Below are 72,089 nucleotides of genomic sequence, written 5' to 3' on the forward strand. Positions count from 1 at the left end.
TACTACAATATAAAAATTTAATGTAATTGCTATGAATATTTTTTTGTCACTATCCAACATATATTGAAGTTCAAAAGATACAAAATCTATGTCAAAATTTTATTATTATGTTTATTATTTGTTCTTTGTGTCATTTTGATCAAGTGATGTATTATAAATTTTATTAGTGTATAAAAAAGAGATTCATTATAATTTAAAAAATTGAAGTAAACAAACATTTAAAATATATTTTAATTTGAATATTTGTTTTCCTTTTATTATTATGTTTATTATTTGTTCTTTGTGTCATTTTGATCAAGTGATATATTATAACTTTTATTAGTGTATAAAAAAGAGATTCATTAGAATTTAAAAAATTGAAGTAAACAAACATTTAAAATATATTTTAATTTGAATATTTGTTTTCCTTTTATATTTTTTTGAAATATTTTTTAATTTTATCAACTAAGTTCATCAATGTTGTAGTTTGCAAATTTAATAAATGTTTTGGTTCACATGAAATTTTATTTGGTATTCTAATATAAAATGTAAACAATTATAATTTATTTTAAGGTATTTGGCATCGAAGAAAATCCTCATAATATTAATATTTCATAATATTATGTTTTCTTTACCGTAATTTTTTTTCTTTTATAAAAATTAATATTAAAGTAGTTAGAACACGGGTACGGGTATGGGTACGAGATTATACCTGTTACCCGATGGGGATGGGGATGGGAAAAAAGTTTGATACCCGTTGGGTTTGGGTATGGGGATGGGGATGAATTTTTTATGCGGGGATGGGTATGGGATAGCGAAACCCGTCCCCGCCCCGCCCCGTTGCCATCCCTAACTGCCACGTGTCAAGTATTCTTATTTTGATTCCATCATTTGACAACAAGCACACCATAAACGCCACTGTCTATATAGGGTTTGATGTATATGTCCAATTTCAAAGAAATAAAAGAGAAGAATGTCAAGGGGTGTACCTAGAAGAAGACAATGTACCAATACTTACTTGAAGCTGGAAGAATGAAGACAGAAGACAAGACAGGACAAAATGTGCAGCCTAGAAAAAATTAGGTCAGAATGTTTTTTACTAATATGTATATGTGGGTATTTTTATGAATTAAAGTTTAGCGAGTACAAATATCCACGGGTACAGATATTATGATACCTGTACCTGCCACGTTAACATGCGGGTATCAAAAATACATGTACCCGCAGGTAGCGGGTATCCATTTTTAATATGTGTTTCCTACTCGTTGCGGGTTTTATCAACGGATACCCGCGGGTACGGATTTTTTTGACATCCCTAGTGGTGTGACTATATGAATATGTTGCACCCCAAAATCACCTCACACTTTGTTTTTTACTTTCTTTTCACTTTCACTGAAGAGTTTAAAGCTTTCTCTTGTTCTCATGTTCTTGGTTTTTTTGAAGAATACTCTCATTCAACTTGCCATTTTGAGTTGGCATTCTCGTGGTCATTTTTTTCTTATTTCACCATCTTCTTACACGTTCAACCAAGCAAGGTATATTTATCTCATGTGATATATATATATATATATATATATATATATATATATATGTGTGTGTGTGTGTGTGTGTGTGTGTGTGTGTGTGTGTGTGTGTGTGTGTGTGTGTGCGCGCGCATGTGTAAGTGTGTGAGTTGTTAGAAACAACTTGAGTTCCGAAAATCAAAAGAACAAATTTCCACACTTATGGAAGTCGACATCTAAAAATCTTTTTACCAGATGTTGACTTCTGGTTAATGATTTCATCGAAAGTGGACTTCTGATTCCTCCTAGTCATGGAAATGGATTTCCAGAAAACAAAAAAATTGCAGTTCCAGAAGTTGACATCCGAAAATGTAGTTAATCAGATGTCGACTTCCAATTTAAAACTATGCTAGAAGTAGATTTTCGTCCACAATTTGTTGCCACGCTTTCAGAAGTGGACACCCGAAAATACAATTAATTGGATGTCGACTTCTGGTTTTAGGTGTTCCGTATATGGAGGTGCATTGGAGTGGTTGAGTGGTTCTTGCTTATGGAAGTAGAGATCCGAAACTGTTAAAGAAGAACTCTAATGATGTGTTTGGATGAGTCAATTTAAGAGAGTAATTCATTTATTTAAAGAATTTGAATATCTTTTAAGTAAAATGACTTGTTTGGATGAGGAAATTGAAAGGAAATTGAAATTGAGGAATTTTAACAACGTATTTCAAATCACCAAAATAGTAGAATTTGAAATTCACTCAAAAAGGAAGGAAATTGAAATTCCACGATTTGTGGAATTCGTCATTATTACGGATTAGAGGTGTCAATTTGGCCCAGACAAACCAAATGACCTAGACGGGTGGGCTGGCCCTATTGACGATCCAGACAGACCAGACAGACCCATGACATAGACATGTGGGATGGGCTGACGCTCAAGGTGGGTCAGGCAGGCCCGATGACTCAAATGGGCCAGCCGAGTAGATGAGCCAAACAGGCCCAACGATCTACACAAGTCGGACGGGCCTGATAACCCAAACAGGTCGGCGGGCCGACAACCAAGACAAGTTGACATGCTGGACAACCAAGACGAGTTGGCGTTCCCGACAACCAAGACGAGTTGGTGTGCCTGACAACCAAGACGAGTCAGTGGGCCTAATGTCCTAAACGGGCTTGGGCCTGATGAACTAGACAAGTCGGGCCGGGTCGACGACCTAGACGGGTCCAATTGGCTGGACGACCCAGACGGGACAAAGTGTGCAATGACCCAGACGGGCTAGGTGGAGACGACACTGTCTTAAATTCGTTCAAATTTGACCAAGTTGACCTCGACCTAAATTTGGAAAAATTTGGTCGAGTTAGCACCAGTCGAAATTTGGCCGAATGTGATTGAGTCGGCTTCAACCTAAATTTTACCAAATTGGACTAAGTTTACACCGGTCAAAATTTGGCTGAAGTTGGTCGAGTCGGCTCGATCAAAATTTTGACCGAATTTGAATAATTTAAGTTGACAGATATATTTACTAAATTTAATTTCAAAATTTATATATTAAAATTAATATTATTAAAATAAAATTTTATCTCATAAGATAAATTCAATTATTTTACTCAAACAAGAAATTGAAATATAAGGCATTCTAATTACTCCATCGAATCAGATTATTTAGAAAATGAAGGGAATTCAATTGCAAAAATTTCAAATGTAATGCATTTCAATTTCTTAGAATTGTTAAAATGCTTCATCCAATCACAAGGTTAAAGTCGATATGCGTGTTATTTGAAACATGTTGGTTAAAATTTGAAATATACTTCAATTTTTATGTTGTTATAGTTGATATTTGTTTATGATTTATGAATTATTTATGTTTTATATTTATTTTATTGTTGCAAGAATATTTTTATTTTCATTTTTTATTTATTATTGTTGAAAAAACTCGGTATTGAATATTGATGTTAGGTTAGGTTATAGGTGGTGAAAGTTATCTAGAATCAATGACGGATCTTGATAAAAAAGTTTGGAGGGGCCAAAATAATATACTCAAATCTTATATATTTAATTATTATTACTAATATAACAAAAGTATATATAATTTAGTAATGAAATCCTTGTACATTTTTTCTTAAAAAAAAATATAGTTTTGAAATTGTATTTGATATGAAACTCATTTTAAATAAGCTTTTCTAACTTCATCTCTTTCCCATAATATTCTCATATTTGATAACGTTTTTCTTATAATAAGTTCCAAAGAATTAATATAAAGCATTTCGTCTATAATTTAAAAGAATTAATATGAACTTTTCCACTTACAATTCTTTGAATCTTAAGAAATGGTCCTTTAATTCAATAATTGAATTCCTAGTATCATGCTTGAAAATAGGTGAAGAAGAAAATTTTTATTGTTTTCATCTTTAAGGGTATCTTCCATTTTTATCACTTAAAACAAATGAATCTATTATTTTATTTCTTATCAATAATAACTATTTAAAAAAAAAATTAAGACTAAAAAATAATTTATCAAAATCCAATAAAAAATTGAGATATGTAATTACTAAAAAAAAATATGATAATCAAGTCACCTTTAATAAATGGTTATGAAAAAACATATAGTACCTATAACTTTTCTTTTTATATTTATAAAAAAAATAAATATACAAAAAACTCATAAGATGAAAAAAAAAACTAAATATCAAACTAATATTTTCTTATCATGAGAAAATTACCTTTTTTTTTATCTTAGAAGAGAACTGATGAGAACTAAGAGTACGAAAGAATGAATTTATGTCTAACTTTCTATTTTTTTAAACAAAAAATCAAAGAAGAGATGCAAGTAATTACTAAAAAAAAATGATAATCAAGTCACTTTTAATAAATGGTTATGAAAAAACATATAGTACCTTTAACTTTTCTTTTTGTATTTATAAAAAAATAAATATACAAAAAACTCATAAGATGAAAAAAAAACTAAATATCAAACTAATATTTTCTTATCATGAGAAAATTACCTTTTTTTTATCTTAGAAGAGAATTGATGAGAACTAAGAGTGCGAAAGAATGAATTTATGTCTAACTTTCTATTTTTTTATACAAAATATTAGTTTAATTTTAAACAAAAGAAAGAACTAAGAGATGCAAGAGTAATAAAATACAATACCTAAAAAACTTCAAATAAGAGAAAACAAAAAAAATATCTCAATAAATTTTATTATACTTTATCATGTTTAATTTTTTATTTTATTATTTATTAATATTAAATATTATATTTTATAAAAACTAAAAATCAATTTTTAAAATTTTAAAAAATTAAAAATATTTTAAAAAAGAAGTAAAAAATCTTGGGGTGGCCATGGCCCCCCGCGGACCTTAGAAGGTCCACCACTATCTAGAATGGAAGATTTCCTTTTAGCTTTCATGGAATCACAAGTTAATTCAAGTTTCATCTAAGATTTCTCTTCTTTTATGAATTAGATGTGTGAGGAAAACTATACAAATATTTTTACGACTGAGTAGATATTTCCCACACGAGATGAGTTGATTTAGTGGGTTTGAGAAATAGCTTTTGATCTTGGTTTTTTTGTTGTTATTATAACATCTGACAAAGCTAATGGTCAACCTAAGAGGAAAATGTATATATACTATTAGGATGTGAAAGTGGTGGTATGTATAGGAAGTACAAATCTAATGTTCAACCTAGTGTGTCCGACACAAGAAAATGCGACTGTCCATTTAAACTAAGAGGCAAACCAATTTCTAATGGACATGGGTGGGTGTTTAAGGTAATGTGCGTATATCATAACCATGATTTGTCTTAGACTTTAGCTGGTCAGCCATTTGCTGGGAGGTTAAAATCTACTAAACATTCCTTGCTCGTTGATATGTCTAAGAGTCAAGTCAAGACTCGAAATATTATGCTCATTCTCAAAGAAAATAATGAGTGTAATGTGACAATGATAAGGCAAGTATACAATGCAAGATACACTTATAAATGATCGTTGAGAGGTTCGATAAATCAATTACAGCATTGAATCACATAGTAGCATCAAACCAGAATTTTGAACAAATGGCTCAACAGCCTCATGACACACTCCAAATCTTTTTAATTTCTTGCCATGCGACACCAACTTCATGTCCACTCGGTCTTAGTAAAACATGTTATATAAATTTGTTATATTCATCCACCAATTTCATCAAAAATATTATTAAAGTACTATACTAAACTGGCCATCCGAAATAGCATGTGCGACATGATCAACATAGCTGGTCAATAGAGAAGTATTCTCAGGTCCTCTGGTAAATCCTCTTGAATCATGGTCGTCGTCCTCCAAAACAACCTTCTCATGGTGCATAACATTCTCCTACTCATCATGAATATCAACAAGAGTTGCTAATGATGAACCAGCTTCTCCATCAGTTCCTAATGGACCAGGTTCTCCAAGACAATCCTTGCATCTCCTGTAAGAGGGCGTCGTAGGTCTACGTCTCGGCTCTTGCTTAGAAGCATCAGCTTGCGAAGAATTTTCAGAACGAGATACAAATGCTCCTCTTGTTCTAACCATATCTATAATAAATAAATTAAAAAATTAAAATTAAAATCTATAAAAAAACATATTAAAAATAAAATTAAATACAATTACAAATTAAAACACAATAAAAAAATGAACATAACAACTAAAATAAAAAATATAAATAGAATATTTCATAAATCATAAAAATAATCAAATTTTAAATGATAAACCAAAAATATAATAAAAAATACTAGAAGTCCATATTCGAAATTAACAAAGTCCCCCTCTGGAACCAACATCATTGAAAGTCCACATCCAGAACCAACATCACCGGAAGTTCATATCCAGAAGTTACAAACGTTAACACCAACCGGAAGTACACATCTAGAAATCTCAAACCTCAACGAAAGTCATTGAATGTCGACCTCTGAAAGCACCATTCACTGGAAGTCGATATCTGGAAGCTACTTTTTGTAGACTCCACTTCTGTAACATCCAAACTTCACTTCTGGAAGTCCACATGCGGAATCTTTTCCTCTTCCGAAAGTCCACTTCCAATAGTTTTTCCTCTTCTGGAAGTCAACTTGCGTATGTGTTCTAAACATACAAAAGTCAACTTCCAGTGATGGTTTTCAATAACTTTTCTCTTCTTTCAAATGTCCACTTTCGGTTGCATTGTCTCTTCTAGAAGTCCCTTTTTCTCTTCTGAAAGTCCACTTTCGTGTTAGGAGAAAAAGGCTCTTGGATGGAAAACTTATTCACTTTTCGTAACGTGTTTATTCATGCCATCAACAATACAATTTAGAGGCTTACAATTTTCGTCCGTTGTACTCCCGATGGCTATAAATGACTAGTACATTAACTACCCAACGGTTAGTGCAGTAACTATCCAACGGCTAGTACATTAACCACCCAACGGCTAGTACATTAACCACCCAACGGCTAATACATTTAAGTTTATTAAAAACCCAACAAAACTCCCTCGTAAACTTAAATGTTTATTTTATCCTCCATCCTGATCAGTTTCTTGCAGTTATTGAACAACACAGTGGGTAGTGGCTTTGTAAACAAATCTGCAACTTGATCTCGGCTTCCCACGTGCACCAGCTCCACATTACCTTCCTTTACCTATTCTCGGATGAAATGATAACGAACATCAATGTGCTTGCTCCTTTCATGGTTGACTGGATTCTTTGCCAACTCAATGGCTGACTTGTTGTCCACTCGTATCACAGTACCTTCTTCTTGTTTCATCTCTAGTTTGCTTAGAAGATTTTTAAGCCATACCGCATGACATACACACCATGATGTTGCAACATACTCGGCTTCACATGTTGACAATGTTACTATGGGTTGCTTCTTTGAAAGCCAAGTGAACGTTGTGTGACCCATGAAAAATACATACCCGGATGTGCTTTTTCGGTCGTCTACATCTCCGCACTAATCACTATCTGAGTACCCTACTAGTTGGTAGTTGTCCGACTTAGTATAGTATAGTCCGAGTGATATCGTTCCCTGAATATACCTTAGTATTCGCTTCAAAACCTTCCAATGATTGTAGCTCGACTCCTCCATATACCGACTTACTATTCCAACACTTAGTAGTAAGTCTGGCCTTGTACTCGTCAGATAGCGAAGGCTTCCAACCAAGCTTTGGTACTTGTTGGCATCAACTTGGCACCTGGTTCCATTGGGGTCGAAACCGGGTTGCAGTTTGTCATCTTGAACTTGTTCAAGATCTCCTTGGCATACCTTTCTTGGGACACAAAAATGCCTTTTTCACCCTATTTGACTTCCAAGCCAAGGAAGTACTCCATCAATCCCATGTCTGTCATCTCAAACTCCTTTGTCATTATGTCCTTGAATTCTTGAATCATCTCAGCATTGTTCCCCATGAATATAAGGTCATCTACATAAAGAGCAACAAACATTACATCCCCTTTACTTTTGTTTATGTACAGAGCATGTTCATATGGACATTGCTCATATCCTTTATTCTTGAAGTACTTGTCAATGCGGTAATTCCATGCCCGAGGAGCTTGCTTCAATCCATAAAGTGCTTTCTTCAATCGTAGTACTTTCTTCTCTTCTCCTCTTCTCATGTATCCTAGTGGTTGTTCAACATAAACTTCTTCCTCCAGGATTCCATTCAGAAACGCTGATTTCATATCCATCTAATAGATCGACCATTTGTGCTAAGTTGCCATTGAAATTAGCAGTCGAATTGTCTCCCTTCTAGTGACTAGCGCAAACACCTCAGCATAGTCAATTCACTCCTTTTGTTTATAGCCCTTAGCAACAAGTCAGACTTTGTAACGCTCTATTTCACCTTGAGCATTCATTCTCTTCTTGTATACCCATTTCACACCAATGGGTCGAGCTCTTGTTGGGGGATTGGACAACTCCCACATGTTATTGTGCTCAATTGCATCGATCTCCTCATCCATTGCAAGTCTCTACTTCTTATCTTGCATCGCCTCCTCAAAGGTTATGTTTTCAGAACCTGTCAAAAGATAAACATGTACCTGTTCAGTAGACTCATACAATTCTTGCAAGGTTCGTATTATGGGTCGTCGGGGTTCATCTTCATCGTCAGTGATTTCCAAATTTTCTGTAGTCGGTGGTATAGCAATTGACGAGCTAGTATCTCCACTCATCTCTTCAATTGAGTTGTTCCAACTCCACTTATTGGCTTCATCTACTCGGACAACATGACTTACTATCACTTTTTTGTTTATTAGGTCTAACAATTTGTAGGCTTTTGTCATCTCATCATACCCAATAAACACATACTTCTTGCACCTATCTTTGAGTTTAGTTCTTTATTGACTTGGTACGTGGGCATATGCTACATTGCCAAACATCTTGAGATGAGACACACTCGGCTTTTGTCCACTCCATACTTCTTGTGGTGTCTTTTCATTCAACCTTGCATGTGGACACCTATTTTGTATATAAATGGCACATTGTACAGTTTCTGCCCAAAACTCTGGCATATTCTTACTCTTCATCATGGATCAAACCATATTAAGAATAATTCGATTTTTCCTCTCAACTACACCATTCTGTTGTGGTGAGTATGGGGTTATAAAAAATCTTCTTATATCGTGCTCTTCACGGCAATTCATGAACTCTGTTGATGTGAACTCGTCTCCCCTATCATACCGAACAACCTTAATGTGTTTGTATGTCTCCTTCTCCATCGTCACTCTAAACTTCTTGAACACCTTGAACACCTCAAACTTTTCCTTCAAGAAGTATACCCATGTCTTTCGTGAAAAAACATCTACAAAAGAAATAAAGTATCTCTTACCACTGAAAGATTCAAGGGTAATTGGTCCACACACGTCAGTATGAATTAGGCCGAGTTGTTTCTTTGCTTGGTACTTGGAATTTCTCGAAAACGAAGTCCTCGACTGTTTACCGAGGACACATTCTTCACACAATTTACTTTTGAACTCCATGCTTGGCAATCCATGCACCATACCTTTTTTCACCAATTCCATCAGTCCATCAAAATGTAAGTGACCAAACCGGAAGCGCCACATCATTGTCTCATCCTGGACATCAAGTTTCAAACACTTCTCTTGTATGATCTTTAATTCCAACTTATACATCCGGTTTTTCTTCATCTCTATGTGAGGAATCAAATGTCCAAGTTTGTCCTTCAAGTCTAGTACTCGATCTTTCATTAAAACCAAGTAACCATTTTCCATCAACTTTCCCATGCTCAAAATGTTACTTTTGAGATTAGGTACATAGTACACGTCTCGAATTTCCCCAACTCGACCATCCTTTTGCAAGTACCAGATTGTTCCTCGACCTTGTACCGCAACCTTTAAATCATCTCCAAAAGACACATCTCCAGCTTCTACTTTAGCTAAGTCTTTGAAGAAGTGCTCATCTCCGCACATGTGGTTGCTTGCACCTGTGTCAAGGTACCACACTGAGTTGGTTGAACTTTTTTTGTTGTTCTGTCGAGTCGTTCAATTGCATATTCTCGACTATTGACATCATCAACAACCCCATTTCTCTTCAACATCTTATGTGAGAAAATCTGTCGTCACTTCCTTCTTACTTTCAGATCGACACTCTTTTACACTTCTTCCTCTCCACGAACCGCGTCAATTTTGGTTGCTTGTACGTTCTCTCTCTACTTCCTGTCTGCCTCGACCTCGGCCATTTCAACCGTTTCCTCTACCTCCCCGGCCTTTTCGTCTGCTTTGAGTGTTCTAAGTATAAAACACCTTTTTCTCCTGGAAATTTGTCTTTGCTTGGAGTGCTTGGCCAAAGTAGTCTTCCTTCGTCTTTATTCTTCTTTGTTCATATGCTTCAAAGGACCTAGCAAGCTCTTCCACCATGAGTTTTGAGAGGTCTTTGGATTCCTTTATGGCACACACAATGTTGTCAAAGTCAATTGTCAATGACCTCAAAATTTTCTCCACAACTCGGTTTGCAGGCAACGGCTCCCCATTCTTGCCGAGTTGGTTTGCCACAGTCTCCACCCAAGATATGAACTCGGTTACCCCTTCATTCTCCTTCATCAACAACCTCTCAAACTCTCTTTTGAGAGCTTGAAGACGAACCTGTTTCACATAGTCATCCCCCTTATATGTTTTCTCCAAGATCTGTCACGCCTCTTTTGAAGTCTTAGCATTTGCTAACTTCTCAAGGCCTACATCGTCCACAGCTTGGTATAATGCATACATAGCTTTCCTATCTTTGACTCGTGTTTTTCTCAACGTAGCAATCTGGGCGACTGTTTGTTCATCAAAATCCTCTAGCTCTTCGAAGCCACTTTCAACTACATCCTGTACGTCGGGATCCGAGGTAGGCCTTCATCTACATGCTCCACTTATCATAGTTGGCTTTTTGTGTCAACTGGGGTAAGGACATATTGTTGGCCATCACTCTCTCTTACTATTTGTTTCACTCAGACACTCGGGCAACTGACTCTCTCTAACACTCAAGAATAACCTAGCTTTCTCTAGCTCCCTGGCTATCTACCTAGCTCTTGATACCACTTTGTTAGGAGAAAAAGGCTCTTGGATGGAAAACTTATTCACTTTTCATTGTGTTTATTCATGCCATCAGCAATACAATTTATAGGCTTATAATTTTTTTCTGTTGTACTCCCAACCATGGTTATCGAACTCACGGGTTGACTCGTAAACCCGTACGAGTCTGCGAGTCAGTGCATTGTTCACGAGTTCACTCGCTCGTAAACTCGTTTTTTTCAAACTCAGAGTGGACTCGGAATAAACTCGGTTGACTCATAACAGAATCACGAGTTCGAAACGAGTCACCGAGTTTGTAATGGGGGACAAAACGACATGAAAATATGTTGTTCCTATGCAGATTTTAAACTCAAACAAAAGCCCCAACATCAAAAATTGAAGACTCGTCTGAAATCAGTGATTGAAGCCCAAATAGCAGACCCCACAAACCCTAATCGAAAAAGAAGCAAAGATCGAAGCAGCCTCGACGAGAATCGAAGGTGAAAGCGTCGACATTTTCGCAACCTCGCGACCTCCGATTGCAGCCTTGCGACCTCCGACCAGCCTTGGGACCTCTCATTGCAGCCTCGCGACCTCCGACCAGCTTCGTGACATCTCATTTTGCATTTCTTTTCTCTGATCTTTGTGTCCCATAGTTGAGTGGTAAGCAAATGGGTCTTCACAAATGGGTTTTTTCTGATTTCACAGTTCGCATTTTATAATTTGATTTGAAGAAATGGGTCACAGTGGTTATTTTAAAAGTGTTAAAATTGAAATGGGTCTTGAATCATCATATTGAAATGGGTCGCACAGTACCGTTGAAAGAGTCTTTATTTTTTTTATATATAATTTATTCTTTTTATTTATTGTTTCTTAGTTTCTTAATTATTATTATTATTATGTATGTTTATATGTTTATTTTTTATTTAATATTTTTTTATTTCTGGTTTTCTAAAAAGACAAATAATTTTATTTCTAGTTGATTGCTGTTTTGCAATGTCTAGAAGTGGGACAACTTCAAATTCTTGTGAGCCCAATGCTAGACCTCCTAGACCTAGAAGTAAGAATGCTTCAGGAAACCGTACTGACATTGGATGGAAACATGGAACAGATGTTTTGGGCAATGGAAAAAAAGTGAAATGCAACTATTGCTCAAAAACATTCAATGGAGGAATTTTCAGATTTAAGCATCATATTGCTGGCATTAGATATGATTCTAAACCATGTGCCTTAGTTCCTGAAGAAGTGAAAGTTGTAATGATAAAAGTTGAGGCAGAGGCTAAGGATGTTTCAAAAAAGAAAAGAAGACGAAATACAATTGATGAGTTTGATGATGAGCATATTGAAGAGGTGGATACCAATCAAAGTAGTAGTAGTATGATGTTCAAAAATAAAGGAATGGAAAAATCCAGTCAAGGTGTTCAATCTACTTTAAATCAGCAGTATAAGAAAGGGGATAAAGAAAAAGTTGATGCTCAAGTGGCTGAATTTTTTTACACAAGTGCTATTCCATTCAATGTTATTAGAAATCCTACTTTTGCAAAAATGTGTGAAATGATTGGAAGATATGGAGTTGGCTACAAACCTCCATCATATCATGATATTAGAGAAATTTTTTTTGAAACAAGCAGTGCAAAAAACCGATGTAATCCTTGAAGAGTTTAAGGAGGAGTGGAAAAGAATCGGTTGCACAATCATGTCTAATGGGTGGACTGATAAGAAAAGACGTTCAATTTGTAACTTTCTAGTGAATAGTCCTAAAGGGACCGTGTTTCTTTATTCATTGGATACATCAGATATCTCAAAAATTGCAGATAAAGTGTTTAAGATGTTGGATGATGTAGTGGAATTTGTTGGAGAGGAGAATGTGGTTCAAGTGGTTACCGATAATGCTGCAAATTTCAAGGCAGGTGGGGAGTTATTGATGAAAAAATGGGAGCATTTGTATTGGACTCCATGTGCTGCCCATTGCATTGATTTGATCTTTGAAGATTTTGAGAAACATTTAAAGGTCCATCAAATTACTATCAAGAAAGGGAGAAGAATCACTACCTACATTTATGGTAGAGCAATGCTAATTAGCATGCTGAAGAAGTTCTCCCAAGGTAGAGACTTGATAAGGCCAGGTATGGCTAGATTTGCCACATCTTATTTAACTCTTGCATGTCTCCATTAATTGAAAGCATCGTTAATGAGCTTCTTTAGCTCTAATGAGTGGAAATCAAGCAAATTTGGAACTTGAATAGAAGGGAGAAAAATTGAGCATGAGGTATTAGATAGCCGATTCTGGAAGAATGTAACCACTTGTCTCAAAGTTGTTGCTCCTTTGATGGTGGTCCTTCGACTAGTGGATTCATATGTAAAACCCGCAATGGGTTTCATTTATGAAGAAATGGATTCTGCAAAAGAGAAGATCAAATTTAACTTCAATAATATTAAGAAAAGGTCAATCCATATTTTGTGTAATTATTTCTAACATTGCATGATTGCATAATTGTAGTTATGAACCGGTTTGGAACATAATTGATGAGAGGTGGAATAATCAACTTCATATACCTATGCATGCGGCTGCATATTACCTTAACCCTCACATGCACTATGAACCTAATTTTAGAAATGATGATGTTGAGGTAAAGGAAGGGTTGTATGAATGCATGAAAAGATTGGTCAAGGATGTTGCAGAAAGGAAAAAAATTAATTTGTAGCTTATAGAGTTTCATTTTGCAAAAGGACTTTTCTCAATGGAAAATGCAAAAGATTGTAGGAAAGTTATGCTTCCTGGAGAATGGTGGGAGATGTTTGGAGATGAAACTCCAAAGTTGAAGCGATTTGCTATTCGAGTTTTGAACTTAACTTGCAGTTCTTCTGGGTGTGAGCGTAATTGGAGCTCATTTGAAATGGTAAGTCAACTTTGTTAAGTTATTTTTTGTTTCTAATTTTTGGCTTGTAAACATTCATATTTGTTTATAGGTGCACACAAAAAGAAGAAACCGTTTGCATCAAAAAAAGATGAATGACTTGGTTTATGTCAAGTACAACTTGAAGCTCAAAAGTAAACAAATTAGGAAAACGGTTGCTCTCCCCCATTTGATGATATTGAGTGTGATGATGAATGGATAATGGAAGATGGAGATAATGTTGGGTTTGAGCTTGTTCAAGGTGAAGGTGAATGGTGATGGAGAAGATGATGAAGCAGATGATGTTGGAGATTATATAATTAGAGGATTGGAGCCAGAAATTTGAAGTTATTTATGCTGTGATTTGTACTAACTTATGTATGCTGTGGTTAACTTATATAACTAGGGCATGTGTGTTGAACTAAGTTATTTTAGAATTATTGAACTATTGTTTACTTTTTGGATTAATTGTGGTGATGAAATTTTGAATTTGTATGGTACTATATACAACTTTTCAGATGAAGTAGACTCTTACGAGTCTACGAGTCTAGTCTGCGAGTCGAGTCTACGAAGCTCTCACGAGTCTACGTAGACTCTCGAGTTTGATAACCTTGCTCCCAACGGTTATAAACGACTAATACATTAACTACTCAACGGCTAGTGCATTAACTATCCAACGGTTAGTACATTAACCACCCAACGGCTAGTACATTAACCACCCAATGACTAATACATTTAAGTTTATTAAAAACCCAACATTTCGACGGCTCTTGTCTTCCGAAAGTCTACTTATGGGTTTTTCTCCTCTTCCGAAAGTCCACTTCCGACAATTTATCTTCTTTCGAAAGTCCACTTTCAGGTTCTTCTCCTCTTCCAAAAATCCACTTCCAGTTCCTTCTCCTCTTCCGGAAATCTACTTGCAGGTTCTTCTCCTCTTCTGGAAGTTTACTTGCGGGTTCTTCTCCGCTTCCGGAAGTTCACTCCCAATTGTTTTTTCAATTTCGAAACTCCACTTTCGTGCCTTTTCCTAAGAAAATGTTCTCGTGATTTTGTGTTTGTGTTGCAGAAACTTAAAACTATATGCATTTTCAAATGAAGAAATCATCACAGCCAAGCACAAGCACAAACAGAGAGAGACAAAATATTTACCAGGCTACGAGAGAATAGTTTAATTATATTTATATACCTAACCGAAAAAGAATCATTTGTGATGCACAAACCATGTTCCCTTTTACATGGATTTGGTTTGTTTTGATTATAAAAGCAGACAAACAATATGACCACAGTGTTTGCAATTAATTTGAAAGAATTTCAGAAGTGAAGCTGAAACAAAAAACATTTGGAAAGAAAAATTTCGTCACCATATTTTTCTTCACAAATTTAATGCTTTCATTTCTTTTTTTAAAACAGAAGATGCATTTGTTTCAATAAACAATCATGCTAACTCTTGAAAAGAAATGAAAATGATATTTATATTTGATGTAAAATTTTATAAAATACTTTTGAATATTAAACCATCAACCAAAACTTCAAAAGTATATACAAGTAATTCAAGAAAAATTAATAAATAATTAAATTTTTGCCCTCCCTTAATTTACCAATCTCATTCCGTTGTTGTTAAAGTAGACTTTAAGTCTAACTCAACCCCACAAAACCGGCTTGTAATGTGAGGATTGCACCCCACTTATATATTGTGAATTGGTCTTATTTTTAGTTGATGTGGTACTTCCAAAAGTTGCTGAAAAAATATTACTAAAATTCACCAATATGATTGTTTCAAAGCAGACAACTTTAACAATTAGATTAAGGGCCATTAACAAATCATAGTAAAAAAAGTTTAGGTATAATTACGGATTTGGTACCCAATTTTTTGGTTAAGTTCAATTTGGTACACATACTTTTGATTTGTTCAATTTAGTACCCCAATTATCTAAAGAGATTCAATTTGATCCTCTCCGTTAAGTTGGAGTTAATACTGTGTCCGTACAGGACACGTGTCAAGCCATGAAATTTTAAATTTTTAAATTTTTTTTTTCAAAAAAATAAATATTTTTTTTTTCAAAAAATTTAAAAACTGCTACGTGTCAATTTATCACCGTGCCACGTGGCAGCTTATAATCATGACACGTAGCAGTAGTAATAGTTGCTTTCAATTTAGTACCCCAATTTAGATTTTTTGTTCAATTTAATACCCAATTTTTTAAAATGATCCAATTTCGTCCTTTCTAATTTGAGATCAAATTAATAATTAAGTTTAATTATAACTTACATATACATGTTAAAATAATTGTTTTGAATTTATACATCAAATCACTACACCTAAATATTCAAATTATTTTATTTTTTACAAGTTTAAAAAATTTCATGTGTAAAAAATTACAAAGGTTAAAATATAAAAAATAAAATAATTTAAGTATTTAGGTGAAATGATTTGATGTATATATTAGAAAAAGTTATTGTAACATGTATATATAAGTTGTAATTAAGCTTATTTACTAATTTGGTCTCAAATTGGAAATGACGAAATTGGATCATTTTAAAAAATTGGGATACTAAATTGAACCAAAAATTTAAATTGGGGTACTAAATTAAAAACAACTATTATCACTGTCACGTGTCATGATTATAAGCTGCCACGTGGCACGGTGATAAACTGACACGTAACATTTTTTAAATTTTTTGAATAAAAACTAATTTTTTAAAAAAATATATAAAAATTTAAAAAAAAAAATTAAAAAAAAAATTAAAAATTTCATGGCTTGACACGTGTCCTGTACGGACACGGTGTTAACTCCAACTTAACGGAAATGACCAAATTGAATCTCTTTAGAAAATTGGAGTACTAAATTGAACAAACCAAAAATATGGATAACAATTTGAACTTAACCAAAAAATTTGAGTATCAAAACAGTAATTATACTAAAAGTTTATAATAAATTTAAAGAACAAAATAAATAAAAAAGTGTCAGAGAAAAGAGAAAAGATGTACAAAAGCATTATTGCTACAAATTAATACATATATAAACAACTAAACATTAGCATCACGTTGTATCAATATCAACCCTTCGCACACTAATACTCGTTTAGATTAAAATAGAAAAGATGTGCTTGTGTGTTTGGTTGCATGGATAGAATATAAGGAAAGTGGAGAAATTTCTTTCTAAATTTCCATTTGTGCAAAAACAATGAAATGGAATAAATTACTTGTGAGAAATATATTTTTATATCAGCTAAAAATATTAAATTAAACAGCATATGTATGCCCCCATTATTTTTGCTAACATAAAACTATTTATTATTTTAAAATTTGTTATAAGAAAATATTTAATTTTTGCGGATCATTTCCAATCAAAATTTGGTATTTAATCCTATCTTCTCCTTTTGGTTTCATAGCAACTAAATTTCTTTCAAGAACTTTGTTATTCTTCATAAGAAATGTGATGATACTATCTATGGATATAATTACAATATCAGAGAAAAGAAAAGAAAAAAAAATGGTTAAATATGTTTTTGGTCCCTCAAATTTTAGTGAAATTTGAAATTAGTCCCTCTTCAAAAAATTTGACCAATTTAGTTTTTCATCTTTAAACCAAATTTTGTTAAGTTTATCTGACGTTTCAAGTGCATTTCATGATAGTATTTGAATTGTTTACACCGTTTGACACATTTTCACTTCAATGTTAACTCAAATATTATCATAAAATGTGTTTAAAATGTCAAATAAACTTAACAAAATTTGATAAGAATGACTAAATTCACACATTTCTAAAAATAAAGGACTAAATTAATATAAAGTTTCAAACATGGATTAATTTTAAAATTCACTTAAACTCGAGAGACAAAAACATATTTAATTAAATAAAAAAAGAGTGCAATTGAGATTTTGTCATCGAAGAGCAATAGTAGAAGAAAGAGGAGGATGCAGATAAAAATAATGGTCAGAGGTGGATCTTACCGCTGGTGGAGTGGCTCTTCTACATTTTTAAATTTTATAAAATATAATATTTAATATTAATAAATAGTAAAATAAAAAATTAAATATAATAAAAAATAAAAAATTTATAGATATATTTTTTATGTTTTTGTTTTATTATAATTTTTTTTTCTCACACATTCTCACTCATATACTTTTTTTATGAAAAAAATAGGAAATTAGACATTAATTTATGTTTTTTGTCCTTCTTTTATATATATATATATATATATATATATATATTCTCATTATTGACGATAAAAAATAAGTTTCATAAAATATTAGTTTAATAAATAATATTTTTCATCTCATAAGTTTTTTTATATTTATTATTTTATGAGTATAAAAGGAAAAATTATATATTATATGTTTTTTCATAACTATTTTTGTAATTGTGACTTGATTATCATATATTTTTCTTTTAGATGGTTATATCTCTCAATATTTAATTAGATTTTGATAAATTATTTTTATTCTTAAATATTTTTTTAAATATAGGTATATAGATAAATAATAAAAGAATAAATTCTGTTTTTTTAAATGATAAAAAAGAAGATATTTGAAATATGATAATAAAAAATCTTCAATCGGATGAAATATGATGAATTGAGACGATTATGAGTATATTAGTTTCGCTCCTCAAGATTTATAGTCAAGAATGATAACCTCTTATTTACTTCATTTAATGCTGAAATGTCCTACCCTCAATATATCTAAGCTTGTTTGATCCCTCGTAGAATTGGGAATGAGGTGGTGCTTGATTTCATTTGGTATAAATCTTTTTCGATCTATCATGCTTCTTGCATGGGTTTTATATATTCCTAGTTGATACTCCAACCCAATCACAATCACGAGTTTCATTGTCCTACCAAATAATGAATGGATAATGGGATGAGGACGTTGGAGAAGCGACTACACAGTTATAAGGTTTCTGTCCTCAGCTTCTTTTTTTATTTAACTACATTATGCACTGAAAAATACAAAAGATTTATAGAAAGAATGGGTGATGCATTAATAAACATGTTGATACATATGGGTTAATGAAAATAATGTCTTGAAAAAATCTCACATGTCTAGGATAACTTAGGGGATGAATATTATTGACTATATAATATACTCTAAGTTCATGTAAATTTATTTGGAGTCAAGGACATGAGAAGGTAGTCTATGTGTTAATTTTCACATAATGATATTTTATGATGGTTTTTCTTCCATTTTTAGGTTTTCATATTATATTTTTGTGTTCTTTGTTTTTATCTTGTTTCTATATTAATATGATGATTCTTGAAGATAAAAATATTAATATTCTTAATTGATATTACATTTTTTTTTCAGCAAATACATACAAATTGTTACAAGTTTTAAAGATTTATTGTTTCATTGTTTAATCTATTTTTCGTGTATACAAAAGATGTGTCCTATATAAATAGTCATAAGTTATTTGTTCATCTTCTTGCAAAGAATAAGAATATATATATATATATATATATATATATATATATATATATATATATATATATATATATATATATATATATATATATATATATATATATATATATATATATATATATATATATATATATATAATCCATCAAATAAAATCTTACCTTATTATTACATGGTTAAAAGTTATAATTTTTCAAAAAAAAATGTCAACCAAATTTTAATTGTCAGAAAGTTTTAGGGACAATATTAAATTCACAGAAATAAGAATGTGAAGGGAAGAGCAATTGGTACCAATAGCAAGCAATTCTAAATAAATATGTTGGATCCATTCCTCTTGTGGCCACAAAAAATTAATTAAATGAAATAATTTTAATTACAACTTTTTTAGTTTCAATTATTGTTTTTTCTTAATATCATACATTCGTGTATCGGTCTTATTTCTCAAAATAGTTTCAAGTAAGTTAAAAATTAAGTGAAACATTGTATGTTCATGTTATATTTTTGTTATAGTAATTAGTGTGTTGACTAAAACAAATAGTTATGCATTTTAAACTATAACGATTATCCGTTGCTCCGTTTTGAGGTACATGCAATAAACTTTTTCTTCTTCTGAAGCTTGTTTCTACTTGACAGACTTTACATAGAAGCATCGTATTGATTGGTAAATATCACGTTACAAAACAAATAAAAGGCATAGGTATAATCTTCCTAACCAAATAACACCATCCTAAAAAATCGAATGCAGATAATCAAATTCTAGAGTATGATCTTGTAAAAATATTTTATTATAAATTTCATGTCCATTTAAGTATTAAAGAATAAAGATCATTTTTTGACCAAACACTTTTATCTGTATTTCTTATATATTTTCAATAATCTGTGTTACTTTCATTTCATGCAAGATATTTCATTCCCAGGCCAATCAAAACATTAGTCAGAGAAAGGGTGGTCGAAAACAACATACAAATAGTACGTATGATCGTGTCGTATCTTAGAAAAGTTAAAAAAGAGAAGAAGGTTTGAGATAAGCATGATTGATGCATGAAGGAATGTTGCAGGAAAGGTTGTTATAACCGGGTGGTGTTAAACAAGATAAATCTAAACCCAAAGAGACTCATAACGAAAACAACTAAGATAATTTTGGTTCTCATCTTTCGCAAACATGATTATAATCATAATAATATTGGGAAAGTAATTCCGTATGGAGTCACTGCCCTTGCCAACTCCACACAATGTCTTTCAGCCAAGGCGTCACTTCTTCCTCACACAGCAGAGTAAAAGATTAAAAGAACCTCGAAATTAAAAGATTCTTTTCGATTATATTCCATGTAACTTTGTTTTACTGACATGTCTTGCTCTTTGTATGCAGAATCGAAAAAAAAAAATTAAAAAGACATGTTCTTGTGAAAGAAACGGTTTTCATTTCACTATTATTTTAATCTTTTTTATGTTATCATCAAGTGATTTCGAACTATTATATGTTGATTTTATTCATCAATTTTTATATTTGAAGCTAATTGTATACGGCAAAAAAAAAAGTTAAAATGTGTGTAAATTAGTAGGAATTATGAAGCAAAAACTACTTGATATTTATTCATTTATTTTTATGTTGGGGAATTGTCCATCTTGAATCCCCTGATAAACTCGGTTGCTTAGGAGCTTTCACGATGAATAGACTAATCCAAGTGGAAAGCAACAATCATGACAAATAATTTATGTAGGGTGTTAGTTTATAAAGTGTGTTTAGCTTAGATAGAAACAATAACACACTTCTTTTATCCTTTGTTCGACATAAAGACATTTCATATTAACCATATTATGCGTATGATCCTAGTCAGCTTCTGTTGCTACTTTCTAACAAACCTCTCAACATACCCCACATGAGAAGAATGTCTATAAAGAACAGAAGCACTTCCTTCCACACAAGTTTTGAAACACAAGAAATAGTTATAACATCAAAAGCAAAAAGGTTTAGCAATTCTAATCAAGTGACACTTAAGTTAGTCTTCTACTAGTCCAATATTGCTATTTATTTGTTTTGTTTATCTAAGTCTATATTGCTATTCTCATCTACTGATACATATTGGTCAGTCAAGATCAGCAGCAGGAGTACTTCTTTGAGGCAATTGCATGCTTACTATGTCTTCTCTTGGAAGAGAATAGATTGGTCCATTGCCATGTTCATTTGTCATATGTTGATTTTCGGGTGCTGTTAGAGCCAAAAGGTGTGTAGCCTCTGTATTTTTGCGTAGCACTAGATATGTTACACCTGCTAGATATATTGCCATGCCTGAAAATCCAATCATCCCAAGAAACACCTTACCCACAATTTTTATGTGGCTGTGAATAAGCAGCTTGATGAAGCCAGTTATTATGTAGTATATGTTAATGGCCATGATGAGGGTACCGATTATCCATGTAACAGCTGAAATCTACAATATATAAGCCAATCATTAATTCAACCAAAATGCACAAGAGCCAACTTCTTTCTTTTTTTCAATTTTATAATTATGATTTTAACATGTAACTGCTGATTTTTGTGAGATATGTAATTAGTGTAGTACTATTTGGTTGCAATCTAGAACTGCAAATTTCACGTTATTAAAAAAATTTACCATGGTAGAGTTGACATGTGTCCCCATCTTAGTTTTGCAGCTTGTAAACTTGAGGAGTGGAACCAAAGCAAAAGGAAGTTCAAATGATAAGATCATCTGATCAGAAGAAAAAGAAGGGCTTCAGCACAAGCTACTATGACAACAAAAAAATATGTACATGCATAAACAGCAGCAAATATAAAATAAGGTCATGCAGACGATTTTTTCATACAGAAAAAGTGGTGCATATGTAGGTGTATGTAACCAGATTTGTTGCCTACTTGATCCCTTTTGAACTAAGTTGAAACAAACAGTACAGTTATGCATACCAGTAAGCATTATGCTATTTTAGAAATTTCAATGATTTTAGTATGACAATTTAAACAAAATATTGACTTCAATAAAAGCATAATCCAAAGTAAAACAGATGAAAGAAAATTCGATTGAAATGATATCTTACGGATGCAATTATTATGAGCTTCCCAGCCCCGGCTGATCCACCAATGACTGCAACAATCAAACTAGGAACTATAGCTAAGCAACGAGTTAACATATTCCGAATCCATGGCTCCAGTCGTAAATCAAGAAATCCCTGAAAGAAGAAAGAATTCATGGGGAAATACAAAACCAAGAAGTAGACAAAGATCACTAATGCTTCAAAATAGCCAATTATGTAAGTGAACCACAACAAAACTAACATAATTTTTAACCCCAAGGACCATTAGGAACACTTGTTACTGCCATTAAAGGTCTTAAATGATATGGCAGGTTTATTGAACATCAAAATACCACACATAATTAGTACATGACTCATCTATACTTAAATCTGATGAAATTATGAATTGTCATTTGCTAAGATCAACAGTGATCCTTTCTAGTTAAGATGTAAAAATATTCTATTATCTTTTATGCAAAAAAAGTGAAAACAAATCCATAAAACAAACTACCTGCATAACATATTGCCCTGCATATGTTCCTGTTATAGTAGAACTTTGACCCGATGCAAGCAAAGCAATTCCAAACAGTTTTGAACTCCATTTCCCCAAGACATTCTGAATACGGCACATATAAGATATATCAGCTATGATTTTGTTAACACCTTACCAATAACGATTATATATGAAGCTTAAGGAGTGGGAAGAATGGTGGAGGAATCAGTGACTAACTTAGAACTACAACATAACCAAGGTAAGAAAATCATCTCCAATTTTCACATACTCTAAGTAGGAAGGAGGCTTCGTTCAGATCCAAATTCTGACAGCTCATTTGATCTTCTGCATTCAAATTCGAAGAATTGCAAACAGCACCACTTACAGAAATAACACAAACATTTATGAGGAAGGCCACCATGAGGGCAAAGGCACTTTCTATCATGTAAAATCTACAAGCCTCCTGCAAAAGAAAATTGTTGAATGAAACACAGGTTATTGCTTTACCATAATCACACTTAATACTAGGTTTTAACTTGGACCATTTTGTCTGAACGTTTACAAGGTTAAACACTTGATAGACCTTCCAACAATAACTCAAATTCCAATAAAGTTTAGTGTTTTAATGAAAAAATTCAACTTTAAAAGCTCCGCGCAAAAGAAGAGAGATGGAGAAAGAAGGGAATGTTTTTCATAATTATCAACCAACTGGGATATTTGAAAATATATGGACCGGATAAGGCCATAAATATCTACAGAATCACATGCATAAACACACTGAATGAAGTAGAAGGTAATAAACATTATTGTTGAAAAGTTTACTACATCTTAAACATCAACCACATCGATAACTGGTGTTCAAGGCAGTATCTATCCCCAAAGGCAAACAACATTAAACATTACTTGGATCAGATATAAATCTTTAAAGGGAAAATATTTGAGAATGCATGCTAGAATAAAGATGCTTTACCTTGATTCCTCGAAGGGATCGTGGAATTTTCCTAGACAGCACCAGTGCTGAGTGTAGGAAGAGATTGTGCCTGAGGAGAATTCATAAAGAAGCATGGCATGAAGTTATATGTTAAAAGAAAAGAAAAATTAAATGGTTGAATAAGACATGAAGAACCCACGGCATAACCATAGCTCCAAGGAGGGAAATTGCGAGACCAGTTGCACCATTTCCTTTTAGTTCTGGCACAAAAAGACCCTTTATAACTTCTTTAGCATCAGGCTTTGCATATCCAAGCTCAGCCATAAAACATGCAGCAATTGTAAATACAAGAAATGCAATCAAGAATTCAAGTTTCCTAACCTGTTCAACAACAATACAAAAAAGGCTCGTGTTGTTTTTACATGGATAGTACCTAATATAACATGCAATGAAAATCATTTTTTTTTTCAGGATAAGAACAGAATATGATAAAGTACCCCATATTGCTGTAATGCTAAGAGAATCAATGTGCTGAGTCCTGTCAGAAGAACACCAATCCAAACGGGTATGTTGAAGAGCATGTTCAGTGCGAAGGCTGTCCCAATTACTGCATGTGTACAATAAAAAATTCATAATAAAGATGAATCACATAAAGAAAAGGCAGAAAACAAATAAATTGTATGGTTTGTTTTAAAACTAAGATAATTTGCCCGTTTGGACTTTCAACATTTTTGTTTCTGAGTGCACTGTTTGTAGCTCAAATGAGTTGAGGAGAGAAAGGGAATGTGAAATTGCATCACTTCCTTTAACTATAAAACTTCACTGGTCTTGATTTAATGACTCCATTTAGTTATCAATGAACTTATTGAATATTTGAATCTATTAAACATCTTGGTTATTAAATATGTTTTGATCACTGAACTCCATTTCCCATCCTAAGTACAGATAAATACAACAAATCCCCATACTATTTACATGTATAAATAAAGTAATGAAATAATTCCAAATGCACAATTCATCTTAATACCTTCAGGAATGTCACAGGCCACTATAGCAATTTCAGCAATAATCCAAAGGATGAAGTTGGGCACCCGAGGATATTCAATTCTACAATGCTCTGCTAAGTGTTTTCCTGCAACATAAATTGAGGAATTCAGAACAGAAAAATAAAATTTCACATCCATTCTTAATTTATTCAACAGAAATAAAATTAGTTATCAAATCAAGTACCAGTGACCACCCCAAGATTAGCTGCCATTGATTGAATTACAAGAGCAGCACATGATGCCACCAATATGATCCAAAGTAACTAAAGAAAAAAGGTAAAGGTGAAAAAGAGATGAAGGAGGCTAACTATCCCAAGAAAACATGTCAAAGCACCTCATATTTAAATTGTGCCCCAGCCTGAAGATCCGTCTCAACTGCAAGTTATTATAAGAATACCTTAAGCATACAGTTTCAGAATTTGTTTTCCCTTCATTAAGGAAAAAATTAAGAATAGTGTGATCTTACAGTTCCCTGGGTCTATGTATGCAATGGATACAAGAAATCCAGGTCCCATGTAGGCAAATAAATTTTTCCAACTTCTCCTCTGCAAAATAAAAGTTTGCACGAATGGTGATTATCAAGTAAACAATCCTTATCAGATGAAGTATATGTATGTATTAATGCAGTGTAATCTAGAACCAAAAGACTTAGGTTGCACCATGATCTAACTCTGCAACTAAACAAAAAGCTAAAAGATACAGTTTTGTGAGGGTTGTAAGGTAAAGGTAAAGTAATCTTCAATCTTAATCGCAGGTGGTGAGGTAAAGTAATGTTCGTCTCACCATTTTTACCATAGCAATGCTGACTAAAAACTTAGAAATGCTGACTAAAAACTGAAATAGAGAATTAAAAAAAATGAAGGAATTCAGTGAGAGCCGAAACCCACATCAGGCACAACAACTTGATTAGTATCCGAGTTCTCAATGAGTGGCGCATTGGAAGAGCTTCGGTTGCCGGTGCTCGAAATGAACTGTGGCTGCCCAGAACCAGAACCTGTGATAGCCATGTTATCTGTTTTCTTCTTTTTTTCCCTTCGTTTCTGCATACAGAAAAACAAAGACAAACATGTCAATAAAACAAAGTCACACAAATGGGATCCAATCGAAACGAATCTCTTATTGTCGTGGTTCTTAATTTCGGAAAGACGCAGTGAAAACCCACCCCATCTGTAGATTCGGGTAAAAGATAATTTTTTTGTGAAGAATAATTAATTGAGAGGAAGAAGTTGCAGAAGTGAAGTCTTCATATGCATGAGTGGGTTTGATCGGTTAAGTAGGTTAACTTACTAAGCCGTATAAAAAATGAAAAGTACTTTCTTTTGTCATTTTTAAATATTCAAATTTTTCTTAAATTTCTTTTTGTCATTTTTAATGCTAATTTTGCTCTTATCAAAGAGGATAGATAATTTCTTTGTCTGAATACACAACTTTTCAACATTAAATTTCGAAGGATAATGTTAGTCACCAATACAATGTAGAAAATATCCGAATTACAGCAAAAATTCTCATATAAACCAAAAGCCATTATAAATTGTAATGGTAGCCCTGCTTCCCCCAACAACCCCAAAACAACTACCACATTCAGCTCCCATGGTTCTTAAAAGAAGGGTCTCTAATATAGTCTAAATGAAAGAAGGACTTTCCATCATATATAAATTGTCCTTACCTCTGCAACCCCACTTGTCACAACCGCGTTTTCCATCATATATTGGAGTGTAATATACAATTATCAGAAAGTACCAAATGAGAGCACAATTCTAGAGTTACAACAACTATATCAAAGGTTTCCTTCCTCTCTCAAAGTCACATAATGTCTTCCTACTCTCCTATCTCTTTCCCTATATTCATTCCTGAAATAGAGTTCTCACTCCCTTGTTGCCAAATTGACAATCTTTCTCTTTAAATAGAGAATGCATATAATGGGCCTAGTGAAATAGGAGCAACTACATGAATCACTTCCTTGGCATTAAATTAGTAAAACACAATGTGTCATCCTTACTACTCAATCTAAAAAGATTTTTTACAACATTACAAAATAATCTAAAATATACATGTGATTATTTCTCCTTAAATATAATTATACAGAGAGAGGGAAACTATTGATAAGAAGAAGTAAAAACAAATTATCAAAACTCGAACCAGAAACAAAAAGAAGGGTTCAGGAGGAACGCACAAATTTTAATGGGGAAAGAAGAATAATAGTGATTCAAAACGTTACATGCGATGAGCACCTATGCAGAGAGAGGAGCAGCTACGCAGCACCGACGCGATGAGTACCAATGCGTGACACACCAACGCGGAGTACCACTGCGGAGCACCAATGCCGAAGTCCAGCAAACGAGAGCACGGAAGTGGAGGAAGTAATGAAATTTTTTTAATTAAGATTTATGTTGCCAACAATAAAAAAATTTAAAATTCAAAATATTTGGTAATTTAAATGTAAAATTTAAAATAGTAAAAAAATCGGTAAAATTATGATATCAAAGTGCGGATTTAAAATTCAACATTCAAAAAGCTATAAAACAACATTACCGCCTTTTCAATGTATTTCTTAATGTTTTTCAGCAATTTTACATATTTTTTACCTTTTAAAAACTTAAACAATAATTAAAAAAAATATAACATTAATATTAGTGTATCATTATAAAAATTATAAATTCTTAAAACTTATAAAGATATTAAAATCATTAACAATTTCAGTTTCAATATTTTTTTTTTAAAATAAGATAATTATCATCAAATTTGTAATTCGAATTTTATAATAATAAAGTTCGAATTTAAAATTTTAAAATTGTAATAAAAACATGGTAAAAAAATTTAAATTAAAAATTCAAATTAAAAAAAATTGAAAAAACAATTCTGAACGAGGAGTCCATTAAAGGTCTAACTTTTGTACTTTTGTATAGTCTATCTTTTATAATTTTTTTGCATGGTCTATATTTTGTAATTTTAGATAGTATATTATTCATATTTTTTTCCATTGTTTAACATTTTTATTTTTAAAGAATCTACTATTTATATTTATATGTATAATTTATCATTTATAGTTTTATGTTGTCTATTATTCACATTTTTTGTATTGTTTCTAATCAATATTTAATTTAAAGTTGAAATTAATTTCTTAATTTTGATTAACTCAATCTTAATATATTATTTAAAATAATTATACACACTAAATTTTTTTAAAAATATATATAAATAAATTAAATACATTTTCTAAAGCCAATTAAAAAATTATTATTTAATTTTATGAAATAAAATATTTGTATTAAATTCAGTTATACTTTTATAATTTTAAATTAATTTAATAAATATATTAACAATTTTAAAATTTTGTGCTTCGTGAGTTGCACGCTTAGAAATACTAATATCTTATATTTTGAAAGACAAAAAAATTAATAAATTTATATGATATAATAAAAAGAAAAATAGAAAGACAATTAAATATATAATAAATTAAGATAAAATAAAAATGTAGTTATATATATATATATATATATATATATATATATATATATATATGTCTCATTACTTCTATTCTTCCTCATTGAAAATGTGAGAGAACACTGTGTGTGTTGTATCTGGTAAGGTCCTATGTCGTACTCTGCTCACTAGGCCCCGTTTGGATTCTGCTAAAGGGACAGCTCCACCATAACTCATTCAACAATGACCCCTATTTTTCCCACCTTTTCTCCTTCGAGGTTTCTTCCTGCACCCCCAATTTTTTTCTGCAGCTCCAATTTTTTTTTATCCTTGACATTGACTGACAATAAATCTAAAAAAAAAATATAAAACTGACTCCTTTCTCCTATTTAATCAAAATTAACTCACCAACTCACCTCTTAACTTAACTCTAACAGCGTATCACTCTTCCCCCTCCCTCCGAAGCTCTCTTTCTCCTTTCTCTTCTCTTCATCATAATATTACCTTGCTTTGTGGTGTGCTTCCACTCTCTCCTCTCCTCGTTCAACATACATTTCACAGATAATGTGTTGTTACTTTGTTCTGTTATGTATTTTTATTACTTTTAATGATTTGAAGTGATGTGAATGTGGGTAGTAGAAGTTTCTTGCTTTGATATTGTGAAAGGAAAAGCTGAAAGCTACATATCTCGACACTCTCAATACAGAAAATTAACTTCTGGAAGAGAGGAACAAGTACCGGAAGTCAACTTTCGGTAAAATATTCAACATATGAAACTGTGTTGTGCAACTTCTGTAAGGCAAACCCAAAAATAACATCGGAAGTCTACTTTTGTAAGAGAGATACATATTGGAAGTTGACTTCCGGTGAAGCCTGTGACTTCCAGCTACATATTGAAGTAGAAAAGTGGCTTTCAGATGTAGAGGAAGCAGTGGTTTTGACCTCCGAAAGTGAACATCCTGCTATTGTTGGTATCCAATGTGGACTTGCGATTAAAAACTTATTACTAGGGATGTCAACGAGGCAGGTAGGGTACGGGTAGTAGCTTCCCCGTACCCTACCTGCTGGATAAATATTCGTCACATACCCGTACTCATATCCATCGGGTATCCATTATGCAGGTATCCGTTTATTCTTTTTATATTCGTGGGTATCCACGGGTACCCGCGGATATTTACAAAATTATTTAAAAAACAAATATTTAATCATAAATTCAAATAAAATAAAGGGTTAAATATGTTTTTGGTCCCTCAAGTTTCAGTGAATTTTGGAATTAGTCCCTCATCAAAACTTTATACCAATTTAGTCCTTCATCTTTCAAAATGAGTGAATTTAGTCCTTTTAACCAAATTTTGTTAAGTTTATCTGACATTTCAAGCACATTTCATGATAATATTTAAATTAACATTGAAGCAAAAATGTGTCAAAGAGTGTAAATAATTTAAATACTATCATGAAATGCGCTTGAAACGTCAGATAAACTTAACAAAATTTGGTTAAAAGGACTAAATTCATTCATTTTAAAAGATGAATGACTAAATTGGTCAAAATTTTTGTTGAGAGACTAATTCCAAATTTCGCTGAAACTCGAGGGACCAAAAACATATTTAACCCTAAAATAAAATAAAATATATCACAGTCATAAATTTTAAATAAAGTTCAAATAAACTCAATTCATACAAGTCCAAATAATTATAAAAGTAAATATAAAATGATGTTCAACGCAATGAAAATTCTTTAATTAGTGTTTTGATAAAAAAGTCCAATTTCTTCGATTGATTCCTAAAAAATAAACAAAATAAACAAAATAAACAAATAATAAACCTCAATTGCCAATTGCCAAGTATTATTATTTTGATTCCATCATTTGACAATAAGCATACCATAAACGTCATTGTCTATATTGGATTTAATGTATATGCCCCAATTTCAAATAAAGGAAAGAGAAGAATGTCAAGGGGTGTACCTGGAAAATGTACTAATACTTGAAGTTTGAAGAATGAAGACAGGAGACAGAAGACAAGATGTGCAACTTAGAAAAAATTATGCCAGAATATTTTTTACTAATATATATATATATATATGAGGGTATTTTTGTGAATTAAAGTTTAGCAGGTACGAGTATCCACGGGTACGGATACCCGTACCCGCCTCGTTAACATGCGGGTATCAAAATACTTGTACCCACGGGTAGTGGGTATCCATTTTTAATATCCATTTTCTACCCGTTGCGAGTTTTATTCGCGGATATCTGCGAGTACGGATTTTTTTAACATCCCTACTTATTACGGAGGTGGACTTCCGGTTCCTTGAATTAATTTTTTTTAATTTTTAATTTTATTATTTTTAAGATTTATGAAATAATTATTTTATTTAATTATTTTTTGTTTATCATTTTAAATTTTTTTATTTTTAATATTTGTGAAATATTTTAGTTATTATGTAATTTGTTTAGGGTTTTATCTTGTAATTTTTATTTGTAGTTAATTTTAATTGATTTTAATTAATCATAAAATAAAATAAATAATAAACCGTAAAAAATACAAATTCTAACTAAATAAAATTATAACAATAAAAAATAAAAATATTCATTCAACAATAAAATAAATATATAACATAAATAAATAAATAAAATAAAAGCATAAATAATAACCCGTACAAAAATACCAATGAAAACAAAAAAAGTTAAACAATAAAAAATAAAAAAATTTAAAACATTCATGCAACAGATAAATAAACATAAAACATAAATAAAAAATTTATAGAGCATAAATAAATACTAAGAAGTATACAATACCAATTAAAAAAAATAAAGTAGACTTCCATCAGGGATTAATTTCAATACAACCGGAAGTCACCTACATTTCTGGATGTTCACTTTCGAAAGAGAGTTAATACATTATTTTTGGACCAGCTAAATAATCAGAAGTCAATTTTTGGAAATAAAGTAAATTGGATGTTGACTTCGAGTTATTTAACGGTTTTGGAAATGATGTGGTTATCAATTTTTTGTTTTGTTTTAATTAATATTTCTTACGTTTTATTATTTATTTATACTGTATATTTTTATTTATTTATGTTTTATGTTTTTTTATTTGTTGCATGAATATTTTATTTTTTTATTTTTATTTTAATTGGTACTTTTTACGGGTTATTATTTATGCTTTATTTTATGTATTTATTTATGTTATATATTTATTTTATTGTTGAATGAAGTTTTTTATTTTGTATTGTTTTAATTTTATTTAGTTAAATTGAATTCTATTTATTTTATTGTTGAATAAATTAAATTAATATTTATTATGAGTTAAATTGAATTTTTTTACAGAGAAATAAACTATAAAGAAAAGATTATTTAGTTTTTTTCTTTATAAATTAAATTATATTTTATTATGAGTTAAATTGAATTTTGTTAACATATGCACAGACTTATTTTAATAGGGAAACTAAATTATTCTACTTTTCTTCTTTGAATGCTTAATAAAAAAAAATCTATTCTAACAGCACTAAGTTGACACGGGAAACGTACCACATTCACATATATTATTTAATATATTAATTTTTAAATAAAAAAAACTTTGGAATATAATGTAATATAAAAAGTTTACTTCTAAAATAATATATTTTTATCACGACAAATGCTAGAGAGAATAAACATTATATTTACAAGTTCATGAACCATATGTTTCATAAGTCTGTTTTTTTTTTCCTGATTGGGTCAAATTTATAATTTTTTCCCTCTTTGATGTTAGATTTAAATGTAATAAGTTATATTCTATTTTATTGGTTTCATATTTAAGATATGCAAGAATTTTAATTTTTTTAACAAATACTGTAATATACTTTTAATTAATGTCAATTATTTTTTATTATTATTGAAATTACATAATGTTTTTTTAATTAGTTAGTAAAACATTACGCGTTAAAAATGCATTTTATTTAATTGAACTATGAGTAGCTAGCGAGTGCATAAAATATTGATTTCCCACATGCTACTTACTTTACTCCCAAAAGAAAGAAAACAAAAAATAAAAGGTTAGACTATATAAAATAATTTTTATATAATCTATAAGTAAAAAGTAATAAGAAAAAATAGTTTTCAAATTATATAATTCTTAAGTCTTTCGATTTTTAAATTACAAAATCTTAAAATTTTCTTATGTAAGTAGCATGTCCTAAATTTAATTCACCAGAAGTCGCATCATTTAGTAAATTCACAGAAGTATACTTTCGGTTAGATTTTTTATTTGATTTTCCTCCGGTACAGAAGTCCACTTTTTGTCTACTCATTTGGCTTATTATGGAAGTTAACTTCCGGTGACGACGGATGAATTACGGAAGTTGATTTCCGGTGTTGAATTCGATATTCTCTAGCATTTATGTGACTGCGATATATCGAAGTCGACTTTTGATTTTGAATGACTTACATAGATCGACTTCCGATTATGGATTATTTTCTTAACAACAAAAGATGTTTTTATACATCTATTCTCACACAAAATAACTAAACAATTCCTATATATTTACCTATATATACATGGCAAGAGGCAAAGTGAAAAAACACTAACAGAAAGAGCACTGATTTACCTGTTAAATCTTGGGCAATATGGAGACAAGAAAAGGAGAGCAAAGGAAAATACACGACGACGACGAAGGACTGAAGCAAACGAACGAGAATGAGGCTTAGAGGGATTTGAGGGTGAGGAGGGCTAAGTTAAAAAAGTGGACAGCATTCATTTTCATTAAATAAAAGAGATGAAGGAGTTTCAAAATTTCAAACATTTAATGCAGACAGAAGTTAAATGGTCAAAGGACCATTATAGATTTTACAAAATACTTGGGGGAGTGAGCCATAACGCATAGTTAACGGTTGTGGGCTAAAGACCGATCCATTCCCAGAACATTCCTTCTTTTCCACACAATCCGCAATTGCGACCCAAAAAAAAAAATATCTATCTTTAATAGGAGAAAATGTTAAGAGCCAACAAAAACACACCTTTCTCATCATATTCTACAGTACAAGCCAAAACAAAAAAGTTTTTTCTTTGCACCACAAATCCAAGAATATATTTTATTCTTTTCAAATTTTTTCTATTTCTTTATACCTCAAATACAGTTTTTTTGTGTGCAAACTTTTGTCATGCATTTTTGGAGAGTTGTTCCATAGACTTTGCTTAGCAAGTTTTAAACAGTGTTATTATTTAATGAGTGAAATAAGCAGATGAAGTGTCTGCATTCAGAGGGTTGAGAGATTAGAAAACGAGAATGAAGGATTTGGAATTTTTATTAATAGAATTTAAGCTGGTAAAACAGAGTGGTGGTGGGATTTGAGATAAGTCTGCAATTATTCTATTTCTCAATATTCTCACGTTAAAAAAGGTTCACTATAAATATTTAAAAAAAAATGTTGAGATAAAAAACTATCCAAACAATTGTGAATATAATATAAAAAGGGAAATCGAATGTTGACCTTGAAGATAAATTTGGAAGCATCCAAATCCAATTTTATGATTGAAGTGAGTAGATATGTTTATTATTCCCTAATTCCATATGTAGTTTCTGGCTAATCTTTAGAGTCTTGGATCTATGGAATTCACCATCAAAACATGTTGAACTTTATTATTTCAAGTGCAGATTCTTTTATGTTAATTTTGCGTGGAGAGTGTTGAAAGATAGGATTTTTAAAATTATAATATATTTATTATATTAATTTGAGTCTATAAGAATAAAATTACAATTTAATATAAATATTTTTGTTTATATCAGATTTGATGGAGCAATCTCTGAGATGAGCTAATTGAATTCTTATGTGTGACCAATCTCCAAATCACCACAGGAGAAGGTTCACCTGCAAAGATCTTCCTGATTATGAAGTCAGTAAGAGGTTTTGTTTAATACCGATTCTAAAGGTTTATTATCCGAAAAGCAATAATAAATTTTAATACATACAAAATTTTAATATCAGATTTGTTTAATAACTCTTTCATAACACATTACCTTTACTGTCAATGAGAAGAATGTGGAGAAAAGACCTCCTTCCACACGAGTTTCGAAACAGAAGAAATAGGTATGACATGATAAACAAAAGGCTTAGCAATTCTAATCAAGTGATACCTTATGCCAGCCTGATACTAGTCAAATATTACCAATTATAGAGATTAACATAATGATATTTATTTGTTTTGTTTATCTTTTTATATTGTTATTGTAATCTACCGAGACACATTTGCCAGTCAAGATCAGCAGTACTAGGTATGTTATACCTGCATGATATATTTGTTGAGTTATATATTTTACATAGGATATGGTTATAGATATCGAGAGATTGTGGTTTCATACGGTTATATAACATTAGTTTTACATATATAAGGTATTTGACAAAATTTTACACAAAAACCTTAAGACAATGATGTTATGGGTCTTTATTCTTATATAGTGTTTAACTTTGTCTATTATATTCAATGTGAGACTTTTGACTCACATTTGGACTATTCCCAACAATCTCTCCTCAAGGGTGAGTCCCTTGTTTTTTTTTCTTTTCATATGATATATTTTCCTTCAGGTGTATGAGTGACCCCTTTTTGGTTGTGGTTATGCGGTCAGTCACTAATGACCCCTTTTTTTGTGTTATGGTTATGCGGTTAGTCACTCCGAACCATCGGCTCTGATACCACTGTTGTGAGAATTTTTAAAGCTTTTAAAAATATGAGATATATAAGAGATATATGTGATATGTTATACGGAGGAACATATTTTTGTATTTTATTGATATACGCTATATATATATATATATATATATATATATATATATATATATATATATATATATACACAGAATATCAAATATAAAATATTTAAAATATCTCACTCCTAATCTAAAATAATAACTAATTTCTAAAACTGAAACATATATCTAAAACTGAAATATTTTCTAAAAACTAATTTAAATAAAAAAGATATTAAGTAATATTTGTTGACATGTGAAGCCAATGTGGTATGCTTCTTGAAGATTTGATGGTATTCATGTTGATCAAGGCTGGAATGTGTGCTCTCCACATGGTTACATCATTAAGAAAGTGTATTTGATGTTTGTAATTCATATTGTAGACCTTGTAGCATTAATTAGATGTATTTGGTCTTTGATGTATCTTTTAATCTGTTGAATGGTTTTTCAACGGGTTAGAAGATTGGTTGCAATAATCTTAAACTACAACAAATTCAATCAGTTGATTTATCTTTTAATCGAATGATTTCACTTGAGTCAAGTGAAATCAACCGATTGATTTGGAAATCAACCGATTGAATTTCGTAACAATTTAACTATAAGAGTTGTGATTTTCGAAAAAGAGGAACTCTGATCATTTTTTAGCGCGAAATTGTTCTGGAAACTTGTGGAAACTTTCTCCTTCACGATCATTCAGTTTGCAGCAGTTGAAGATTGATCTTGGATCAATTCTTGGAGCCTTTGGCTTGGTTTAAAGCTTGTAGAAAGTGGTTTGTGGTAGGCTGGGTTGTGCTACCACTCAGGTTTGATCTTTCTCAAGCTTTGTGTGTGTGCCTGATGATTTTCCAGGTCTACAAGAGGGTTCTTACTATGCTAGTGTGACTTTTGTGTTATTCAAGAGTCTTTTGTGTGGTTTTGGCATATTTTGAAAGTGTAAGGGTGTATTCTGTAAGACCCGTAAAAATTAATTAATTAAATAAATAAATAATTAATAAATCCAGGTAGTGGGAGCCTTTAAGGCATTAATTGTTTATTTATATGATGTGAAAAAGTACTAGCTCAAATGGTTGAGAGTACTTGATTGTGTGAGAGGACTTAAAGTCCTATGTATGCCAATTGTGTGTTATTTAATTTATTATTATTTTTAATAATATGCTTGATCATGTTGAATGATAATATAATCATAGAATTATATGAATTATCATGAAATATGAATTGGTTGAATGGTTGTGCATGGAATTAACAGTAGTGTGGGTATGGGTTTGAAACTTGATAAATACAAATTTACTCTCTTTTTGCTAAAATTAGTTTTGGCATGAAGGTGAAAGGGTAGAGAAACCCTAGTTGACAATGGACAACCAAGGGAGGCTGGAAAACAGCCACTAAATGGACCTTGAATGGTAATTAAACCCTAGTTATGGACAATTTTCGTTTTAGTGCATTAATCTACCATTAAGGTAGCATTAAAAGACAAATTTTGGGTGAGAAGAAGGGTTTTTGTGCTTGTCATTGTGTCATAGTCAGAGGAATACGAAATTGGAGAATGTGCTGTGAGGATTGAGTGCATTTGGGAGCTGAATTGAGGGGAAGTGCTAGGCGGCCTAATGATCAAAGAGGAACTCCCAAGAATCTCCATTTTTAGCAAAGGAATCCAGGTTAGGGGATCTTTACGCGTTAATTTTATTTTAAGTCTGAGTGGCATGATAAGTATAGTAGCTTTACGCGTTAATTTTATAATTAAGTCTGATTGGCATGCTAATTATAGTATGTTTATGCTTGAGATTTTATTCCATTAAGTTATTGTTTCTGGAAAATTCCAAAACTGTCTGGCCAGCGATGAACTGTCATCAGACGATTCTTTCCTTTTTCTAGGCCATTTAGGGTCCCTACAGAGGAACCACCTGCCAAATATAGTGTAAAATAGTCAATTTGACCAATGTTGACCAACCTTTGCCCAAAGTTGACTGGTTGACCAGTTTGACTCTTTGGATTGTCCATTGAGAAGCAGACATGTAGCATTGCGCTTTCTCTTTCCAAAATTAAGGTTTCCCCATGAGTTCTTTCATGGTTGACGACTGTTGCGATGGTGGTTGATTAGGCTGACATAGGTGGTTGGCGATGACTCCGAATACACCTCCGACGAGGCTCACGGCGCACAATGTGGTGGTGGTTCAGTCTAGTTAGAAATGGTGCAGACTTGTGAAGATTGACACTCGCGTGTAGATTCGAGAGCTTGCTTCGTCTCCTCCTACTCGTGACAGCAGCGTGAATGTGAGGAGAAAATGGAGGTGACAGTGGCACGGTCATGATGGCGTCAAGCATGGCTCATCGACGATGGTAGTGTGTTGAAATGACGATGGTGGCGCGACGAGAAGAGGCAAGCCGTAGTGGCGTTGCGTGGCTGTTGCAGGTCGCGAGTGGTGCTGCAATGGTGGATTCCTATAGCGTGGGTGCAGGTTTCACGTGAGAGGATGTGGCGCGTATGTGCGGGTGCTGCCGGTGGTCCAGGGTTGCTGTGGCGAGCTGCAGTCACGGCATAAGTGGTCCTATCATGGTGATGGTTGCGTGATGAACGGAGAAGACGACATAGCGGAGCTCTGTGGTGGCTGCTGTAGGCTCGCAAACTCTGACGGTGCAGTAATGATGGCTACATTTTCAGGCATGGTCACGACGAGGTGGCTACGGTTCCGGCGACCTGTAGTGGTGGTCGGACGTTGTGGTGACGGCTGGCGTTAGGTGCGGTGGTTGCGACATTATGAAGGTGAGAGAGGAGGAAAAATTAGGGTTAGGGTTTCTGATTTTGTGAAGGAGAGAAGGTGATGAGGTGTCATTCTATGATTGGGTATTTTAGTGAGTGAAGGATTGATGACGTGGCAAGTTTTAAGTGGTTATTTTAGTGAGTGGAGGATTGAGGATGTGACAAGCTTTAATTGGTTATTTTAGTAAGTGAAGGATTGCCACATGGGGTAATCTGGTGGAGTGGAGTTTAAAGTGATATTAGGGGTGCAAATTAGTAAAAAGAAGGGGTGCAGAATAGAGTTAGAAGACTCAATTTTAGGATGGGTGTGGAAAATAAAAACTGGAGGTGTATTTAGCTCCAGAAATATTCCTTTTCAGAAATAGATGGTCCAATTGCAGAAGGGGGTATAAACATGAAAACTGAGGGTGCAATTAGCTGCTGAATTATTCCTTTCCAAACTTTTGTTTTTGGGACTTATTTTATGACTTGAGATATTCTCAATTTACACTCTTAAGGACCTAAAATAAATTTCAGTTGCATTATTAAACTTAAGAATATCCAATAATATATAATGTGACTAAAATCAATTCTTAAGCGAAAAAATAATATTAAATCCCCAAAATTTAAACATTTAATAAGAGTAAAGGTTCAAAATCATCACACCCTCCAGGCGGTCTGGAAGTGGAAAGTGCTTAGCGCCTCGTGAGCGGCGCCAGGCGATATTGTTGCAGCAGAACTATATTTTGCTTGTGTGATTTGCGTGGTCTACAAGGCTTCTAAGATAACTTAAAGGTCGGCTTGCTGGTATTCCTTGAGTTGTGACTCGGGATAAGGGTTAAGCACGTGGCATTCCTTGAGTTTGGCTCGAAATGGCATCCCTCGAGTTGTGGCTCGGGATAGCGGATGAACATGAGGGACTCTTGAGTTGTGGCTCGGGTTGGCGAGTGTTACCAGTGTGAGTGTGTTGGTTGTGGCCCGCACGAATGAGTCCAAATAGATTGCCCTCCTCACTAATTAGTTGACGAGTTTGGTAGTCTTGGGACGTTACGAGCTATGTTCGTATTGGGAATTCCACCTGGCGCTACGGTGTGTTATCCGTAGCATGGTTTCCCACGCGTGCTTTATCGATTTTGACCGATAGGTGTAGCAGCAAGACATCTTGAGGTACTCACTAGAAGACGTAGAACACGGTTAACATGGTTATGGCCATGTGGGATGAAATCAAAGGATGGAATTCCTTTGGTGTGATTGTGTGTGTGTGTGTGTGTATATATATATATATATATATATATATATATATATATATATATATTGTATATACGTTTATTTTGTTAGCTCACCCTATCTATTTGTATGTGGCGATGATCGTATACGCGGTATACGTGAGCAAATGATGTTGCAGGTAGGGATGGCAACGAGGCGGGGCGGGGACGGGTTTCACTATCCCATACCCATTCCCGTAAAAAAAATTCATCCACATGCCCATACCCAAATCCAACTAGTATCAAAGTTTTATCCCATCCCCATCCCCACCGGGTAAAAGGTATAATCTTGTACCCATACCCGTACCCGTTTTCTTCCTACTTCAATATAAATTTTATTTAATTTTTATAAAATAATAAAAAATTACGGTAAAGGAAACATAATATTATCAAATATTCAATATTAGGAGGATGATTGTTTCTTCGATATCAAATACTTTGAAATAAATTATAATTGTTTACATTTTATATTGGAATACCAAATAAAATTTCACGAGAACTAAAAAATTTATTAAATTTGGAAACTGCAAACATTAATGAAACCTAATTGATAAAATTTAAAAATATTTTTAAACAAATTTAAAGGAAAATAAATATTCAAATTAAAATATATTTTAAATGTTTGTTTACTTCAATTTTTTAAATTCTAATGTCAAAATGATAATACATCACTTAATCAAAATGACGAAAATAACAAATAATAAACATAATAAAATAAATTTAACATGGATATTGTATCTTTTGAACTTCAATATATGTTGGATGGTGATAAAAAAAAATTCATGGCAATTACATTAAATTTTGATATTGTAGTAAATAAAAGTTATTTATACATTTATAGTAAAAAATTACAGTATGATTGATATAATGAGTTAGAAAATAAAAAATAATTAGATAAAATATACTGAAATAGTATTCTACATGATGAAAATAAACAACAAATAAAAATATTAAAAAATTAACAAATGTATGTCTTAGAAACTACTGAAAGAAATCGCACAAAGAAAAACGAATGTATAATTAAGGATTTGGTAAGATGAAAAATACCTTAAACATTTAAGAACACTTTTCAATATACTCAATGGTTGAGAAATAATTGTTATAGTGAAACAAAAGAGTTCTTCAAATGAAAAAAAAAATAAAAACAAGTAAAGAATTTTTTTATATTACCTAGTAAATGAAAGGTTTATGTTATTAAACACTTAAATTAAGAGTATTAAACATACTCATGTGAAAGGAAATATACAATAAATAAAAATATTAAAAAATAATAAAAATATTCAAATATGAGACATAAATTTTTTTTAATTGACATACATCATTTTAATATAATTACATAAATGTTATGATAAGATGAAAAATATATTGGAGATGCAAATGAGTTTCATGACAAACCAAATAATTAGAAGAAATAAAAAATTGAAATATATATATATATATATATATATATGTATATATAGGGTTACTTAATTAATTGTGAATATTTTAATAATTTAAATGATGACGGAGATATGGCGGGAACGAGGTATTATGGCAGGGATATGTATATCCCCATAACCATCCCTATACCCAATTGAAAAAGTCGGAGATTCCCCATACCTATACGCAGTAAATGCGGAGATTCTCCGTGAAAACGGGGATGGGTTCGGGCAATACCCACCGGGGTGGGTTTATTTGCCATCTCTAGTTACAGGTGGGTCTGGTGAGGCATAGAGCCGAAGCAGGGCTAGACTGGGGAGAAGGATTTTCTCAGACTTTTTATATTGTTTTTATGATTTCACATAAATTGTAATCATTGATATTAATAGACTTTTTGATAATTACAATAGTATTTATTATTATGGATTTTGGATTATTGTTGAGGTAATAAAAGTTTTAAAATTTCTAGTGTTTTTGAGGAAATGATATTTCATTAAATGCAGTTTAATTATATTTCTTTATTTTAATATTTAAATCCGTAATATCCAGTTAGTATGTTACATTTGGTATCAGAGTAAAGGTTTTCAAAATGATTTTTGGGGTCTATGGGGAGTGAGCTTATCGTGTTACGTTTGCGTAACTGTTTGTGTGTTTTGTGTTAACATTGCTTGTATAGCTATGACTTAAGCTGTGTGATTTGAATAGCTGAAAATGTGGCGTGCATAGGCTATGAAAAATAGGAGGAGGAGGAATGCTGTTGGGGTGGATGACATTACTCAGGCGATTCATCGTATGATGGACGCAATGTAGCCCATTGCAGCGCAACCCAGGGCCATAGTCGCACATGCTCGCCCGATAACTATGGAGGACTTCGTGAGACATAAGCCCTCTAAATTCACACGCAAGGCCACTCTTGACAAAGCAGATGCTTGGCTCAGGGAATGTGAGAAGATATACAGGGTGATTGAGTGTACTGATGCAAAGAAACTCTCATTCGTCACATTCTTACTGGTGGCGGATGCTGAGTATTGGTGGTAAGGGATGCAACAACTAATGCAGACCCGGGTAGAGGAGGTAACCTGGACTTCCTTCAGGACGAGGTTCCTGGAGAAATACTTCCTTGACAACGTCAAACATAAGATGAAAGCTAAATTCCTCACGTTATAGCAGGGGAACCTGATTGTGCGGGTATACACAGACAAGTTTGAGTAGTTGGTGAGATTCTACTCGCCCACTGCACGAAGGAATGGAGATGTCAGAAGTATGAGGGCGGGTTGAAACATGAGCTTCGCAGATTCCTCGTACCTTTGAGGATCAAAGAGTTCCCAGTCTTGATGGAGCAAACCAAGGCAGTAGAGCAGTTAGAGATGGGGCCCAACAGGGTGGCGTCGTCACAGAAAACCCCATAGATACTCAACAGAAGAAGAAACCCTATAGTAGACCGTAGTCTTCAACTAGGAAACTGCAATGTTGCAATTGTGGGGGAGAACATCTCAGGAGGGACTGGCCAAAACCCTCTGGTAGTTCTAGAGGCGGCTCTAGCACTGGCAAGTGCTATGTATGCGACCAGACTGGCCTTTTTACACGCCATTGACCTAACAAGAAACCAAGTAGAGGTGCACCAGCCAAGAAACCAGTTGGAGAGCGGCCTAGAGCACTAGGGCGTGTATTCGCCTTGACGACCACCGAGGCAACACAGTTAGGTAACCTGGTGCATACTACTTGTTTATTGTTTAATTATGAGGTTGTGGTGTTGTATGACTCATGAGCTACCCATTCATTCGTATCCAATGAATATGTGAGGAGGCTCGGCGTTGTGATTCGAGAGCTAGGGTGCGAGTTGATAGTCGTGACACCAGCGTCTAGCGAGGTATCCACCATTTTGTCTGTGTGGGATGCCCTATGGAGGTGGCAGGCCGCGAGTTCAAGATGAATCTCATTTGCTTGCCAATAGAGTCCCTGAACGTGATTCTGGAAATGGAATGGTTGTCAAGCAACCATATTGTCATTGATTGCAGACGACATAAAGTAGTATTCCCAGATATAGAAGGATTGGAGCTTATATCGCCTAATCAGGCAATGAAGGAGACAGAAGCTGAAGCTACTTACTTCATGATAGTGGCTCAAGGAGAGAAGAAAAGTACAACTAAGCAGATACGAAGCATACCAGTGGTGGATGAGTATGCAGATGTCTTTCTAGATGAAATCCCAGAACTTCCGCCAAGTAGGGATGTGGATTTCACTATTGATCTCATCCCTAGAGCTGGCCCAATCTCGATGGCACCATACAGGATGGCACCGATAGAATTAGCTGAGTTGAAAAAGCAGATTAAGGATCTGCTTGAGAAGAAGTTCATTAGACCAAGAGCATCACCCTAGGAGCGCCTGTACTCTTAGTGAAGAAGAAGGATGGTAGTTCAAGGCTGTGTGTTGATTACCATCAGCTGAACAAGCTGACTATCAAGAACAAATACCCATTGCCGAGAATTGATGACTTGCTGGATCAATTGAGAGGAGCAGCAGTGTTCTCCAAGATTCACTTGAGGTCTGGATATCATCAGATATTGGTTAAGCCTGAGGATGTACAGAAGACAACTTTCAGGTCACGCTATGGACACTACGAGTATGTGGTGATGTCATTTGGGGTGACAAATGCTCCTATAATCTTCATGGACTACATGAACAAAATCTTTCGGTCGTATTTGGATCAGTTTGTCGTTGTATTCATATACGACATACTGATATACTCTTAGAGTCGAGAAGAACACATATGAGAGTGTACTGGAGGTTCTCAGAGAGCATAAGCTATATGGGAAGCTGTCAAAATGTGACTTCTGGTTGGATGAGGTGGAATACCTTGGTCACATGATCTCAACCCAAGGAATAGCAATAGACCCGACGAAGATTGATACAATAGTGAAGTGGGAGAGGCCACAAACTATTACTGAGGTGCGAAGCTTTTTGGGTCTTGCTGGGTATTATAAGACGTTTGTGGAGGGTTTCTCCAAGACGGTTCAACCGCTAATGTAACATCCCGCCTGGATATTACGAATTTAATAAAAATAAAATAGAAGTAATACGTCAACATCATTTATTAAATCCTCATGTTAGAATAATACCACGTTTCCCAAAACACGGGAAATGTAAAACCTTATTAAATTACCAATAAGTCCATAAATACAAAACTGTGAATTTAGTCAAATAGGCCATGAGCCTTTACATCATATGTTAAAAATAGAGTGACCAAAAACATGAACATAAAAATCACCATAATCAGCCCCTCTCCATAGCTAAGCCTCACCAGCTCCACCTGCATCATCACCTGCTCACGTGTACCGCATACACGATCATCGCCAAACACAAGCAGATAGGGTGAGCTAACAGATAAAACATACAAAAATATATACCAAATATACATATTCATATTTAACCAATACAAATAATATAACAACAACATAAATTCTTTCTTTATACTACATGGCCACAACCATATCAAGTATCCTTTCTTTTCCCACAAAATCTTACTCTATTTCCATCACATGGCCACCACCATGTACACCGATGCACCTAATGGAAGTCACGTTACCTTCCCTCCACATGGCCACCACCATGCATAATAGGTACATCAGGAAACCTCGTTCGAGTTCTTCTCATGGTCACAACCATGTAAGCAGTGTTCTATATCTTCTATTGAGTATCTCCAGGTGCCTTGCTGCCACACCTATCGGCCACAACTGATAGAGCACGTGCAGAAACCATGCTACGGATCACACACCGTAACGCCAGGTGGAGTTCCCAAATACGAACATAGTCCGTAACGTCCCAAGACTACCAAACACATCAGCAACCACTGAGGAGGGCAATCCATTTGGACCCATCCGTACTGGCCACAACCAGCACACTCACACTGGCACACTCGCCAACCCGAGCCACAACTCAAGGTTCCTCGTGTTCATCCGCTATCCTGAGCCACAACTCAAGGGAAGTCATTCTGGGCTACAACCCATAGAATGCCACGTGCTTAACCCCTATCCTGAGCCACAACTCAAAGATACGTTCCGGGCCATAACCCATGGAACATCAGCAAGCCCACCATCAGGATTACTTTAGAAGCCTTATAAACCACTCATTACGATTTTCGTCAATACAATAATAAGTCAGGCCTTGAACGCTCAATAACACCTTTGCTCACTTAGGCCAAAAGCCTTTGTTCCGCCAATCCAGCCTATCTCGCTTAAGCTAGATCCACTAGCTTGGGCGAGCCTTTAGAAGCTCTGCAGAACACGTACTCTCGCTTAAACGAGCTCACCCTCGCTTGGGCGAGACCCTCGCTCGTCTAGAATCATAATTCATCTCGTCCAAGCGACGAGTCCTACCAAACAGCACAAGTCACCCTCGAAATCTCGCCTGAGCGAGACGTCCCCAATAGCACGCTTCAACATGCGTGTATCCTTGCTTGAGCGAGACACGTTCGCCTAAGCGAGATGACCTGTCGCTCAGGATCAGACCCCCTCGCCTGCGCGAGATGATCACGTAACACAAGGATTTCCCCTCTGCCACTCTCGCCTAGGCGAGCCTGGCTCGCCTGAGCGAGAAATGCAGACCTCAAATCTGTTCACGCACGCACACTAGCAACCATGCCCAATTCAACACTCCAAAACATATCAGAACAGTGTACACATATTGCAACAACACATGGGCATAATTCTTGACTCTAAAAGGTTCACAAACTTCCAATTTAACACAATTTTCATCCTAGCCCGTGCATGAATCCATTATATTCAGAAACTTAGGTTACATTTTCAATAAAATAGTACCAAACTCATAAACCCCAAATCTCACCCCTTACAGCACGAATTCATGGTACAAAACATATTAGAATCACAAGCATACAATAGTTTAAACGAAAATTCGGGTTCTGTAACATCCCTGGCCCGCCAGACCATGTCAGGTTACTGCAGCCCAATGCACCCCAACCCCTCACCCTTCTCCGTCCATTCATACTGGGTGGGTTGTTGCCAGTGGGAATCGAACCCCCAACCTGACCTTTAACACCTCTGGCACACCAGCAGATGCTACCAGTTGCGCTGCAGCACAACTGGTAGCATCTGCTGGTGTGCCAGAGGTGTTAAAGGTCAGGTTGGGGGTTCGATTCCCACTGGCAACAACCCACCCAGTATGAATGGACGGAGAAGGGTGAGGGGTTGGGGTGCATTGGGCTGCAGTAACCTGACATGGTCTGGCGGGCCAGGGATGTTACAAAAAAGTGCACTTTTTTGTAACACCCCCGGATCCTCTTGGGCTTACCAGGCATCCCACCTGCCACCCTCAAACCGGTTGTGTTAGGTCTGCAACCCAATACACCCCAACCCATCACCCTTCTCCGTCCATTCATACTGGGTGGGTTGTTGCCAGTGGGAATCGAACCCCCAACCTGACCTTTAACACCTCTGGCTCACCAGCAGATGCTACCAGTTGTGCTGATGCCTGGTAAGCCCAAGAGGATCCGGGGGTGTTACAGGTTCAGCTCCCCTAACCTGAAAAATCCTTTGCTTAAAACTTGATTTTGGGAACTTTTCCCGGAACACCAATGCCCTCTCTTAGCTTCTCTCCCTTAACCTGAAAAATCCTTTGCTTAAAACTTGATTTTGGGAACTTTTCCCGGAACACCAATGCCCTCTCTTAGCTTCTCTCCCAAATGGCTCTCGATCGCTTCAGACCTCACTATTCACTCTCAATCTTCGCACTCTTTCTAAACTTCTCAGAAAATACCACTCCCAAATGGCTCTGTTAGGGTTGTCTCTACCCCTTTCATATTCAAGCCACACTAACTTTTTAGCAAAAAGAAAGTTAAATTTGAGTCCACCAAGGTTCGAACCCACACCATGCCAAAGTTAAATAAACTCTAAACCATCAGACCAACCCATGTTTCTTGCTAACACATACAATTCAAGCAATATCTCATACTGAGTGTGGCCCAACATATTATTAAAACATTAATAACAAAATACACATAATTGGCATACATAGGACTCGAACCCAAGTCCTCTCACACAATCAAAGTACTCTCAACCACTTGAGCTAGTACTTTTCCATGTCACACATAACAGAAATTAATGTCATAAATGCACAACTCATCCGCATTAATTAATTAATTAATTTATGTGGATCTTACATTACTCCTACCTTTAGAATTTTTCGTCCTCGAAAAAGAGAACCAGCGAAAAGATGAGGGTAAGACTTCCTCATGACATCCTCCATCTCCCATGTCATTTCCTGAGTTGCCTCATCCCAGAGCACCTTCACCGTTCTGATCTCCTTCCCTTTGAGCTGCTTCACTTGAGAATCCAAGATTCTCACTGGTCCAACTCCCATAGTCAGATCCTCACGCACCTGGACATCATCCTGCTCCAGCACATGACTAGGATCTGCCACGTCTTTCCTCAGTTGTGAAACATGGAAGACGTTGTGCAGATTTGCCAAGTGTGGTGGCAACGCAATCTCGTACGCGGCTGGTCCGATCCTTCTTGTAATCTGATAGGGGCTAATGAATCGAGGGGTCAACTTCCTCGATTTCAGAGCTCTCCCTATGCCTGCTGTAGGTGTAACCCTGAGAAATACATGGTCACCAGCCTCAAACTCGAGTGGCCTCTTCCTCTTATCGGCGTAGGATTTCTGCCGACTTTGAGTTGCTCGCATCCGATCTTGGATCACTCTTACCCTCTTAGTAGTCTACTGCAGGAATTCTGGCCCGAACACCACAGACTCTCCATCTTGTTGCCAACACAACGCAGTTCTGCATCTCCTACCATACAATGCCTCGTATGGTGCCATCCCAATGCTGGAATGGTAGTTATTATTGTACGTGAACTCCACCAAGGGCAACATATCACTCCACGTACCCAGGTGATCCAACACACAAGTCCTCAGTAGATCCTCTAGTGACTGTATAGTTCTCTCAGACTGCCCATCAGTCTGAGGATGATATGCCAAGCTCATTCTCAGCTGCGTGCCTAAGGCATTCTGCAAAGACTGCCAAAACCTGGAAGTGAACCTCAGATCCCTATCTGACACAATACTCGCTGGCACACCATGAAGTCTAACGATCTCCCTGACATATAACTCTGCCAGCTTATCCAATGACATCTTCTGATTGATTGGTAGGAAATGAGCACACTTCGTCAATCTGTCTACAATAACCCAGATCGAGTCATGTCCTCTCACAAACCGTGGCAAGTGCATGACAAAATCCATGGAAATGCTGTCCCATTTCCACTAGGGAATGTCAAGAGGCTCCAACGTACCACCCGGTCTCTGGTGCTCAATTTTCGCCTTCTGGCATACTAAACAAGAGGCAACATAGTCGGCCACATCAGTCTTCATACCCGTCCACCAGAACGTCGCTTTCAAGTCCTTATACATCTTAGTCATACCTGGATGTATGCTAAGACGACTCTTATGCCCTTCATCCAAGAGCATCTTTCTCAAAACCCGACTGCGAGGTACACACACCCTCTCTCTGAATCTCAGGATACCATCTATGCCCATCCTGAAGTCTTTTCTCTTCTCGGTACCTAACTCACTCACAATCTGTTGCAGTTCTTGATCTTTACCCTGTTCCTCCCTGACCTTATCCAAGAACTCATTAGTGATTTGTAACATGCTGCACCGTATGTGATCAACACCTGTGTATAGGTTCAAGTTCATATCTCGCAGTTTCTCTATAAGCTCCAATTCTTTCATCATCATAGCTCCAAATCATGTGTGGGGTAGTTCTTTTCGTGTACTTTCAACTGGCGAGATGCATAAGCAACAGGTCGTTTCTCCTGCATCAACACACACCCCAAACCCTAGTATGAAGCATCGTAGTACACCTCAAACATCTTGGCTGTATTTGGGATAGCTAAGATTGGTGCAGTGGTCAATCTTCTCTTCATATCCTCAAAACAGACCTCGCACTCGTCTGTCCAAGAAAAAGGTTGGTCCTTCTTGGTGAGTTGAGTCAATGGACTCACCATCTTGGAGAACTCTTCCACAAAGCGCCTGTAATACCCTGCCAGGCCCAAGAAGCTTCTCACCTCAGTCACAGTTTCCCACTTCAACATCGTTTCAATCTTTGCTGGGTCCACCGAGATTCCTTGAGCTGAGATTACATGGCCCAAGAACTGCACCTCATCGAGCCAAAACTCACACTTTGATAACTTCCCATAAAGCTTATGCTCCCTGAGTACCTCTAATACCATTCGCAGATGATCTGCGTGTTCTTCTTTATTCTCAGAATATATCAGTATGTTGTCTATAAATACAACAACAAACTGATCTAGATACGGCCGAAATATCCTATTCATGTAGTCCATGAATATAGCTGGCGCATTCGTCACCCCAAACGGCATCACCACATACTCATAGTGGCCGTAGCGAGACCTGAATGCGGTCTTCTACACATCCTCAGGTTTGACTAAGATCTGATGGTATCCAGACCTTAAGTCAATCTTAGATAACACAGCTGCTCCCCTTAACTGGTCCAATAGATCATCAATCCTCGGTAGTGGGTACTTATTCTTGATTGTTAATTTATTCAATTGCCGATAGTCAACACACAACCTGGAACTGCCATCCTTCTTTTTCACAAGTAATACCGGCGCCCCCCATGGTGATGCACTCGGCCGAATAAAGTTCTTCTCAAGCAGATCCTCAATCTGCTTCTTCAACTCTGCCAACTCAGCTGGTGCCATCCGATATGGTGCCATAGATAATGGGCCAGCCTCAGGAATGAGATTAATGGTGAAATCAACATCCCTGCTTGGTGGCAACTCTAGGATTTCGTCAGAGAAGACATCTGCGTATTCATCTACCACAGGAATCAGACTAATCTTCTCTATAGTACTTTTCTTCTCCGTTTGAGCTACTATCATAAAACACGTAGCCCCCGCTTCAATCTCCTTCTCTGCTTGGTTGGAGACACCACCCTGCATTGCCCACAATCAATCATCACATGGTTGCTGGCCAACCAATCCATACCCAGAAGCACGTCTAATGTAAGACTCGGGAAAAAATTAAATAATTAATTAAGTAATTATTGGATAAATGTGGGTAAAGAGAACCTTTAAGGTAATAAATGCGGGGTGTATGACGTGGAAAAGTACTAGCTCAAGTGGTTGAGAGTACTTGGTTTGTGTGAGAGGACTTGGGTTCGAGTCCTATGTATGTTATTTTTGTGTGTTATTAAATCAATATTATTTTTGTGTATATTAAAACGTGTTGTGGATTTTTATAATTATTGAATTGTATTGGTTAGTATGAAATATGAATTGGTTGCATTGGTTAGGCATTGAGTTAGCATGTGCATGGGTGTGGGTTCAAACCTTGGAAGACCCAAATGAAACTCTATTTTTGTCATTTTTGGTTTTGATTTGAAGTTAAAGGGTTAAGGAAAAACCCTAGCAGAAGTATCAGTTAAGGGTAGCTGGAAAAGCAAGCCAATTAGTGAGCTTGAATGGTCATTACCCCCTGCTTAATGCTATTTTCGTTTTAGAGTATTAGGCCACCATTAAAACACCCCTAAAAAGCCTAATTGTGAGAGAAGAGAAAGGTTTCTGCAGAGAATATTGTGAGGTTACAAAGACAGTACGAAATTAAGGTTGAAAGGTGAGGTTTGGGTGTTGGAAAGGGGCTGAATTGAGAGAAGACAAGGGAGACCAATTGGAGTTCAAGGAAAGAAGTAGAAGAATACCTGGGGAAGGCTTTAATCCAGGTTAGGGGAGCTCTTACTTGTCTGTTTAATGCTAATTGTGTGTTTTTCGTGTTGTATTGATTGATGTAATGTATGATCTAGGTTGGGATGGATTTTGGCGAAATTCTGGAAAATTTCCAGAAACCGCCTGGCGGCATTGAAGGCCCGTCAGGCGGCTCATGCTCCCAACGTTCTTTTTTTGGGTTCTGCCATGCACTGCCTGGCGGCTAAGGGTAGTCCGCCAGGCAACACATACTAGGTTGCCCAATTTCTTCTGATTTTTCTTATTCTCGTGGTGTGCGGGGCTTGGGAAGAATACTGGGATTCGAATGTGGTTGGTATGATGGATTATCAACTGTAAAAAAATTTGTAATTGGTGGATTAATACGTTAATTTTAATGGAATTGGAATTTAGGGTTCATGAGGATTTATAATGGGAAAACAGGGAAGATCGCCGTAGTGAGTTGTGTTGATGGGGGAATAGAAGTTAACGTAATTAAGATATGAAATTTGGTTGTTGTGTGGAAGTGAAATCATGTTAGACTCAATGAAAAATGAATTTGGGTTAGTCGTGAACACTGTGAATGCTGGAAAATGGGACTGGGTGTGAAACTGGTATGAACCGCATGATGGCTCTTGGGTGCCCGCCAGGCGACGCATCAGAGGTGAGGATGTTCTGGTGACGTTGCTGAAAAATGCGTTATCGAGGGTTACGGGGGAAAATTCTGGGGGATTTGGGGCAATAGTCAGTAAATTTCTTTCTTTGGAATTGAGTGAATATACCAACATGTGGGGGCTAAGGATTAAGTTGCGGAATGACTTAAGGGTAAATGAAATCTGAGAAGATCAATATACGATAGACCTTGTATTGGGATAAGTGGTGAGCATACTAATTAAACCAGAGGGCTTGTTCTTATATTGATTTATGCAATATATTGAAATGTGATGATTAAGACTTGGGTTTAGATAATTGTACATATATCATTTTGGTTTGATGCATGTATTGTAATGCTATGAATGTATGTGTGCTAAAACATTGTGTAAATGGGAGTCTATTAAGACCTGTAAAAAGGACCAAAAACCAGTAGCCTTGCGCTACTGGTATAGCGTCTGGCGGTGCGGGGTGTACTGCCTGGTGGTAGAGTGAAAACCAGTGGCAGTGGCCACTGTTAGCGCTAGGCGCCTAGCGGAAGGGTGGTCTCTGCCAGGCGGTGATGGAGAATTACGGGTCCTGTCTGGGCCGTATCGCCTGGCGGTAGGGGTGTGACCGCCAGGCGGTTTTCGGTCAGTATCCGCTTAGCGGTGTCTAGGCGGTACCAAGCGGTTTGCATGGCTGTATAATTGTCTTCTTTTGCTTGATTAGTGGACTTGAAGGACTAAGTTCGCTTCTTTTGTGCTTGGGCTTGATGGGCTAAGTCCAATAGGGGTCTGGGATGTGCTTGAGCGGTTGAACGCATGATGGGCATGGAACTAGTTGAGTTCCCGTCGGCTACTATTGGGCGAGGAGTCCATAGTATGGTGATTGCGTGCGTGCCAGGGTCCAAGTTGAGTGAGCTTGGATGTGTTACAACAGGCGAGGAGTCTGTAGGGTTGGACTATGAGCAGGATTGGCTCGTAGGGTTGGACCACAAAATGGATAGTATCGTGGAAGCATAGTGAAAATCCCAGGACCTAGTTTCATGCATGTGACTCAGGAAGGAATCTGAGATCAAGGGTGGATAATTTGTAATTAACATTTACTAGTAAATTTTTATTGGGATGGGTATCATATTTAATTTGTTTAATATGCATAGCTCACCCTATCTGTGTGTGTGTGGCGATGATCAAATGATTTATTATCCAGGAGCAGATGTTTTGACAAGTGAGCCAGGAGACGCTTGAGATTGGAGAGCGGGATCATGTTATGGGCTTTTGAAGATTTGAATTTTTGATGTACTTATGTTTTGGAACATTAGCCATTTTTGGCTTTTATAAGTTGTAATGTTTTTGAACTGTTAAACGGTACAATGATTTGACTTTACAACTTTAATTTTCCCACGTTTTGGGAACATGCATATATAAATGAGGAATAATTTTTATATTATCATATTTAATTTCATTTAATTAATTGTTTATGATATTTTCAAAGTAATATTCCTTAGGGATGTTACATTTAACCCCTCCATTGGTAAACAGATGAGATTCACCTTGAACTTGCGGCCTGCCACCTCTATAGGGCATCCCACACAAATAGACGTGGTGGATACCTCTCTAGATGCTGGTGTCGCAACAATTAACTCGCACGCCAGCTCTCGCATCACTAGACCGAGCCTCCTCACACATTCATTGGATACAAATGAATGGGTAGCTCTTGAGTCATACAACACAACAACTTCATGGTCAAATAACAAACAAGTAGTCTGCACTAGGTTACCTGACTGGGCGGCCTCGGTAGTCATCAAGGCAAAAACACGACCAGGGGCTCTAGGTCGATCCCCTACTGGTTTCTTCGCTGGTCCACCTCCAGCTGGTTTCTTATTCGGGCAGTGTCGTGCAAAATGACCCGTCTGATCACAAACGTAGCACTTGCCAGTGCTACCACCACCACCACCACTGAAACTACCTGAGGGTTTTGGACAATCCCTCCGATAATGCTCCCCACCACAGTTGTAGCACTATAGTTTCTTAGCCGAGCTCTGTGGCCTATCATACGGCTTCTTCTGCTGCCGTGAATCAGAGGTAGTCTTCTGTGGTCGAGCCCCTTTGCTGGGCCCTATCTCCAGCTGCTCTACAGCCTTGGCCTGCTCCACCAAAACTGGGAACTCCCTGATCCGGAGAGGTACAATAAAGCGGCGTAGCTCGTGTTTCAGCCCGCCCTCATATTTTCGGCATCTCCACTCCTTGGTAACAGTAGGTGTGTAGAACCTGGCCAAATATTCAAACCTTTTTGTGTATGCCTGCACAGTCAGGTTCCCCTACTGGAACGTGAGGAATTTCGCCTCTCTCTCATGCCTGGCATTAGCTGGAAAATATTTTTCCAGAAATCTCTCCCTGAAGGAAGTCCAGGTAACCTCCTCACCCCGAGTCTACATGAGCTACTGCATGCCCGCCCACCAGTATTCTGCATCAGCTATCAATAGGAAAGATATGAATGAGAGCTTCTGGGCGTTTGTGCAATCAATCACCCGACAGATTTTCTCGCACTCTTTAAGCCAAGCACCAGCTTCATCTGGAGAAGATTTGCCCGCAAATTTTGAGGGCTTATGCCTCATAAAATCCTCCATCGACACCGGACGTGTGGGTGCTACCACGGCTCGAGGTTGCGCTGCAATGGGCTGCATCGCATCTACCATCCGATGTATCGCCTGTGCGATCTCATCGCCCCAACATTATTCCTCCTCATCCTATTTGCCATAGCTTGATTACGCCACATATAACTGTTCACATCAAACAACTTGGTTAAGACTTCATACTAAAAGTCAGATAACAAACAATGATCAAAATGATCTCACAAGCACACACATGGTAAGCTCACTCCCCATAGACCCCAAAAATCATTTTGAAAACAAAGCTTTGATACCAAATGTAATATCCCGCTTGGATATTACGAATTTAATAAAAATAAAATAGAAGTAATACGTCAGCATCATTTATTAAATCCTAATGTTAGAATAATACCACATTTCCCAAAACACGGGAAATGTAAAACCTCATTAAATTACCAGTAAGTCCATAAATACAAAATTGTGAATTTAGTCAAATAGGCCATGAGCCTTTACATCATATGTTAAAAATAGAGTGACCAAAAACATGAACATAAAAATCCCCATAATCAGCCCCTCTCCGTAGCTAAGCCTCACCAGCTCCACCTGCATCATCACCTGCTCACGTGTACCACGTACACAATCATCGCAAACATAAATCTCATAAACCCCAAATCTCACCCCTTATAACACGAATTCATAGTACAAAACATATCAGAATCACAAGCATACAATAGTTTAAACAAAAATTCGGGTTCAGCTCCCCTAACCTTAAAAATCCTTTGCTTAAAACTTGATTTTGGGAACTTTTCCCGGAACACCAATGCCCTCTCTTAGCTTCTCTCCCAAATGGCTCTCGATCGCTTCAGACCTCACTATTCACTCTGGTGTCAAAAACGAAATTTGGTTTAAGTGTGAGATTCACCAATGCCCTCTCTTAGCTTCTCTCCCAAATGGCTCTCGATCGCTTCAGACCTCACTATTCACTCTGGTGTCAAAAACGAAATTTGGTTTAAGTGTGAGATTCTCCTTCTGCTAGGGTTGTCTCTACCCCTTTCATATTCAAGCCACACTAACTTTTTAGCAAAAAGAAAGTTAAATTTGAATCCACCAAGGTTCGAACCCACACCATGCCAAAGTTAAATCAACTCTAAACCATCAGACCAACCCATGTTTCTTGCTAACACATACAATTCAAGCAATATCTCATACTGAGTGTGGCCCAACATATTATTAAAACATTAATAACAAAATACACATAATTGACATACATAGGACTTGAACCTAAGTCCTCTCACACAATCAAAGTACTCTCAACCACTTGAGCTAGTACTTTTCCATGTCACATATAACAGAAACTAATGTCATAAATGCACAACTCACCCGCATTTATTAATTATTTATTTATTTAATTAATTAATTTCCGCGAATCTTACAGCTGACACAGCTCACCAGAAATGATTAGCCTTTCTCTTGGACAATTGAGTGTGAAACTTGTTTTCAAGATATGAAGAGGAGGTTGACCACTACACCAATGTTTGTTATTCTTGACACAACCAAGACGTTTGAGGTGTACTGTGATGCCTCGTATCAAAGGTTGGGTTGTGTGCTGATACAAGATAAACGACCAGTGGCCTATGCGTCGAGACAGTTGAAAGTGCACGAGAAAAATTATTCGACGCATGAGTTGGAGCTAGCTGCAGTAGTATTTGCCCTCAAGACGTGGAGGCATTATTTGTATGGTTCACAGTTCCAGGTGTTCAACGATCATAAAAGTTTGAAATACTTATTTGATCAGAAGGAGCGGAATATGAGACAACGGATGTGGATGGAATATTTGAAAGATTACGACTGTAAGCTTTTATATCACCCTGGCAAAGCCAATGTCGTTGCAAACGCTCTAAGTAGGAAGAGAGTCCACATATCTGCTATGATGATGAATGAGCTGGACGATCTAGAAATTGTGAGATATGGATCTGGGGCTAAATATGGGTGCAGGACATATTCGGTGTAGTATGTTAAGAATCACCAATGAGTTCCTGGACGAGATTCGGGTGGAACAGGGAATTGATCAGGAGCTGCAGCACATCATAGGTTGGTTGGGCACTAAGAAGGGAAAAGACTATAGGATGGGTAAAGATGGCATCCTACGTTTCAGGGAGAGGGTTTGTGTACCTAGGAACCCGATATTGAGGAAGATGCTATTGGAGGAAGGACATAAGAGTCGTCTTAGCATACATCCAGGTATGACTAAGATGTATAAAGACTTGAAGGTGACCTTCTGGTAGACAGGTATGAAGACAAATAGCGGATTATGTGGCATCGTGTCTAGTATGTCAGAAGGCGAAGATTGAGCACTAGAGGTCAGGTGGTACGTTGGAGCCTCTAGATGGTTAGCATTTTTTATCACACATACTTTATTTTCAAAGGAAACCTTCTAACCTTTCTCTAACAATTGAGCAACACTTAACAAATTTTGGGTAATCTCAGGAACATATAAGACATCAAAAATTAATTTGATACCTGAATGAGTTTTAATTGAAATTGTTATGTACCTTTTACAACAAGTTGTTCTCCATTCCCAATTCTTACCTTGAAAATATTTGATTTATTGAGTTCCTTAAAAAGTTCTCTATCACGAGTCATGTGGTTTGTGCAACCACTATCTATAATCCACTCTTTTGTAGATTCGTTAGTTGTAACACATGATGTTGTAAGAAGTAGATCCTCCTCCGATTTATCCTCATCTAATTTATTCTCCACAATCTGAACATCTTCTTGAGAATCTTTAGATTTGCATACCTTTTCCACATGTCCCAATTGACCGCATTTGTGACATTTGACATCTGGCCTCCACCTACACCAATTGGGTTGATGACCTTTTCTCTTGCAATGGGGACAAGATGTGTGTTGTTGTATTTGCTCATTCTATTTTTCTTGACTATGAGAGCATTCTCTTCAGTGTAATTTAAATTACCTTCAACCGCCTCATAATCTTCTCTCATCAATCTTCGTTGTTCTTGTGCTTGCAAGACATGTATCACCTCTTTAAAGGTAATTGTAGACAAATCTTTTGTGTTTTTTAAGGAAGCAATAGATACCTCATATCTTTCTGGCACCGTCACCAAAATTTTCTCAATGAGTCTGGAATATGAAAACTCCTTTTCCAACAATTTTATCTTATTGGCAATACCCAACAATTTGTTTGAGTATTCTTTAATCGTCTCCGACTCTTTCATTCTTTGCATCTCGAACTCCCTTATCAAGTTCAAAACTTTCATGCCTCGAATCTTCTCATTCCCTTCATATTCTGCTTTCAAGTATTCCCAAATTTCTTTGGGAGACTTTAGAGTCATGATCCTGGTCATAATCATTTATGAAACACCTGCAAACAAGCATGATTTTGCCTTTGCCTTTCTCGTTTTCTTATCTTTATGCGCTTTCATTTGAGCCACAGTGGGATTTTCAGACAAGGGAACATCATCTTCCTCCTTAGCAATTAAATATCAACACTACTAATGATGTTTTGTGGCACTCAAACACATGGGTAAACATCACAGTGTTGTCTATAGGTTCAAATTCAAATCTTCTACCAAATCCATAGGATATAATGCACTTTAAATATTTTTACAACCTAATTAAGTGCATTTGTGCACAAACAATTTCAATTTCTTTTTCCTTTTCCTTTTGGTTGTAGGGTTTTTAATCATGCAAACCTTTCTACCACTTTTTTATCACCAACATAATGGGTTCTATAATGGTTGTTGCCTTACTATGTGCACTTTTGTCAAATTCGTGTTAGTAAAAATGACTTTTACTATTTTTAGAATTCAAATTTTGAAACTCTACGTGTCCATGAAAAAGTACGAAGTCCATCTTGCAAAACCATTTTGTTTGACTATTTTTGTTCAACATTAGAGTTTTTGAATTTCTTGCTTATTTTGTGTAAGATGTCATATTAATCGTGGTTGCTATTTAATTATTGAATTAGTAGTTGTTTCGGGTGTAGGGACCAAGAGTCTACTAAGAGCCTCTTCGATCTTACTCCTCTTCTAGAAATCTCCTCTCCTGGTAACTGCAATAACTTCTTCTCCAAGAAATCCACTTCCTCGCTCGATCGGTTGGACAGACGATCGGGGTACCTGTCTAAAAGGCTCCGATGCTTAAGTCAGTTAATGAACCGATCAGAGTATCAGTATAACTGCCGTAATAAATGCGAATTAAAAATCCTCACCAACCTACCTTTGGGCCCTATTTATAGTTTCTGGTGTGGGTCTGTGATTAGGATTCCTTAATTACGGCCCAATGATCCTCTAATCAAGATTACTGGCTTGTTTAATGTTAATTAATCCGATTGACTAATGTTGTTTGGTCGTGCGACCGATGGCCGCTTGACTAGGCTGGTTACCTTCTGATTTTAACAAGGGAATATTTTATTTATAACTGATCGACCGATGGTCACCTATAAAGCACTACGCGAATCATTTAGGAGATTGATTGACCGATCGACCTTGTGACTGATCAACTGATTGTCCTTTATAAGTTAAGGTGTTGTTCGTGTGGGACCGAACGACCGATGATCCGTTGCGGAGTAATGTGTAAATAATATATAGGTCGATCGACCGATTGTTCTTTACGATATAATGTTGTTCATTTGTGATACCGATAGACCGATGGTCCTTAACATGGTTCATTCGCGAGACCGATCGACCGATGGTTTCTTGCAGTATGATATGTGGTTCATTTGTGAAACCGATTGACCGATGGTCCTATACAGTTCATCCGTGAGGCCGCTCGACCGGTGGATATGTTTCATACACAAGCCATCCTAGCCTTGTTCGATAGATCTGAGGACTGGGCATGGCCGATAGACCGATGGGACATACAGTACAATAGTCTATATTGTACAATTTTTGGATTTCAAACTTACAGTTGCATTATTCTTTGTACAGTAGTGGTGAAAAAGAAGATTGGAACATTGTTACGTACCATAATTTAGTCTTCGGTATACGATTTTTTTTAATTCACATGTTTCTAATTTAGACTGAACTTTCTAAATTTAAATTGTTTACAAATTTTTAAGTTCATAGGTTTACAACCTTTAACTATATGAATTATTAAAAGAAAAATCATATAATTGACTCTTTTTTATTTTGAATAAAAAGTTATTATATTTCACACTCTCTACCTTATCTTAATTATGAATACTACTGATATCATATCTATAATTCTATCAAATAATCATATTTCATATTAACATTTTTTTTTCAAATATTAATATTATTATTACTTTTGATATTGTTATTATAATTATAACCTACTATTAGATTTTATTTAATTTATTTATTTAACTAATAATTTATTTTTTTAATAATTAATATTAATATTTGTATTATTACTATTATTAATTTAATCATTAATTATATTGTATTCAAACTATTTTTTAATTATTATTACTATTATTATTATTTAATCAATCATTATATACTTTAATCAATTACTATTATTATTATTAATGTTATATTAATATTATTTAATATTATTATTTGAATCAATAATTAATTATATTTTGTTTTAACTTATTTTTTTGTTATTGTTCTTTAGTTACGAATTTTTCATTGGGATTTACTCTAAATTAAAAAAAATTATTCCACTTTATTATTTTATTTACAAGATTTATTGTAATATTAAATTAATTTTTAATTATGGTGATGTCAATTTTTTTAACCACGGAGAGGTTATAAAATATTATTTTTAAATATAATATGTAAATATTTATTAATAATCACAAACAATAATTTTTAATGGTAAAATTCATATCAATATTTCATTTATGATGTTTATTAATAACTTATAAATATATGAAAAAAAAAATATTTTTCTTTATTATATGGACAGTCAGATTTTTTTTTTAGTTATATTAATATTTTAACTTTTTCTTTTTGCTTTATTTGAAAAGTTATTAACTTTCCTAGATAATGCATTCAATATCATATCATATCATAAATGTTGAGAATAGTTGAAGTGTGAGTCAAAAAGTCAAAAGTCTCAAATACTATATAAAAATAAAGACCCCATAACATCATTGTCTTAATATTTTGGGATGAAAGTGGTGTCAAATGTCTTGTATGTGTAAGACTAATGTCATATAACTACGATCTCTCAATAACTATAACTATAACCATATATGAAAAAAAAAATATAAATACCATATAAGAATCAAGACCCATAACATATGAAATAACCCAACAGTGGTGTCAGAGCCGATGGTTCGGAATGACTAACCGCATAACCACTATATATGAATAAAGACCCATAACACCATTGCTTTCAGGTTTTTTGGATAAAAGTGGTGTTAAATGCCTCGTATGTATAAAATTAATATCATATAACTGTATGGAACCACAGTATCTTAATAACTATAATTATAATTATAACCATGTGTGAAAAAACAAATATAACCCAACAATAAATTATGTTGCAACTCCTGTAATGTGAAAGATTTTTTTGACGTTGTAATAATTATTATACATCTCGAGACCAATATACACGATTTTTTAATTAGTATTATACTAATTATAACTTAACTTTTTCAATTAATACAAATCCTTAAACAAAATTAATAATCTATTAGAGGAAACAAAAGTCACGAAGCTACAAGTAGGTTCGAACTAAATCATTTATATCATTTATATAAAAGTGATGAAGCGGAGAAAGTATTTGTCAATTCTAATGTAATTATATTTACAATACAATTATTTAATGCAGTTATTTAGACCATGTAACTGTACCACCAATGTAATTGTATTTTGAATATAATTATTTCAAATATTAAAATTTGAAAGCACCACCACAAACTATATATTAATAAAGATTCATAACATCATTGTCTTAAGTTTTTAAAGATAAAAGTAGTTTCAAATAGTTTATATATGTAAGACTAATGTCATATAACCATATGAAATCAAAATCTTTCGATAATTATAACTATAACTATATGTAAAAAAACAAATATAACCCATCAAACTCCTGTAATGTGAATTTTTTTTTTGACCCTGTAATAATTATTATACTTCTCGAGATCAATATACACGATTTTTTAATTAGTATTATACTAATTATAACTTAACTTTTTCAATTAGTACAAATCCTTAAACAAAATTAATAATCTATTAGAGGAAACAAACGTCACGAAGCTACAAATAGGTTCCAACTAAATCATTTATATCATTTATATAAAGGTTTAATTATGCCTTTGGTCCCCATTTTAGACTCGAAATCTCAAATTGGTACCTGTATTTTTGGAAATCTCAAAATGGTCCCCTTTTAAGTTTAAAAGTCTCACTTTTGCCCTTTCCGTCAAGTCTGGGCAAACGGCGTTTGTGGTTGCTGAGGTGGCTTTCTGTTACTGAAACGTGTCAATTACAGGTGGATTGGTGTGGAAATCTTGATTTATTTAAGCCACCAGCATTACAAAGTGTAGAATCCCTAATTTTGTTGTCATCTTCTCCCTTCTTCTGTGATGAATCCAACCAGTTGTGTGTCTTGTGGGTCCTGTTCAAGTTTAGATGTTGGAGGAAAGCAGAAGAGCAGCGTTAATTGCAATGCAGGTGGGTGTAGAAGCTCCAATGTGACGCCTAGTTGTTATTGTGGTGCTAAGGCTGTGTTGAGAACTGCCAGAACAGCCAAGAACAAAGGATGGGAGAAGGGGGTTCTGCAAGCACTGTTGTGATGGTTGCTGGGATGGCTGCTGGGATGGCTGACTAGGAGAAGCCGAAGCCGAACCTGCTCAGTATCTTGAAAGTGATGGCTCTGTGGATTCTTCTCCGCTCTCTGATCTCTCCTTTGATGTCAGCGAGCCGCAATGGGAAGATGCTTCTGCACATTTTAACTTGCAGAAATTTCCTTCTTATGAGATCGATTGGGATTCTCTCTGAACACATGTTTTTTAAATGTTTTGTGGGTAATTATGATAATAATAATTTAGTGTAGTGGTAGGTGGTAGGGGCTCCGTTGCAATTTGAATTTTTGAAGATTACAGTGTTGCATATGTAGGATTTGGATAATTGGGTTTATTTTATTTTAGGTTTGTTTTGGTGATACAGTGATGCTTTGAGGTTGTAATAATAAACTTTTTCACTAAGTAAATCACAGAATGTGAACAAATGTTTTTTGCTTTTCACTAATTCTACGTTTTGAAGTTGTGTTGGAAGGTGGAAATTGAACTAAACCCAAAGCACAGCATGGAATCTATTCCAGTTATTCCATTGAGTGAACCTTGGTTAGGAACGGAGACACAACCTCTCTATTATCAAAAACTTTGTCCTTTTCTTCACAAATCGATACAAAACAAAACGCCTTTCACATGAACCACCATCACATTTCTCCCCACCGTTTGAGATGAATGCGATGAAGTCAATAACCTCAGATTGCACGCGTGATGACGATGGAGAAGGACACCGATCGCATTCCACAGCTTCCACCACAGTTCCCCAATTTTACCCGAGCTTTCTTTTTTAAAAACCCTAAACCTAATTTCACAATTCTAATATTTTTGAAAAATAATTATCCCACCTTAAATTATAAAAACCCTAAACCCTAATTTAATTTAACATTTTTTCTTACCCTAAACGTAATTTAATTACATATGCCCATTCCACGTCAACGTTTTCCTGTCAAGTCACTGTTCAATAACTGGTCAACCTTGCCATGTCACTGTTCACCAAACGCCGTCAACCCAGACTTAACGGAAAGGGCAAAAGTGAGACTTTTAAAGTTAAAAGGGGACCATTTTGAGATTTCCAAAAATACAGGTCCCAATTTGAGATTTCAAGTCCAAAATGGGGACCAAAGATATAATTAAACCTTATATAAAAGTGATGAAGCGGAGAAAGTATTTGTCAATTCTAATGTAATTATATTTACAATACAATTATTTAATGCATTTATTTAGACCATGTAATTGTACCACCAATGTAATTGTATTTTGAATATAATTGTTTCAAATATTAAAAATTTGAATGCACCACTGCAAACTAACGGTGTTTGCTAAACTTTGTTGAAGACAGGAATTTGGCACAATCACCATGTCAACTCATTTATGTTTTAGTTTTCTTGTGTAAATAGTCAATGTTCAAAGCTCATTAGTTTCGTTTTTTGAATAATACTAGTAAAAAAGACAATGTTATTATCTTTCTGAACATAAATGTTGCAAGTATTTTCTCCAAATGTATACCAATATACCTGGTCGAGTTTTTATGTCTACACATATTTAGACTCTTTTACTTTGCATATTTATGTTTAACATTATTTCTTTGAATATGTTAGCTTTCTTTTTGTAATTCAACCTTTGTTTTAGTATAATTATACTTTAATGGAAACAAATATACTCCTGAAGTAATTATACCCAAAATTTTAAGGAAATTATATTTGAAACTTGACAAAATAGTCAAATAGAATTTGTGTCTTTTATTTCTTCTAAGAATTCAGTTGATATTGTTAACATTTCTAATCAAATGCTATTGTGTCTAAGTTTTACAGCTAAGCTCAAGTCTCTGAATGATTCTATCAAATCCAATTCCATCACCATCATCATGGATGCATCTATATAGTTTCGACTCAAAGCATCGACTACAACATTTGCTTTCCTAGGGTGATATTGCAGCTCAAAGTCGTAATCCTTAAGAAATTCCATCCATTTACGTTGTCTCATGTTTAGCTCTTTTTGATAAAAAAAGTATTTCAAACTTTTATTGTCATTGAAAACTTCAAACCTGGCTCCATACAAGTAATGTCTCCATGTTTTTAACGCAAACACCATTGCAGCTAATTCCAAATCCTTGTCGTGAAGCATAAGCTGCAACTTTTCTTTCTTGCATCAACACACATCCTAATCCTTGTCCACATGCTTCACAATATACCTCGAAATTTTTTGTAGGGTCAAGAAGGATTAAAACAAGTGCAGATGTTAATTTTTTCTTCAACTCTTGAAAACTAAACTCACATGCTTCATTCCATTCAAAAGCTTGTCCCTTATGTGTCAACTTAGTCAAATGCAATGCTAATTTAGAAAATCCTTCAATGAATTTTCTATAGTAGTTTGCAAATCCTAAGAAACTACCTATTTATGTGATATTCTTTGGTTGTTCCCAAAGCAATACCGCTTGAACCTTTGAGGGGTGTCAACTGCAATGCCACTTTGTGTTATCACATATGTCGCAACCGAGATCGCGGCGGGACGGCGAAAATAATTTAAAAAAGTACAGATGAGTCGCCACCATAGTTTATTATGGAAAACTATAGAAAAAACCTTAAAAGAATGGTCTTCGAAACAAAATTTGGGTTCGGGAGTCGATTTCGTGTGGGGAATGTATTAGCACCCCACAACGCCCGTCTTAAGACGGTTCCTTCTTTAATTAAGTGTGAAAAGTAGAATTTTGATGTTTAGAATATTTGTTATTCCCCAAAAAAATTAAACAAAATAAAAAACACATACAAAAATATTAAAGATTAAAACAAAATTATTTTTTTTATTTTTTTAGCCCGATGAGGATTGTACCTCGCTCCTACGTATTTCCATTTGGAAAATCAGGGATAACGTAGTTCTTTGTACAAATATTTGTTGTTTGATATTATTACTTTGTTCTTTTAATTTTCTAGATTTTTATGTGTATGTATATTTTATTAATATCAAGAGAACCCGAGATTCTACATGATAAAAGATTTAGTTACCAAGCAAATCCGAGATTTGACATGATATTAAAAATAATTTTATAATTTTATATTTTTATTGTTATTAATTTCCTTTTAAGAACAAAAAAGCCTACGAAGAAGTGTTTTGATCACCAAGCAAGTCCGAGACTGGTATGCAATACTTATATCAAAGAAATAATATAATTTTTTTATTATTTTATTATTTTTTGTTTAGAGAGAATTAAAGCCTACGAAAGAAACCTTTTTATTTATCAAGATAAAAATAAAGGAAAAGAGAAAGGTTGAGCACATCAACGACAAACCCAAAATCATTTAACATGAGAACCCCAAACACATTTAATCATACAACAATTCAAACAATCATATATTTAATGTTATAAGAGAATCATGAAAAGTATTAAGAGCAAAGAAAATTTACCTCTTCAGATGACCCCCTTTTTTGCGTGTACTCTCTGATAGAAAGGAGAGGGATTTTTCGATTTTTTTCTCTGTCCCTCGCATTAGAGAAATTTTGTGCTTATATAGGCCCCTTTGGGGTACCATTGAGATCCTAGTCTTTAATTATAATAAAATATATGGGGAAGGAATTGGTCTTATCAAATCATTGCATAATATCCACGGTATTGATTATAATTATTAACGAAATATTGTCTGTAATTGCTAGAATCATATTCTCTATCACATAAAGATCGTGATTAAATCATAACATATTATTCATATAATCTATTCTAATTATTACTAGAAATATTTTCTTCTAAATATTAAAATCGTACCCTTCTCTAAAAGTATTATATCGGGAATATTTGCTTTTAATTAAAATAATACCTTCCCAGTCTGACAACGCAAAGAGACACATAAGTGTAAATGCAAGATATTTATTAAAATTATTATAAAAAAATATTGCTCATAATATTATACTCTTCTCTAAAAACAGAAATTATGAAACGTCCTTTACTGATATGTCATGCGAAGAGTGTAAATAGCAAACAGTGGGGAGTAAAAATATGTAAAACATTTGGGCTCATGAAAAGAATGCGATAATTAACAATAAATTAGATTCTCCTTCTCTTGTTTTTTTTTTCTTTTTTCCCATGGTAGAATTAAAGTTTAAAAACCTACCATCAATCAAAACATATTTTTTATTTTATTTTATTATTTATTGTTATTATTATATTATATATTATTTTTATTATTATTATTATTTTTAACCAAACACATACATTTACTCAGACGAAATTGGGTGTTGACAACATGTCCCAAAAATTGAACTTCTTTCAACTAGAATTCACACTTTGACCATTTTCCATATAATTGTCTCTCTCTTAGAATTTGTAACACAATCCTCAAATGTCTCTCATGTTCTTTATGATTTTTGGAATAAATTAAAATGTCGTCAATGAAAAAAACCACAAATTTATCCAAAAATTCATGAAAAATACGGTTCATATAATCCATGAAAATGGTAGGTCTGATGAATTATTTATCCAACAATTCTTCTATTTGTTTTTCCAACTCTGCTAACTCTAGAGGTGACATACTGTAAGGGGTTACAGACACTGGTCCTGATTGTGGTACCAAGTCTATAGTGAATTCTATTTCTCTTTGTGGAGGTAACCAAGGAACATCCTCAAGGAAAACATCAAGATACTCACAAACAACAGGAAACTTATTAATGTCTGGAATTTCCTTGACTTTTAAAGAAGTTAAGATCATATATACTTGAGATCCTTTTGGGATTTCATTGTGGTTGGTAATACTCTCTTTTAATTCTTTTGAGTCGAAAGTTTCACCTATGTGTGATTCAAAAATAAAAGTCTTATCGTGACAGTTTAGGAGAACATGGTTGGAAGATAACCAGTCCATTACAAGAACAATATCCAAATGAGACAAGGGTAAACATATAAGATTTATAGAAAATTTTCTATTCCCTATAGAAATATGACAATTTTTGCATGTAAGTGAAGTGGTGACTGGAACATTGGTAGGAGTAGATACATTTAAGTCACATGGCAATAAAGAGACAAGTAACTTTAAATGTTTGACACATTCATGTGATATGAAAGAATGAGTAGCACCTAAATCATATAGTACATTAACGAGGTGACCATTTATGATGCATTTACCTTGAATTAGATCTTCAGATTGAACAACTTCAGTACCATTCATCGTGAAAACTCTTCTAGTTGTCTTTGGTTTTCCAAGTTGATTATTTCCTCCATTGTTGTTTCCCTTATTTCCTTGCTTCTTAATTAATTCTTTGCATTCATTACGATAATGACCCAACTTCCCACAGTTGAAGCAAGTTATTGTCTTTGTGGTGCAGTTTCTTGACAAATGAGGTCATCCACAATGGAAACATTTGATAGGGTTGGTTATGCTTGAATTATTGGCAGGAGAAGATGTCTTTGTCCTGAAGAATTCCACGAAGTATGAGATGGACGTTGGTAGGGTTTCTTATTATTGAAATAATTTCTTTTGTGCCTCAAAGGCCCTCCTTGCCTCCACTGAGTTTGCCTTGCCTCAGTATCATCCTTATAAATCCTATAACGGTTTATAAGAGTAGGAAAGGAAGAAATCTCTAAATAACCAACTACTTGTTTAATATCAGGTCTCAGTCCACTTTCAAACTTGGAACAATAGGAACGTTCATCAACTCTATCATGAAAGTAAGGACAAAATTTGGACATCTCGTCAAACTTTGCTGCATATTCTTCTACAGACACGGCTCCTTGACGAAGATTAAGGAATTCAACTTCCTTCCTCCTTCGAAAATCCTCTAGAAAATATTTTTCTAGAAACTTTTGTTTGAAGACTTCCCAAGTAATTTGTCTCCTTTCTATCATCCAATTGTTTTTTTGTAAATCTCCACCAGTTTTCAGCTTCTTTAACGAGCATAAATGTAGAAAATGTGACTCTATTTGCATCCACACACGTCATTGCAATGAAAATTTTCTCAATTTCTGCTATCCATGATTGAGCACCTTCATGATTAAATCCTCCTTTAAATTTTTGTGGATTGTTCCTGCGAAAGGTTTCAAATCCTTGATTTTCCATGGGTTCAACATTTTGTTTTCGGCATATATTTTCCAAGACAATTGTCATTATTTCCAATAATTCATTGGTAATGTTTGGTCCGTTATCCATATTTTCCTTGAAAGAATGAACAATTTTCTTATTTTCTATAGATTGTTTTTGTTTAACTATTGCTAAAACTTATCCTTACTACAAATATTAATTCTTGTTATCACTTACTTTTATTAGTCTACTTATCTTGCATTTCTCTTTTCTAAGAAAAATGTAAGAACAAACAACTTGTACTTCTACTTATTAGTATAGAATACAAACATGGAAAACACTATACCCAAGGTCTTGACAGAAGGAACCGCTTTGATACCACTAAATGTGACGTCCCGACTACTATATTAAATAATTATTATTTGATAAAAAGATATGGAATTAATTTCTTTTTTTTTTGTACAATAAGATTTTCCTTGAGAGAACAACACTAATAACATAACTTCATATTCATATATATATATATATATATATATATATATATATATATATATATATATATATATAGTTTATATCTTTGTAATTGTTCATGAAATATTACAAAAATATATATTTTTATAATTAAGAGTTCTACATCAGAATAGAAGATTATCTATATTTTTAATATATCCTAAAGATATTAATAGAAATTATCCATGAGTCAATCTTTAGAAGATCCACCAATAATATCTCGAACAACTCTCACTAAGCAGTTTCCTCTTCTGCTCATGCAACATGTACATATGAATGAAAAATATGAAAGGAGTGAGGTCTTTATAAGCCTTAAATATCAATCTTAATAAACTCAACAAACAATACAGACATTAGGGCCTAGAATTGGACCTACATCCATAAAGCTAGATCTCGTTATACCAGACATATAGATCCATATTCCACTTTTGATGATCCCTTATGAACATCAAAAGTTACTTTGGTAAGTGATTAGGTAGTTGAGTATTTCTCATAAAACATTGGTGTCAACACCCAATTTCGTTCGAGAAACTAAATAATAAATAAAATAAAATAAAAATACTTTTTAATAATAATAACCTTATTTTTCTTATTTCCTATACAACTAATTTAAATATTTAATATAACATAACTAAACTTTTTTTTAGAAAAGTAAACGAAATAGTAAAAGATAAGAAAAATATTTTTACAGTGAAAATGAGTTTTTAAAAGATAAACACAAAAAAACATAAAACCAATTTTTATGATTAAAAATAAGAATTAAAAAAAGTTTTTTATAATAAATAATAATAACAATAATAATAATAATAAATTAAAAATAGAAAAATAATTTTTAAATAATCAAAATAGTTTTATAAAATAAATTTGAATTCATAAAAAAATGGAAAAAGGATAAGAGTACATAAAAATATTGTTTTTAACAAATATATTAGGCTAATAATTTATATAAAATAACTAATAAAAAAGAAAAAAAGAAAAAGATATATATAGTTTCTATCAAAGAAAGAAATAAAATTGAAATTAGAAAAAGTAAGAAAACTAGTTTTAAAATAATTTGTTATATGGTATCGTTACTCAACTACATCCTATTAATACTCCCACAATCTAGATTCTCTCCCCGTTTCTCTTAACCTCTGCACATAGTTAATATCTTAGATGATGCTAAAAAAATAAAAAAGTTTGCAGGATCTCATAGTCTCTCACGTGGGTTCCTCAAGTTCTTTTTTTTTCTTTCTCTGCTTCATTAAAGACAAAGTTTTCACACGATACGTAACTAGACATTTCTCCCTTATCCATTGTCATCTTCTTCCCAAGGTCAAACATATCCTTTTTGGATCTCACTCTCATCATCTCTGTTAACGATCGTTCTAGAATAACTCACACTAAGGGATCACACACTCGATACCAAACACAAAGAAAAAGCACCTGAAAAATACTTCTTGGAAGGGTAAAGCCACCAAAACATAGAGCTTTGAGAAGATTAGAGAGATACACTTGCAAACATTTTTTTGATTTTGAAAAGAAAAAATCATCAAACAGGTGTGAAAAAAATCCAGGTTTTTCTTTCTCCTTTTATATTTACTTGTGATAGTTATTATGAGATTATAACACTGGACATATTGATTGTTTTTTTCTCTCTTTTCCTTCTCTTACATTGAAGCTTGAACTCGTTATGGCACCGTATGTACATGTTCTAATTATCATTGCTTTTATGAAATTGTCTTTTATAATATGGGTTTGTTATGTCAAAAGAAATGGTTAGTTGTGTAATATACGGAATCTAGGATGAGCTTTATTGCCATTAATATTAGATGAAAGTTGCATATGTGTGTTGACATAAAAGGTGTCAAAGAAACATAAACCTCATAGGTATATATAAATCTCTACATTTGGAAGCTTCTTTTGGTACGTTAGTTTATTAATTAAAATCTTTTATACTTTTTCCTTAATTTCTTTTATCGGAATAGGAGTGTTGATTTTAATAGCTAAGATAATATGTTGCTTATATTGGATGTTTCAAAATAACGCACAAGGTACACACTAAACATGAATATTGCAATAAAGAATTTTGAGATAGCTATTGAATAATAAATATGTCTAGGCATTAACTGAGAAAATTTTACTTTTGTTTTGTGATATTCTTTACTAAAAGAGATATATAATATTTTACAAAAATTATCAATTATTTATTTTGTCTTTATATATATATATATATATATATATATATATATATATATATATATATATATATATCGCATAACATTAATTATCATGATGAGCGAATTTGCTTGATAATTAAAATTTCACAATTCTCATTGATTATCATGTTGGGTCTCAGACTTGCTTAATAATTAAAATCTTTTAAAATATTTTCATAACATTAATTATCATGTTGAGTCTCAAACTTGCTTGATAATAAAATTTTTTATAATATTAATTATTATGTCGAGTCCTGGATTCGCTTGATAATCATTCTTTTTATAATTATTTTTTTCATAACTTTAATTATCATGTTGAGTCTAAGACTTGCTTGATAGTCAAATTTTCATAATATTAATTATCATGTCAAGTCTCAAGCTCGCTTGACAATAAAAATTTTCATAACATTGATCATCATGTCAAGTTCCGGACAAACTTAATAATCATTATTTTCATAGCTTTAATTATCATGTTAAGTTACAAACTTGCTTGATAATTATTAATTTTTCATAACATTAATTATCGTGTCGAGTCTCAGACTCGCTTGATAATCATAATTTTCATGACATTAATTATCATGTCAAGTCTCAGACTCGTTTGATCATCATTATTTTTCATAATGTTAATTATCACGTCAAGTCTCAGACTTGCTTGATAATCCAGATTTTTTAATAACATAAATTATCATGTCTAATCTCGGACTTGCTCGATAATCATTATTTTCATCACTTTAATTATCATGTCGAGTACCGAACTCGCTTGATAATCATTATTTTCATAACATTAATTATCATGTTCAGTCTCGGACTTGCTTGATAATCAAATTTTTTTAATAACATTAATTATCATGTCTAATCTTGGACTTGCTTGATAATCATTATTTTTATAATGATAATTATCACGTCAAGTCTTGGACTTACTTTATAATCAAGAGTTTCATAACTTTAATTATCATGTTTAGTCTCAAACTTGTTTGATAATCATTATTTTCATCACTTTAATTATCATGTCGAGTACCGAACTCGCTTGATAATCATTATTTTCATAACATCAATTATCATGTCGAGTTTCAAACTTGCTTGATAATCAATATTTTTTAATAACATAAATTATCATGTCTAATCTCGGACTTGCTCGATAATCATTATTTTCATCACTTTAATTATCATGTCGAGTACTGAACTCGTTTGATAATCATTATTTTCATAACATTAATTATCATGTTCAGTCTCGGACTTGCTTAATAATCAAATTTTTTTAATAACATTAATCATCATGTCTAATCTCGCACTTACTTGATAAATATTATTTTCACAATTTTAATTATCACGTCAAGTCTTGGACTTACTTGATAATCAAGATTTTCATCACTTTAATTATCATGTTTAGTCTCAGACTTGCATGATAATCATTATCTTCATCACTTTAATTATCATGTCGAGTACCGAAATCGCTTGGTAATCAGTATTTTTATAACATTAATTATCATGTCGAGTCTCAAACTTGCTTGATATTCAAGATTTTTTAATAACATAAATTATCATGTCTAATCTCGGACTTGCTTGATAATCATTATTTTCATAATATTAATTATCTCGTCAAGTCTCGGACTTACTTAATAATCAAGATTTTCATAACTTTAATTATCATGTTTAGTCTCAGACTTGCTTGATAATCATTATTTTCATCACTTTAATTATCATGCCGAGCACCGAACTCGCTTGATAATCATTATTTTCATAACATTAATTACCATGTCGAGTCTCGAACTTGCTTGATAATCAAGATTTTTAATAACATTAATTATCATGTCTAATCTCGGACTTGCTTGATAATCATTATTTTCATAACCTTAATTATCACGTCAAGTCTCGAACTTACTTGATAATCAATATTTTCATAACTTTAATTATCATGTTCAGTCTTGGACTTGCTTGATAACCATTATTTTCATCACTTTAATTATCATGTCGAGTACTGAAATTGCTTGATAATCATTATTTTCATAACATTAATTATCATGTCGAGTCTCAGACTTGCTTGATAATCAAGATTTTTTAATAACATAAATTATCATGTCTAATCTCGGACTTGCTTGATAATCATTATTTTCATAATATTAATTATCACGTCAAGTCTCAGACTTATTTGATAATCAAGATTTTCATAACTTTAATTATCATGTTTAGTCTCAAACTTGCTTGATAATCATTATTTTCATCACTTTAATTATCATGCCGAGTACCGAACTCGCTTGATAATCATTATTTTCATAACATTAGTTATCATGTCGAGTCTCGAACTTGCTTGAT

The 72,089-nt window shown here is 34.0% G+C and overlaps 2 protein-coding genes and 1 pseudogene across 6 annotated transcripts; 1 reads left to right on the forward strand and 2 right to left on the reverse strand.

Moving 5' to 3' along the window:
- Positions 1-11,790: 11,790 nt before the first annotated feature.
- On the forward strand, positions 11,791-13,708 carry LOC114188047 (uncharacterized; annotated as a pseudogene). The gene is made up of 2 exons (XR_014984714.1): positions 11,791-13,423; positions 13,479-13,708. The product of XR_014984714.1 is annotated as an uncharacterized LOC114188047 (transcript).
- Positions 13,709-21,191: 7,483 nt separating this feature from the next.
- On the reverse strand, positions 21,192-33,021 carry LOC114175616 (metal transporter Nramp1-like). 4 transcript variants are annotated; one of them, XM_028060406.2, is made up of 14 exons: positions 32,808-33,021; positions 25,685-25,837; positions 25,264-25,342; positions 25,132-25,172; positions 24,982-25,060; positions 24,779-24,883; positions 24,249-24,358; positions 23,951-24,132; positions 23,791-23,860; positions 23,110-23,283; positions 22,839-22,943; positions 22,352-22,483; positions 21,913-22,008; positions 21,192-21,729 (listed from the first exon to the last, which is right to left on the reverse strand). In XM_028060406.2, the coding sequence occupies exons 2-14, from the start codon at positions 25,802-25,804 to the stop codon at positions 21,385-21,387; spliced, it is 1,638 nt and encodes a 545-aa protein (XP_027916207.1). In that variant the 5' UTR covers positions 25,805-25,837; positions 32,808-33,021; the 3' UTR covers positions 21,192-21,384. The 4 variants fall into 4 exon arrangements, with proteins under 4 accessions (XP_027916207.1, XP_027916182.1, XP_027916190.1 ...); XM_028060381.2 differs by lacking the exon at positions 32,808-33,021 and adding an exon at positions 27,029-27,169; XM_028060389.2 differs by lacking the exon at positions 32,808-33,021 and adding an exon at positions 27,016-27,157.
- A 13,515-nt stretch (positions 33,022-46,536) lies between these two features.
- On the reverse strand, positions 46,537-47,064 carry LOC114188055 (uncharacterized). The gene has a single exon (XM_028076554.2). The coding sequence runs from the start codon at positions 47,062-47,064 to the stop codon at positions 46,537-46,539; it is 528 nt and encodes a 175-aa protein (XP_027932355.2).
- Between the last annotated feature and the right edge of the window lie 25,025 nt (positions 47,065-72,089).

Source organism: Vigna unguiculata, chromosome 1 (genome assembly GCF_037176805.1).
Source record: "Vigna unguiculata cultivar grain cowpea cultivar isolate G323 ecotype 2 chromosome 1, ASM3717680v1, whole genome shotgun sequence".
In the NCBI taxonomy this organism is placed as follows: Eukaryota; Viridiplantae; Streptophyta; class Magnoliopsida; order Fabales; family Fabaceae; genus Vigna; species Vigna unguiculata.

Bases quoted from the DNA above. Each gene is read 5' to 3' on its own strand.
- LOC114175616 (XM_028060406.2), bottom strand. From the start codon at position 25,804: ATGGCTATCACAGGTTCTGGTTCTGGGCAGCCACAGTTCATTTCGAGC. The intron at 24,133-24,248 runs GTACTTTATCAT...GTTGTTGAACAG, and splicing joins TAGCATTACAGCAATATGGG to GTTAGGAAACTTGAATTCTT. The intron at 23,284-23,790 runs GTAAAGCATCTT...TTTCTTTTGCAG, and splicing joins GATCCCTTCGAGGAATCAAG to GAGGCTTGTAGATTTTACAT.
- LOC114188055 (XM_028076554.2), bottom strand. From the start codon at position 47,064: ATGCGAGCAACTCAAAGTCGGCAGAAATCCTACGCCGATAAGAGGAAG.